At 35.9% G+C, this 72089-nt stretch overlaps 1 protein-coding gene across 1 annotated transcript; it reads left to right on the top strand.

The window, feature by feature from the left end:
* The first annotated feature begins 13938 nt into the window (after positions 1-13938).
* On the top strand, positions 13939-58821 carry TMEM41B (transmembrane protein 41B). Its single transcript, XM_023506251.2, has 7 exons — positions 13939-14207; positions 31841-31958; positions 36490-36618; positions 47667-47760; positions 48555-48659; positions 54999-55137; positions 56372-58821. The coding sequence occupies exons 1-7, from the start codon at positions 14129-14131 to the stop codon at positions 56539-56541; spliced, it is 834 nt and encodes a 277-aa protein (XP_023362019.1). The 5' UTR covers positions 13939-14128; the 3' UTR covers positions 56542-58821.
* Positions 58822-72089: the final 13268 nt, after the last annotated feature.

The following is a 72089-nucleotide window of genomic DNA, read 5'->3' as shown; positions in this document are numbered from 1 at the left end:
AGTCAGTCAATACACATTTGTTAAGAGCCTTTAATGTACCACGAATTGTGTTAAGTGCTGAAATTTAGAGGTAGAGAATGGTGCTAAGTTTGGCTAACAATTGGATGGAAGCTGGAGAGTGAGAAAAGTGAAGTTAGAATAAGGCTAAGAGCCTGAGAAAGTCTTGAATAGTAGATTGATTGAAAAACTCAGTGCAGCACATACAGTGTATCTAGGAGATACTATAACATATTTAATATGTATAAGACTGCTTGTCATTTAGGGGGAGAGGGTGGAGGGAGGGAAGGGAAAAGTTGGAACAGAAGTGAGTGCAAGGGACAATGTTGTAAAAATTATCCATCATATGTTCTGTCAATAAAAAGTTATAATAAAAAAAAAGAAAAAAAAACTCAGTGCAGGTTTTCAATTTTTTACATGTTTTTAAAACTTTGAGTTCCATATTCTCTCCCTTTCTTCTTATACCCCCTTTCCCATTGAGAAGGCACATGTGAAGTTAAGGCAAATCATTTCCTTAAGTCATGTTGCAAAAGAAAACATAGTTCTGCCCTTTTCTCCTATCTCCCCCACAAAAACCTCAAGGAAAAAAAAATGTGTATGAAAACACGATCAATTCTTTCTCTGGGTATGGATAGCATTTTCCATCATTTCATAATTGTGACAAAGAACTGAACAACATCAAAAAAAGAATATCCCTATCAACTGAGGAACAGCTGAACAAATTATGGAATGGAGAATTATTGCTCCCTAAAATATAATGAAAGGGTTGCATTTATAGAAATCTGAGAAGAATTGTATTAACTGATGCAGAGTAAAGTACTCAGAATCAGAAGAACAATTCCTATAACTATAACATCACAAAGGGAAACAGTTTTAAAAGACTCAAGAGCTCTCATAAATGGAAAGCTCAATCATGACAAGAGAAGACACAATGAAACATGTTTCCTGTCTCTTGGCAGAAAGATGATGATAAAAAGTAGGTTTAGAATGAGATACATTTTTAGACAAAGTCAATAAATTATTTTTTTTATTAAAGGTTTTTATTTTTGAAGGGACAGAGAAGGGATAGTGATTAAAAAAAAAAGCATCAATCTAATATTTACAAAATGCTGAGGGGAGAACAGAAGAGAGTTCAGGATGGGATAGACAAGCAGAGTAGTGTTAATACCCTGATGTTGAATTTCATATGAGTTGGAAAACATAAATAAAAATTAATAAAAAATTCATTATTTCATATGCAACCTTTATATTCTTTATATATAGGAATGCTCCTATTTATTAATATTTATTAAGTTCATAATATTAAAAGAAAGAAAATATGGAAATTAAATTCTTTATACATAGGAATGTTCTTATTTATTAATATTTGTTAAGTTCATAATATTAAGAGAAAGATAATATAGAAAAAAAAAAGAAAGAAAATTGAACCTCTGAGGCCAGAGCTTCAGGTTTTGAACAGGTTACAAGGAAATGACACTTCACTCTCTTGGTTCTCCTGACTCTGGCTAATTCTTTGTCTTCTGGCTGATTCCTGTTCCTATTCCTGCCTTCTATACACAGATGCTCCTCAAGCTTCCATCCTTAATTTGCTAATCTTTTCTCTTTCTTCATTGGCTCCCTTGGAGACTTCATTTGGCTCCCCTCTATAGTTTATTAACTTATTTTTTTATTAAAGCTTTTTATTTCCAAATCATATACATGGGTAATTTTTCCAACATTAACCCTTGCAAAACCTTTTGTTCCAAATTTTTCCCACCCCCTCCCTAGTTGGCAGGTAGTCCAATACATGTTAAATATGTCAAAATACATGTTAGGTCCAATATATGTATACATATTTATCCAGTTATCTTGCTGCACAAGAAAAATCAGGTCAAGAAGGAAGTAAAAGAACTGAGAGAGAAAACAAAATGCAAGCAAATAACAACAGAGAGAGTGAGAATGTTATGTTGTGTTCCACACTCAGTTCCCATGGTTCTCTCTCTGGGTGTTAATGGCTCTTTTCATCACCGAACAAGTGGAACTGGTCTGAATCATCTCATTGCTGAAGAGAGCCACGTCCATCAGAATTGATCATTGTATAGTTTTGTTGCCGTGTACAAAGTTCTCCTGGTCCTGCTCATTTCATTCAGCATCAGTTCATGTAAGTCTCTCCAGGCCTTTCTGAAATCATCCTGCTGGTTATTTCTTATAGAACAATAATATTCCATAACATTCATATACCAAAATTTATTCAGTTATTCTCCAACTGATGGGAATCCATTCATTTTCCAGTTTCTGGCTACTACAAAAAGGGCTGCCACAAACATTTTTGCACATGTGGGTCCTTTTCCTCCTTTAACATCCCTTTGGGATATAATCCCAGTAGAAACACTGCTGGATCAAAGGGTATGAACCCTCCCTCCATGGTTTAAATGGTCTACCTGTATCTTTGATCCTGATGTTTTTTTCCCAGACTTCAAGCCAAATTTCCAGCTGCCTACTAGAGAGCTCCACATTAATGATGACATTAATACCAATTCATCAAGATCAAATTTGAACCTTAAAACAAGCAGCGTTACTACTTTATGTCACTAGGTGGCAGGTATGGGTATTCTAGGATGATTTCTGTGCTTTGTTCTGGAAATTTGAATCCTTATGCAATATTCTTGTCGAGGAGCAAAAAAAAAAAAACAACAACAAAAAAAAAAAAAAACGCTTAGGTGGTCCAAGACATGAAATATAGAAGTAATGTAGAAAATAACTGTGACTCTGAGTAAATGAAAAAATCAGTGAAGATCCCTGTCGTACTAATCTGCTGCTTTCAGTCTGTACTGAATTTCTATCTCTTGACTATTTGAGAGTATTCTGAATTCTGGTCTCCCGTTTCTGCCCCTGACTCAAATTAGTTACCCTCTCCACTGAGCATCTCTGAAGAAATAAGCCTTATTTGTCCTCTGATCCCCAGTTCCTTTGTTAATATCAAAAAAACCTAACCCCTTTAAATTCCTCCACTATTATAGTGCTTAACTTTTATGTTAAGAGTGCTCATATTTGAGCAGGGCCAGGAGATCATTCTATACTTCAACAACAATACTATATGATGATCAATTCTGATGGACGTGGCCCTCTTCAGTAATGAGATGAACCAAATCGGTTCCAATGGAGCAGTAATGAACTGAACCAGCTACGCCCAGGGAAAGAACTCTGGGAGATGACTATGAATCACTTCATAGAATTCCCAATCTCTCTATTTTTGTCCGCCTGAATTTTTGATTTCCTTCACAGGCTAATGGTACACTATTTCAAAGTCCGATTCTTTTTGTACAGCAAAATAATGCTTTGGACATGGATATTTATATTGTATTTAATTTATACTTTAACATATTTAACATATATTGGTCAACCTGCCATCTGGGGGGAGGGGATGGGGGAAGGAGGGGAAAAGTTGGAACAAAAGGTTTGGCAATTGTCAATGCTGTAGAGTTACCCATGCATATAACTTATAAATAAAAAGCTATTAAAAAAAAAGAGTGCTCATATTTACATAATATGTTAAAGTTTACTTCATTTAGAAAATTGCTTCCAATCCTTGTAAATGACTCCCTGGTGCAGAAACAGATCTTTTAAAATGTTTTCTGGGTGATCCCTCAAGGTTGAGAATCATGAAATAGTCCGTCAATAAACATTTATTAAGCACTTATTATGTGCCAGGCACTCAGCTAAATACTGGAGAGGCAAAGAAAGGTAAAAAACTGTCTATCCTCAAAGAGCTTGCAATCTAACCAGGAGAGACATATACAAAAGGTAGCTTCAAAGCAGGGAGGAAGTGGCATGTACTGGGGATTGTGATAGGGAAATTAAGAGGAGTTTGAGGGCAGCTAGATGGCTCAGTTGATAAGCCCTGGAATCAGAAAAACCTAAGTTCAGATCCCATATAAAATACTTAACACTTCCTAGTTGTGTGACCTTGGACAAGTTATTGCCTCTCAAAAAAAACCCCAAAGAACAAAAAACACCCAATACCCCCAAAACAAAACAGTCAAGAAAAGCATAAAAATAAGTGGGAAAAGAAGAAATAGCTATCCTGGGTACCCTTCTCAAAGAGAGGTTCATATACTTCGGGGAGGAGCTCTTTAATCTCCATCATCCAATCAGAGTGAAGGTGAGGGCCCCCGCCCCCACCAGAGAAGAGGATATTTAGGAATATGTGAGCTTCAGGAATGAAAGGATATTTTAAGATGAAGAAGAAAGACTCACTGGTTGGAGGAGATGAGAGAACTATATTTGGAAATGAATATATCATAATATAAAACTTCAATTAATATTGTATTAAATGATGAATTAGAAGCAATAACATTTTAAGATCATTTAAAGAAAATGTAATTATTGAAAATTACAAATAACTATAATTATTCTAGAATGTTTTAGTTTTTTAAAAGTTGCAGATGGGGGGTTGGGGATAACCAGATTATTATATTGCATTAATCAAAGTGAATGACGTTGAGAAATAAAATACTTATTAACTTTCACATCAGGTTTGACTTTAAGTTTACTTATTTTAGGTTCAGATGTTTTAAGAGACGCTGGGGCATAGCTCATCTATGTCACCAGTCTTCAAAGTCAGTTGAAAACTTTTGATTTAATCACTGATTAATCCTAATTCCAGAGGATTTAGGATGAAATATATTTTTTTCCTGATAGAGAATGATGGATTCAAGAATATAGATTGAAATGTATTTTTTAATATACCAATGTGAAAATTTGTTTTGTTTGACTATGCATGTTTCTTATGAAGTACTATTTTTATCTCTCTTTTTTTAATGCAAGCAAGAAAGAAATGAAAAAGTAAGAAAATAGATCTTTGAAAATTGAAAAACTTAGTTCAATTTGTAAAAAGATTCAACATGGATTGATTCAAATTTGCCCCTATTTGTATGTTTTACATTAAATAATATCTAGACATAATAAAAATGACAATTCTGTCAAATTAAAATTTACTTATTCACTGCTGTACCAATGATAATACCAAAGGATTACTTTTTAGAACTATAAAAAAAATAATAATGAAATTCATCTGGAAGAACAAATAGTCAAAAATCACAAGGGAAATAATGAGAAAAAGTTAAGAAATAAAGAGTTTGATCAGCAGAACAGATTGGGTACACAACATACTGAAGCAAACAAATCTAGAAGCCTAGTTCTTGATCAACCCCAAAATTCTAGTTTATTATTTGACAGAAACAGGTAACTTAGATATCAGTCTGGTAGAAATTATATTTAGAACAAAACCTTATGCCATATATCAAGATAAACTCCAAATTGAGACATTACCTTGACATAAAAGATCATACAAATAGAGGAGATAAACAAATTAAAGGAATGAGCAAGAAATTACTGTTCATATTCATAAATAAGAGTTCATGACCAAAAATAGAATAGAGAATACCCAACTAAGATAAAATGAAAAGTTTGAGTATATAAACTTTTAAAGTTTTTCCATAAATAAATTCAAAGCAGCTAAGATTAGAAGAAAGTCTATTAAATGGAAAAAAAAAAATCTTTGTAGCAAATTTCTCTGATAAAAGGCCTCTATTTGAAACATACAAGCAACAGATTCAAATTTATAAGAATAAAAGCTATTCTCTACATAGCAAGTGTTTAAAAGATTGAAACAGATAGCTCTCAAGGGAAGCACAGAAAGATGAAATGCCCTGAATTACTAACAATTAAAGAAAAGTAAAAGCAACTCTGATGTTCACTTTATATTTTTCAGATGGACAAAATGGATTTAAAAAAATGACAAGTACTGGAGAGGCGCCTGGGAAGTTAGACACACTAGTGCATTGTTGGTGGAGTTGTGAAATGCTCTAGCTATTCTGGAAAGCAATTTGGAATTAGACCCCAAAGTCACCAAATTGTCCATACTCTTTGACCCAAGAATACCAAATGTAGAATTATAACCTTGAAAGATTAATAAAAAAGGAAATGGACCCATATGTACATGAATATTTCTAGTAGCTCTTTTTATAGTAGCAAAGAATTATGAATTAAGAGGGTATCTATCAGTTGGGGAATAGTTGAATAAATGTTAGTGTATAAATATAATGGAAAACTATTTTCCTAGAAAAAATTAAGACGTTTCAGAGAAACATAGGAAGACTCACGGGAATTGGTGCAATATGAAGTAAAAACTTGAAGAATAATTTATATTATAATATCAGTTATCAAATATCAGCTATCAAGTCGATTGTGTGCTAGGCACTGTGCTAAATTCTGAGCAAAACAGAAAAGAAAAGCAAAAAACAGTTCCTGCCCTCAAGAAGCTCATTCTCCAGTGAGGAATACAACATTTGTACTACTGTGTACAACTAGAATTTATAAAAATTAGCAACTCTCAAAGGTCTTAAGAAGTCTGATTGATTTGTTGATCTACCATAAATTCAGAGGATTCATGATAAAGAATCCTATTCACCTCATGACAGAAAGATGATGAACTAAGATGCAGGATGAGTTGCATATTTTGGGACACATTCTAAATGGGAATTTTTTTTCCGCTATTATTTGTTACAATCTTTGTTTTTTTCTTTTGTGAGGATGGAGGGTGGGCAGGAAGGAGAAAAAAATTGATAATTGAAAAATATTAAATTTAAATAAAAATAAGAAAAATAACAACTAATTTATATTCCCTATCAATGGGAACCCTACCCCACAAAAAAAAAAAATTCACAAGAAAAAAAACCTAAGCAAACAAACAACAATATCAAAAAAGTAAAAATACTATGCTTTGATCTATCTTCAGTCTCCAGAATTCTCTCCCTGGATTCTCCATCACAAATCTATTGGAATTGCCTTGAGATCACCTGATTTTTTGAAAGAGCCAAGTCCATCAGAGTTGATCATCATATAATCTTGTTGTTGCTGTGTACAATGTTCTCTTGGTTTTACTAACTTCACCCAGCATCAGTTCTTTGCAGGCCTGTCTGAAATCAGCCTGATTGTTACTTCTTATAGAACAACAATGTTCTTTAAAAAAATTTTTTTTATTAAAACTTTTTAATTTTTAAAAGATATGCATTGATAATTCTTCAACATTCCCTGGCAAAACCCTGTGTTCCAATTTCCCCCCCTTCTCCCCACCCTCTCCCCTAGATAGCAAGTAATCCAATATATGTTAAACATGATAAAAATAAAAGAATAATTCAGCCATTCTCCAGCTGATGGGCATCCACTCAGTTTCCACTTTCTTGCCACTATAAAAAGGGCTGCCACAAACATTTTTGCACAGGTGGATTCTTTTCCCTTTTTCATGATCTCTTTGGAATATTAGACCTAGTAGTAACCTTGCTGGATCAAAGGGTATGCATAGTTTGATAGCCCTTTGGGCATAATTCCAAATTGCTTTCCAGAATGGTTGGATCATTTCGCAAGAGCACAATTATTTAAACACAATCATTCTTAACTGGTTAAGTACCTTCTTGGAAAGGTCAAAAGGCTATGGAAGCACACAACTATGCCCCAAGGTTAGGGATTCTAAACCTAGGTCTAGAGACTCCGAACAGATCCCAGACCAGTGCCTATGTGAGGAAAGAATCATAACTTCACTAACCTCTAACTAAAATTTAACATATCCTTCAGTTATGAGTGTAGGGAGCAAACCTCAGTAGGATGATTAGTATTTGTGACTTTTTCAATTATAGAAAATATTATATAGAAAATTTTCATATCACATTACAGTTATTTCAAAATATCTTCTATGATCATCACTACTTCAAATTACGGTAGTTATTAGATCCACTACTAAATTGCTAATAATCTTCTTGGTTTTGGACTATTTAATTCTGTTTCTTTTGTAATTCCATGTATTTTATTTTATTCATTTATCAGCTTTTGGAGAAAGGCTTCCTTAAACTACCAACGGATCCCCAACATGAAAAAAAGTTAAGAATTCCTTCATCTGGGCACTTTTTGTTTCCATAGTAATGATAACTAATGCTTATATTGTATTTAATACTGTACAAATTGTTGGGAAGTCAGTCAGTGTCCTCTAAGACTTCCCAATGGAATGAAGGAGAAGACAGGGTAAATTGGCAGTGATTTCAAAGGGAAGGCACTATTATTTGGCACAGTCAAACCTGAACCTTACCCCACAAAAACAGTGCCCCATGTTCTGAAACATAATCTTAGGTGATGAATGATGTAAAGAATAGAGAATAAAGTGAGAATCAAGAAAAGGGGTTCGGGGGAAGCAGGCTGAGATATATGTTTGCTCTGCTTGGAAGAAGTTTCCATCTTAAATCAATTTTTTAAGTTTAATTTTTAAATCTCTGACTGGGGAGATTTTGGGGGGTAAAGTCAAGGGAAGCCTCACTCTAAGCTAAAAATTCAGTTTGATTATTCAATTGTGTGATCCTATTTGGGGTTTTCTTGGCAAAAATACTGGAAGTATTTGCCAAAATGGTTTGTCATTTACTTCTCCAGCTCATTTACATATGAGGAAACTGAGGCACACAGGGTGAAGTGATTTGGCCAGGGTCACACAATGTCTGAGGCTAAATTTAATTGCTCCTTAATACAAATGAATATCTAAATTGATAGCATTTGCTAACATGTGATTGAGAAATTTGGGTGTCTGTACAAAATTGAAAATTGATTTTAATTTTATTTTTCAGATTTAGTCAGTTTGGCATAGATTAGTACTGTCTGCTGTAAGAATCTAAACTTGTTTGTCTTGTAATTTGGCCTTTCACCTATGCTCCATGGAAATTTGTCTAAAGGTCTTAAAGCAATCTCCACCTTTCCTCAGATAGCCTCTGGTCATTTGAAATTCATTTCTATTCATTTAATTTGTTTCTCCAACGTGATTCAATCAAAACTACAGAGTATACCCAAGTCTGCTGACTACTGCAATTTATCACTTGAGGATTACATCTATCTCATTTTTATTCCCTATCAATGGCAACAAATTTGCTAAATTTGTCTCCCCTCTCTATCCCCCCTCCGCTTTTTTTTTTTTTTTGTGAACTTTGATTTCAACTTTGTTTTTTCATTGAAATAAGTAGACATATTTATTTGGGAATTTACTGAAAAATATCTTGTAATTTTGACCATTGTTTGGCTCCCATTCTTAAGTTTTGAAAAACTCTGACTTAAAAAAAAAGTTTGTTGAAATGAAATTTATGAATTGCACGAATTCAATTCTATTAAGGTATATGAAGGAGGGGTTGATTACAAATCTTGAAATATTAAAGCGTATAATTATTTTAAAGACAGGCATTCTTGACTGTCTTGACATTCTGTTTGGAAAAGTCAGTAGTCTGTAGAGAGGAATCTGAAGCAAACAGGGAAAAAATCACTTGCTCAGAGTCACACAGGTACTAAATGTTTGAGGTCTTCCTCCACTAGCTGCTCTACAAAGGTGTTGAGAGAAAGACACAATCCCTCAAGAGGATCCCCTAGAACCCTGAAGCCCCATGTAGAAGGTCTGAATCTAGGATTGGGAGACCTGAATACTCTACTTAGTAACAGAAAAGCTTCATCTTTAGGCAAGTATCTCCAGACTGTTGAGGGATGGGTGGGGCAGAGCTGAATGAAGTTTACAAATAGAAAGAATTAAGAAAGGGAATGAAAGCATGGAGTCTACTTAGAAATCCAAGACTTCAAGTGATTCACTTTTCCTGATCTTTTGATGGTTGTAATTTCTTTTTTACCTTAGGATAAAAACACCAATAACAAATACTGAGGCTGTTCTGATGGACCTGGCCATCCTCAACAATGAAATCAACCAAATCATTTCCAATGGAGCAGTAATGAACTGAACCAGCTATGCCCAGAGAAAGAACTCTGGGAGATGACTAAAAACCATTACATTGAATTCCCAATCCCTATATTTATGCCCACCTGCATTTTTGATTTCCTTCACAAGCTAATTGTACAATATTTCAGAGTCTGATTCTTTTTGTACAACAAAATAATGGTTTGTTCATGTATACTTATTGTGTATCTAATTTATATTTTGATATATTTAACATCTACTGGTCATCCTGCCATCTGGGGGAGGGGGTGGGGGGGTAAGAGGTGAAAAATTGGAACAAGAGGTTTGGCAATTGTTAATGCTGTAAAGTTACCCATACATATAACCTGTAAATAAAAGGCTATTAAATTAAAAAAAAAATACTGAGGCTAAGAATTGGGACCCCAGAGGACATATGTTGCTCTTGGAGAAAGTTCTTTTTCTTTACATCCTTGATTCTCCCTGGAAGTCATCAACCCAAAAAAGATTCAAATCAAAAAAACCAAATCAAGAGGAGATTGGAACTTTGAATGTCTTTTGAATATATCCCCAGATAGTCCAAAATCTTTTCCTTTTTATATGATTAGTAAACTGAAATCAGTGACAGAATATCTCCATGTGCTCCAAAGTCTCTCTAAGGAACTCATGTTATTTTACATTGTTACATTTAGATTTTCTTGGAAGCTGACTTCTTCCACATGGAGAGTTACATTAGCAGCACTCTGTGTATACTCATAAACATTGGACTTAGTGACCAGTCCCCCATTATAGTCATATTGATAGGGGTAAACCCTGAAACTGTCCAAATGATGGAGATGGACCCTGAAACTCTCCTCTGACAGAAACCCACCCTTTAGGGCAGGCCAAGGATCCTCTCTTCTTGGCAAAGCTGCCTGCCAGGACTCTTGCCCACTGTGAAGATATTCTCTTTTTAGTGTTGTTTCCCTGGCAGGAGCTTACCCACTGAGAAGTCTGTCTTCTTAACAAAGTTGGGCTTCCCAGTGCCAATAAAATTCCCCTTTGCCTCAGATTTTTGGGTTTTCGAACTTTCACTTTGGACCTGAACGGACCAGAGGGAATTTCCCACCTCAATTCTCACACCTTTTCAATATCACATTTGATATTGTGATCTGGTATCTGGTAATATTTGAACCCCAAACTGCCAGCAAGTCCCACACTCTTTCCATTATCCCACATTTTTAGGCGGCACAACTCTTGGAATATCAGAGGTGATAAGGTACTTGAGAGGCAAAGAAAAGATCCTTATGATCTTTGTCCATGGACAGAGGAAGTTCCTGATATTTGCCCTGGGTAGTGGCAAGTCCTGATCTTTGCCCTTGGATACTGTGTGGCAGCTGCTGATCAGTGCTCTGGATGAAAGGTGGCAATTTCTATAATCTACAGGAAAAGATTGCTTCCCTTTAAAGTAAGCTTTTCCTGCCTCCGTTCTGTCACAGATTTATCATTCAGTTCTCAGATCAAGTCCAACTTGTTCTATTGTTGTCCTAAGTGTTGCAATATATGTCACTGGGTCTTTAGTGCCTAGTCATTGGATCCTTGATATAGAGTTGGTAGAGAATCCATCTTCCCCCTCATATGCTCATTGACTTTACTCACATGTCTTTGCACAAGCTGTACCTTCCCACCCCCAATCCCACCATGCTGCAATACTGTTTATCCTCACCACCCCGTCTTGGAATTTGTAGCTCCAGTTAAATCTCTGCTCAAGTGCACCTCCTTCAAGAAACTTTTCCCGGAGTTGCACTAAGAACAGAAAATTTTTATGTAGAGAATTGACTCTAATTTATAAGAAACCAAGCCATTCTCCAATTGATAAATGGTCAAAGGATATGAACAGACAATTTTCAGATGATGAAATTGAAAATATTACCAATCATATGAAAGAGTGTTCCAAATCACTATTAATCAGAGAAATGCAAATTAAGACAACTCTGAGATACCACTACACACCTGTCAGATTGGCCAGAATGACAGGGAAAGATAACAACGAATGTTGGAGGGGATGCAGGGAAAACTGGGACACTGATGCATTGTTGGTGAAGTTGTGAACAAATCCAACCATTCTGGAGAGCAATCTGAAATTATGCCCAAAAAGTTATCAAACTGTGCCTACCCTTTGACCCAGCTGTGTTACTACTGGGCTTATACCCCAAGGAGATACTAAAGAAGGGGAGGGGACCTGTATGTGCCAAAATGTTTGTGGCAGCCCTGTTTGTAGTGGCTAGAAACTGGAAAATGAATGGATGCCCTTCAATTGGAGAAGGGTTGGCAAACGTTTATTTCTCCTTACAAATTCAGCCTGGTTAGCTCAGGCCTATCTCTCTGCCTGGCTCCAAGAGATCTTGTAGCTTTGTCCTTGGCTTCTGCCTCTGCTTTCTTCAGCCTCCAGCCAGCTCCGACTCGTGGCTTCTCAATCTCCAGTCTGTGGCCAGTAGTCTTTTCTTCCAGAGTGTTCTGTCTCAGAGCCCTGTTGATGCTCTGGGTACACATCTAGTAAGTGTCGTAGGCAGGATTTGACTTCAGATCTCTCTGCTCTACATTATCACAAACTTCTAGAAGTAGGCTCACCAGCTATCTACCTGGTTTCCCTCTTTATGCTCCTAGGATTGGACCTTCATTATAATTGCACAATTCATCTTTCAAAGCTTTGTCTGAGGTTCTATCTGTTCTCTTCTGTGCCCGTGTGTGTTTATGTACAAACATATTTTCTTCCTTTCTTTGGAGGGGGACGACCCTATTCGCTGGCCGCCTTCTTCCTTTCAACTCCACTTTTATTGAAAAAATAGTAGCAAATATGAATAATTAAACAAAAAGCCCCTCACCCTGGTCTTGTCTAAAAATGTATATTTTAAACTGCAGCTGGAGGCTATGCTGGGTAACATGCTTTGTCTTTAATTTTCTGGGATTGCAGCTGGTTGGTGATTGCTTTGACACTATCTGGGGTTGGTGATTGCTTTGACACTATCTGGATTTCTGCTTAGTCCAGAGCCCGACATACACCAGTTATTAAATAAATGCTTTTAGAACTGATTTGTAATTTTGTTGGAGAAACAATGTAACTAACCAGGGGGCTGCTTTGCTTGAATTTCTGCCAAATGCAGAACCCGACATACAACAGTCACCAGATAAATGCTTTTAGAACTTTATTGATTTGTAATTTTCTTGGAGAAACAATGTAACAAACCAGGAGGCTGCTTTGCTTGCATTTCTGCTAAGTGCAGAACTCGACATACAACAGTCACCAGATAAATGCTTTTAGAACTTTATTGATTTGTAATTTTCTTGGAGAAACAATGTAACTAACCAGGGGGCTGCTTTGTCTGCATTTCTGCCAAGTGCAGAGCCCGACATACAACAGTCACCCGATAAATGCTTTTAGAACTTTATTGATTTGTAATTTTCTTGGAGAAACAATGTAACTAACCAGGGGGCTGCTTTGTCTGCATTTCTGCTAAGTGCAGAGCCCGACATACAACAGTCACCCGATAAATGCTTATAGAACTTTATTGATTTGTAATTTTCTTGGAGAAACAATGTAACTAACCAGGGGGCTGCTTTGTCTGCATTTCTGCTAAGTGCAGAGCCCGACATACAACAGTCACCCGATAAATGCTTATAGAACTTTATTGATTTGTAATTTTCTTGGAGAAACAATGTAACTAACCAGGGGGCTGCTTTGTCTGCATTTCTGCTAAGTGCAGAGCCCGACATACAATAGTCACCAGATAAATGCTTGTGCAACTGAGTTGTAATTTTGTTGGAGGAACAATGTAACCAGGGAGCTGCTTGGAGAAATTCCAGGCAAGGACTTTAACCAGAGAGAGTCCTCCGGGAGCCGGTTTAGCATAAGGTCCCAACCGCCTTCGCGTGCATTAATTAATACAAATTGTAAACACTTCCGATTCCCGGTACCCCAATCAGAAGAGTCCAGGTCGCAGAGCTTAGAGGTAACACCTCGCAGCCTGCTGGCACAGCCCCGAGCGCGGGCGTGTCCACGAGCGCGCATGCCTCACAGCCAACGGAAGGTGAAGGAGGAGGGGGCGGGGTTTTGAGACCAGCCTTTCCCGTCTCGCGGCGGCTTTTGTGGGCGGGCTCGCGCGCGCGCTCGCGAGACTTGGAGGCGGAACGGAGGGGCGGGGACTGGAGGAGACGCTTGGGAGGGGGCCTGCGGGAGGTAGGGGTCGCTCGGGGTGAGGAGGCGGCGGCGGCGGCTGCTGCTGCTAGGAGGCGGAAGTGGGTCCGGGCCGCCCCGGCTGAGGCTCTGAGTGCGTGGAAAAGGCTCGCGCTCCGGCGTCCTGAGGGATCCTGCGCCCTCCCTTGGTCCCCTTCGCGACGGCGGCCATGGCGAAAGGCAGCGTCGGGGAGCGGGCTGAGGAGGTGGCGGCGGGGCCGCAGGACCCCTCTGACCGGGCCCTGAAAGGTGAGGCAGCCCCGGGCTCCTGGAGGTCCGGGCGGGGGGGCGGGGGCGAGGGCGAGCTGTCTCCCGGGGAGGAGGCGGCACCGCTTGGGAGAATCTGTCAGTCAGTCGGCAAACGTCCCCGAAGCATCTCCTGGTGCCTGAAAAGCAGCGGGGTGAGTCTGAGCCCCAGGCGGTCCGGGGCTTGGAGATAAAGCCTGCCCCCGGCCGGCACCCCGCGCTGGCCTCTAGCGTGGGCTCAGAAGGTCTCCCGCACGGGCTGGGTTCGATCTCAGCCTCTCTATTCTTTAAACTTCCAGCATCCCGACGAGCCCCAATACCCTTAGGATGGCAGTAGGATGTAGGTTACCTCCAGTGCCTTAATTAGACGCCTGTTGTGTGCCAGGCACTGGCATACAAAGGAAAGCCCGAAACTAGACGGCCCCCGGCCCCCAAGTTGTCCCAGCCTAAGGGGGAGGCGGCGTGCCAACACCTACCGACGGAGAGTCTGGCAGGGCTCTTGGGTTAGGGAGCACTGTCTATCTAGCACAGGGCCTGGCACATATGGTTAACCAGGTTAGCAGATGGATAGTAGGGGCTTTCTGTGTGCCGGGAAGGCTAAAGCAACCCCCGAACCCTCCCCAAAAGTAGACAATAACGCTAGCCCCTCCCTTAGGACAGCTGGCAGCCTGTGCTTGTCGAAGAAATGAAAAATCTGATGTCAGGCATGAGATTGGGTCTCCTTATCATTAAAATTTTTTCCAGTCTTGACAGCTTTTTGTCCCTAACGAGTGTTTAGTTATATATATATATATAGAGAGAGAGAGAGAGAGAGAGAGAGAGAGTTTTATCTTGCTTAATTGTAACTTAACCCTACTTGGGAGTGCATGCTCTGTACCTGAAACAGCCTAACAATGTTAAACTATTATTCCAGAGTTTTTTACATACCTTAAATAATGACTCTAGATAATAAATATTTTGTATCTAGCATGGCATGTATTAGTCATTTTTGCCCATTTGCCACAACACCAATTAGGTTTCTAAAAACTCTTAAAACCCATATACTTAAAGTGGTTCAAAGAAATGGCTATTAAGCATGCTGACCATTCAGGTAAATTAAAATGTTTTCTGTTATCTTGCCACTGATGATTGAAAAAGGTGTGTGGGGGGGTAGTTGGTCACGTTCAAGAACTGCACTAATATTAGTGTTATCTATATGAAGAAGAGATGTTAGTATTAATAATAATCACTTAGTCTTTCTGTAGTGTTATGCTAAGGAATGGGGGAGCATGTAGTTTATTATTATTATTGTTATTATTATTATTATAGCTTTTTATTTACAAGATATAGGCGTAGGTAATTTTTCTGCATTCACAGTTGCAAATCCTTTTGTTACAACTTTTTTCCTCCTTCCCCCCACTCGCTTCCCCCAGATGGCAGGTTGACCAATACATGTTAAATATGTTCAAGTAGCTTATAGTCTTAATAGAGGAAAAAGGCACATACAAGTCACTTACATATTATTGCATATTGTAAATCATTAGGAAGTTGTAAATGAAAGTGCTCCTTGAATTCTGAGAACCAAGGTCAAAGATGTCAGGGAAGGCTTCTTAGAGGAGGCCATAATGTACTTTGTGGGAAGCTTTAGAAAATAATAGTTGAGATTCACCTAAAGTGAGGTGAGCCACAGAGAAGAGTAAGCAGAAACTTCAGAGTAGAAGACTGCTGTTCTTCTGAATGCAAAAAGAAACCCAGTTAGACTGAAGTGTTATTGAATCAGTACTTGTGACTTTATCATTAAGCCAAAGTTAAATATTTTAGTGACACCTGCTGTGCTTCTATCAAAATCTTAGTTGCCTTTCATAGATGATCCTGGGCAGATAACCATCCTAGCTAAACTTGAAGAAGCTTTTACTCAGAATGCAGCCTTCCAAATACTGAATTTTGATTTGCCATATTAACTCATCACAATATTGCCTGTTTATCCTGATACAGTGAGGATGCAATGTATATAGGTGAAGTGTGTATCAACAATAATTAAGTACTGAATCCTCTAAATATTGTGTTGAAGCAAGTATATATTAAGGACCAACTTTTCTCTGAAGGAAGTTTACAGTTTGGTTCAGAAGACAGATATACATATATGAGGTGTTTATTATCCTTACTTTATTTCATTAGTGCAGGGAAGAAACTTCTTTTACCAATGTAATGTACCAGCCTATCTTACCAACTTGAAGTCTTGGAGCACTGAGAAATTATAAGACTTGCTGAGGGATCATATAGGCAGTATGTGCTACAGGACATACTTGAACCCAGATCTGCTTTTAATGTAAGTTTTCTATCTATTAAACCATAAGACCTCATATATGTAAGATGGAAAAATAAAAATGTTAGGCATTGTGATAATCTTTCAAAATGAGTATTATTTTCATTCAATTCAGAGGAAATTGAGAACATCAGTTGAGTCTAAAAGGCTTAAGGAAGAGAAGGAATTTGAGAAGGTAGTAAATTTTCCATATAGAGAAGAGAAGTAGGACTTTAAAGCTGTTTGTGGAGGGAATGTGGGACCAGCAAATTGGAGACATAAGTGAATGTGGCATATCTGAGGTACATTGAGGAGATTAATTTGTAAGGGTAATTGTGGTTTATGAGATTGGGTAGGATAGAATGGGAGGATCTTGAATTTTGATGCAAAGATGTTATATTGCATTCTGTCTGTACGTGAGGTCATAGATTTAGAGCTAAAAGGGACCTTAAAAGATCAAGTCCTTCCCAGTTACAGAAGAGGAAGCTAATGGAGAGAGATTAAGCAGCTTGTCCAGTGTCTTATGGATAGCTGGGTACAGAGTTCTGAGCCTGGAATTGGAAAAATTTGAATTCAAATTTTACCTGAAATATGTGCTAGCTGTGTGATTCTGGGCCAATCACTGTTTGCCTCAGTTTCTTCATCTGTAAAATGATCTGGAAAAGAAAATATTCGAGTATTTGCCAGGAACATCACATGATGTCAGACATGCCTGAAGCATCAATGACTGCAATTTTATATATTAAGTATTTGATACAGGACTCAGGCAGTTCTTTTTGATTCTGCCCCTTATACATATTAGGGAGCCATATTCAATGGTATGGGCAGAATAAATGGTGGAGGGATGATTTGTTTGAAGTACGTTGAGAAATCATTCAGGAAATTATGTTATAAGAGTCAAGTATGAAGTGATCAGGGACTAGAGTGGACTTCATTGTTGTTTGCCATCTTGGTCTTTTTCCTGGCACTAAATTGCGAAAACATTCTGAATTAGGGGAAGTAGTTGACTGAGTGTAATTGTTTAAAGAAAATAACGTTGCTGAGATTCTGATAAATTTCCTTTTTTAGTCCATTCAGAGTTCTGTCCTATTAGTAGTGGAAAAAGGCCCTGAATAATGACAATAAATGTTAGAATGAAACTACAAGATTTGGAAGGGAGAATTGTTGTGAAATGATTATGTATTAACCACACAACAACACGTTATTTCATTTGGAATCACTTTGTGTTCTAAGTGATTTTAGTAGTTGAATCTGAAAGTGATTTGAATGTGACTTCAAGAAGCAAAATCTTTAGTTTATTGGGAGGACTTAGTATTTGCACTATTTTCTATTCTTGATCATTTATTAGGAGCCCAGAGTAGTTAATGGCATTCATAAAGCCAGGACAGTATGCATTACATTGATAAGTCTTTTGTGGATAAGTAATATTTCTTGCTAGATATTCTTTGATTATTCTATTGGTTTTGTCTGCTTCTCTTGGATCAGATGGATTCATTTTTATTTTTGTATCCCTAGTGCCTTACCTAACACAAGGACTGTCACTAAAGCTTAATAACTGCTTGTTGATTGAGTGCTCCTTTAGGCTTGTTCTGCAGGAAATGTTGAGCTCTTCATTGTTACATTAATGAAGCTTGGAGCACTTTTCCTCAAACATCAATCAGTGAATCTTGAATATTTACTTTTACCTAATTCTAAACAACAAAATTAATCACAGGTATTTATTAAGCACCTACTAAATGCCAGACTTGAGAACATTTCTTGCAATACTTACATTGTTTCTTTTCCCATTTGTTTTGCTACAATTACTCTATATTTCATTTTTCATTATATATATAGTCATTGTGTGGGGATTATTTGTTCATTTCCCTTTTGGTGTTTTCATTCTGCCTCCCTTCTGTATATCTCCCTCTACCACCCATGCTCAAATATGAGGAGCCTGGCTCCCTTGTAATCCTTTACTCTTTCATACTGACAGAGGTTCCCCCACCCTAACCTCAGTGGGAAGAGTACACTGTGAACTCATGATTTTTGAAGACTTCATAGAGGAAGAACTTGGCATTAGGTTTTGAAAAATAGATAGGGTTTTGATTAAAGAGGGAAAAGGAGGAAATGATCAAAAGTGTACAGGTAGGAAATTTTGACATATTTATAGGTAATCAATAGACCAATCCAATCCAGTAAATATGTATTCACTACCTGTATGTTGGCACTGTACTATTAGCGTTATTCCCTATTCTGAAGGGATTTATAATCTTAACAGAGAAGACAGCATACAAAAGGAGGAAGGAAGGGCCAAAACACACCAAGGGGCCTCTTGCATCTTGCTTGATGAAGCAATCTGGCAGAGCAGTAGATGAATAGGGTTTGTGGGGTATGGGGTGAGGAAGAGTAGTGGAAAATAAACTTTGAATGATATTGAGGACCAAAATTAGATAATTAGATATTTAGGATTTATCAACAATCATTTTACTAAAGTTTATTTTCAGATTTGCATTTTTCCCTCTTTTCAGCAATTGAGAAAGAAAAACAACCTCTGTTATAAACGTGTAATGAAACAAAGCAAATTGCTTTGCATTGGCCATGTCAAAAAACAAACAAAACTCAATACATCGATCACTTCTCTATCAGAAACAGGTAACCTGGAATTGTGGTTGGTCATTGTGTTGCTCCTGTAATTCCTAAGGCTTTCAAAGTTGTTTGTTTTTATAATATTTAACAGATACTTATTAAATGTTTACTCTTTGCAGCTCATTGCACTAGATTCTGTGAAAGGTATAAAGTTTAGATAACTCAGTCTGTGCCCTCCAGAAGTTATTGTCTAGATAAGAAGCCATCATAGCAGCCAAAACACACAATATTATTTAATAAGTGTATTAGAGAAAACAGTGCTATGTGAGTTCAGAAGGGAAAGGTTATCACCCACTGTGGGTGAGAAAGTTTTCTGGACAAGGTAATGTTTGACTTTGCCTGCTAAATGCTTTCTCATTCTTTAAAACCAAAGAGGACAAGTTTTTCAAGCACAGGATAAGCGGGAGCATGAGCACAGTGTGGAAGTGGCAGGTTGGGGGTGGGGAGGGGAGGGTGGAGGAAAGATTGCCCCATTGTTTGAAGCAGAGAGTATATTAAAGACTTGGGTTCCAGGTTTTGGAAAGACCTGAATGCCAGGCAGAATAATACTGGCTTTACCCTGGAGGCAATAGGGAACCGCTGCAGAGATGGAAAGTAACAGGACCAGATCTATGTATAGAAGGCAAATGACTGAATATGTTTGAGCACAATGCTTTAGAAAAGGAACTGATAGGTATTAGTAATTAAATGAACATGAGAGAAAGAGTGGAGCTTTTAAGTAGTTGGGAAAAAGTGGTAGTTTTAGAAATAAGGAAAATAGGAAAGGATAGCTGATCTTGGGAAAGGTAGTTGTTTCATTTTTAGACTTCATTTTGGGGCCATATAGATGGTTAGCATACCTGAAGATTTGGATATGGGTGAGAAGTCAAGGTTGGAAATAAAGATTGGGAAGTCTCTTGCACAGAGTTACAGCAGGATGAGAGGGAAAAGAAAAAAACAAAACAAAAAACTGACGCTGGGGCAAAGTCCACATTTGGGGAGACCAAAGTTAGTAACCAAAACAAAAACTAGTCACAGATAGGAAGAGAAAGCCTCATTTGTAGAGTATAGAAGTTATTTTTGAGAGGAGAAAGATTAACTATGAGAAAAAGCTATCTAATTTAGCAGGTCATTGGTGACCTTCAAGGATTCAATATTAATAATAGGCAGGGAAAAAGCCCTATATATATATGATAATGTTCTAAGAAAGACTGAGGAAACAGTTTAGGGAATGTTAAAAAAGGTAAGAGAATAGAATAGTAGAGGAAATAACAGTTAAGCAAAAGTGCTCTGTGTGTCCCTGTCCCTTCTCCACCTTTATTCCCACCTGTTCTTGCTTAAAGGCAGAGGGGAGGAAGCCAATAAAGACTGAAAAAATTAAGATACTGGGCAAATAAAGGATAAGTGAGTGAGAAAGATATGGAGAGGGAAGAATTTTTTTTTTTAAAGCTTTTTATTTTTCAAAACATATGCATGGATAGTTCTTCAACATTAGCCCTTATTGTTAGAGAGTCACATCCATCAGAATTAATCATCACATAATATTGTTGTTGCCCTGTATAATCTTCTGGTTCTGCTCATTTCACTTAGCATCGGTTCATGCAGTAGAAGAAGTTCAAGGCCAAAGATGGGATGCTATAAGAGGAAAGTAAATGAATAAGGAAACATGAAGAAGGCGAAAAGGTTGGGAATAGTGGTTGTAGGAAATCAAGGAGAAAAGGACCACCAAGAGCATGAATTTGAGTTGGGATCAAGTTAACAGTGCCTTGCTCTGTGATATGTGTTTAATGTTTGAATTGAATATAATTCTCTTGTCATCTCTTGTAATTCTCTTTGCTCTGAGAATAGGAGGAAAGAAAGCATGGGTTGTTATTGTGGGAGATTAAGGAGAGAAGTTCTAGAGTGCTAAAATCATTTAGTAGTGGACCACTAAATACAGATGAAGCAGTGAGTTGTCTATCTAGCCAGAAAAGTACTGCATTATAATTGCTTCTGTGACATGAATGAAAAATTACTGAGTTTCTAGTGGCTTTTCTTCAACGAAAAATTAATACTATTCTCTATGTTCTGATAATTGTTTGACCCTAGTATTACTGTTTGCTTTTATAAAATAGAATAGATGCTGAAATTTTGATACTATACTTGTATAGCACTGTCGCTAGTCATTACTCTTTGTATGCACTGAAGAATCAATTTATCTAGAAAAATGTGCCTATTTTAAATAGGAATTAAAGGAAAACATAAATCTTAAACTAAACGGATAAGTTGTTTTGATTCATATGTCTCAGTATTTCATCATCTTGTTTGAGAATAAACAGGGAATAGAAGAGAGCTCTGCTATGTGTACTCATTCTTAAACTGCAAATCAGCATTTATGCTGATCAGTGTTATTATTTTCTTAATAGGAAAAGCAGGTTTAAGCACTATCTGCTCTCTCCCTTTTATTTTTTAATTGTGAATTCAATCAATATTCAAGACATAGAAAAGATTCACATGCACACAAAAACGACTGGAAACTTTTATCACAGTGATTTTTTTTTTTTTTTTTTACCTAGAAAAATGAAACCTTAAAACAGGTTATTAAAAATGACTTTTTGACTTGCATTTTTCTCATTAGTGATTGGAACATTTTTTTTCTCATTAGTATTTTATTTTTCCAAATACCTATAAAAAGTTTTCAACATTCATTATTGTAAGATTTTGCGTTCCATATTTTTCTCCCTTTACCTCCCTGTTTCTTAAGACAGCAAGCAGTTTAATATAGGTTAAACATATACTATCCTGTAATGGGCCAGAACTCGGGAGAAATATACTTGAGGTAAGGATTCTTACAAGGTATTAACTCAGTAGAATTGATAAGACAATGGTTATCTAATTTATCATGTGTAATGACAAAGAAACTGAGCAAGATAGAGATTAGAAAATATTTAATAATTTATTAAATGGAGAGATATATTGGGATCAAATGGATCCATGTTTTGGTCCCAGGGCTGAATGAGACTCTCCAAGAATCCAGCAAACAATCAGAGTTCTCAATGACATATATACACGTGGCTCAGAGACAAGGGGTAGACTGAGACAGGGGCAGAGTCAGGGTACTGAGATTGAGAATGGCATTCTGACTGGAAGAGGGGAATGACATAATAGGGGGAGGCAGATATTCTGCTAGCTTGGGATGGAGAGAGGCATTCTGATATTCTAAAACATAAGATCTGATATCCTTATCAAGTATTCTGATAAAGAGGGAGGAGAGGTTTTGCAGAACTGATAAGCAGGGAAACTGAGGCAGGAGTGAGTCAGGATAATTAGGGAAACTGAGTCAGGACAATAAAAGAGAACTGTGGCATAACACTTGGTGATTAATAGTCTCTAGTTCAGTATGATTGATTTAATCTTACAACAAATAATGGTTCCCTAGTGATATAATGATTGGTTTATACTCAGTATGATTAATGGATTTAATTATAATAGCATATTTAAGAAGTCAGAGTCAGACCTAGAAAACTGGAAGAGACTTGAAGAGAGAGATCCTCTTGATGGCTGGCTTGCCCTCCTTCACTTCTCTGAGACCAAGGCCCATTTGAAGGTCCCCCAGAAAGCTAGCCAGAACATTACACAGTCTTTTTAAATATATTGGAACATTTTTTATATGATCATTGATAGCATGCATTTCTTCATTTGAGAGCTTCCTCTTTTTAACTACTCACCCACTGGGGAAATGGATTCCTTCCCTCTCCTTCCCTTACTGAATTCTGTGTTTAATCTTTTTGTCTTAAAAATTCCAAAAGCTCTGGAGCCTTTGAAACTTAATATAGCTATAATACAGGTTGAAAGTACCACTCGGACTCATCCTTTAACTCATATTTAAACACTAGCTTTTAATAAGAGCTGTTGAAAAATTGATATTTTAGGCATGATATTCAAAATAAGAGAAATAACAATCCCCATTGAATCCTGTTCTGGTAAAACTATTTGGAGCACTGTGCACAAATCTGAACAATACCCTTTTAAACAATTATATTCTCCTGTGTTATCACTTTCATTTCTCAGCATTCCTTTTCCCTATCTACCACAGAAAACAAATTAAAGGGGTTGTGAGTGGGAAATGTTTTTGTTTTTAACATCTAGGCAATGATTTATTAAACAATGCATTTGGTTGAAAAACAAACTGGGCCCAGTGTTCTAGTAGCTAAGAAATCCAGAACTGTTGATATATATTTTACAAGGAGTAAAAAACAGGAAAAGCAGGATTACAGAGATTGAGACATTTGTTTTCTCATTGGTGGAGGGAGATCAGCAGAGCCTGAGGTGAGAGGGAAGGAGATAATTTTTGTAACATCCTTTAAGTTGGGTGATAATTGAAAAGGGGAATAATCTTGTGACTTCAAAACCAGGTGACTTTTTTGATTCAATTGGGATTAAGTTACTTGCTCAGTGTTACATTGCTAGTAAGTATTAGGGGTCTGAGGCAGAACCCAGGTGCTCCTGACTTCAGGACTGGCACACCACCCACTTGTACCATCTAGTTGCTCCCAAAATAGGGTTACTTTTAAGCAGCTAAAGCTTTAATGCATAAAATAGAGCTACTTTTCAAAAAATTGCTATGAATATATATATCTTTATTTTTGTCATTGACCTTAAAGAACATATCCCACATTCAGATTTTCCCCTCACTTAATAGTATTTTATTTTTTCCAATTGCATGTAAAGATAGTTTTCAGGTTTTTTCTGGTAAAATTTTTTGAACTCCAAATATTTTTTCCCTCTCTGTCTTCCCTCTCCATTCCCCAAGACGGCAAACAATTTGATGTAGATTATACAATCCTTTTAAATATATTTCCGTATCTGTCATGTTGTGGGAGAAAAAACAGATCAAAAGGGGAAGAAAAAGATGAAAACTTTTTTTTTTAAAGGGTAAAATTACTATTCTTTGATCCACATTCAGTCTCCCATAGTTCTCTGAATGTGGATGGATTGGGATTTTCCATCCCAAGTCTATTGGAATTGTCTTGGATTATCTTGTTGCTGAGAAGAACTATCTTTCATAGTTGATATTCACACAGTTTTGGTGTTATTGTGTACAATGTTTTCATGGTTTTATTCACTTCACTAAGTTCATGTTGGTCTTTCCAGGCTGTTCTGAAATCAGCCTGCTCATTTTTGACATGTGGGTCCTTTTCCCTTTTTAATGATCTCTCTGGAACAAAAGAGGGAAAATATTAAGCAAAACTAAACAAATAATTGATCAGCCCATTATGTAGAATTCTACACTAAAAGTCCTCTCTATACTCGCTAAAGAAAGGAGGGATATATATTTTCTTTCTTTTCTTTTCTTTTTCTTTTTTTTGGCTGAAGCACTTGGAGTTAAGTGACTTGCCCAGGGTCACACAGTTAGGAAGTGTTAAGTGTCTGAGGTCAGATTTGATCTTAGTCAGGAGGACTTCAGGGCTGGTGCTCTATCCACTTTGCCACCTAGCTATCCTTATATTTTCTATTTTTAAAAAATATTTTTTCTTTTGAACTTTTGCATACTAAATAGGATAGTCATTTGTATATACATAGTAAAATAGCAAAGTAGGATTATTTATGAATATTGCAGATCTCTAATGTACAGCCTTTTTTTCTTTTTAGTATAGAAGATATATTTTGATAATAAAATTTAAATGGGTTTGACCAAACCTAATGTAGTTAAAATTAAAATAGAAACAAATGGAAAAAGTCTTTGCAGAAAATTTCTTTCATAAAAGCCTCATTTCTAAGATTTGTAAGTAACTGATACAGACTTATAAAACTTAAGAGCTATTCTGTAAAAGGTATAATGATCAAAAGATATGAGAATGTAGATTTCATCAAAGGATGAAATCTAAGCTATCAGTAACTATTTTAAAATATTTTGAATCATTACTAATTAGAGAAGTGCAAATTAGAATTAAGGTGACTTTTAGGTTCTGACTTCATACTCATCAGACTGACATTGATGACAAAAGAAGAAAATGCCCAGCATGGGGGGGGCAGGAACACAAGAACACTAATGTATCATGAACTAATTGAGTTTTTATGCAGAACATTGTGTAACTATGCCTTTAAAGGTTACTTAAATAGTTCACATTCTGTGATTTAGCAATGCCCTGCTAGGCCTATACTTAAAAGATCAAACAAGCAAACAGGGAAAGAATTGATAAAAATATTTATAGCAGCTCTCCTCAGAGTAGACAAAAATGGAAACTAATGTAATACAGTATATGAATGTAATAGATACTGTTGTCCTACATAAAATGATGAAATAGTTTCAGAGGAGACTAGGGAGACCACAATGAAGAGTGAAGTGAGTTAGAACTAGAACAATTTATACAATAATCACAAATTGTAAGGAAAGACAGTTGTGAAAAACTTTAAGAATCTGATCAATGAAGTGATAAACCCAGGATCCAGATGACTTAATATAAAACATATCCCTTTCCTCTTAAGTTCCTTCAGGAGAATGCCTATCTTTTGACTCTCTGTGTATCCTCTGTAGAAGTAGAAACTTATAGTAGAAACTTAAAAAATGCTTGTTGATTGAGAAATTTAAATGCAAAGATAAATTTTATGCAAAGATAAATTTTTGGGCATGTCTTTTTTTTTTTTTTAATTTTTAATAGCTTTTTATTTACAAGTTATATGTATAGGTAATTTTATAGCATTGACAATTGCCAAACCTTTTGTTCCAATTTTTCCCCTCCTTCCCCCCACCCCCTCCCCTAGATGGCAGGATGACCAGTAGATGTTAAATATATTAAAGTATAAATTAGATACACAATAAGTATACATTGGGCACGTCTAATATATGAATTTGTTTTGCTAGACTTTGCTTATTTATGGTGAGTTGGCTTTTTTTTTTGGGTTGTTGAAGTGGGATACAGTGGGAAGAATAGATTATAAATGCATGTAAAATATGCATACTATAAAAATAGAATATATATGTTCTGTATAGAATATAGAGAATACTATAAAAATTAAGTATGTAGGGCAGCTAGGTGGTGAGTGGATAGAACACCAACCCTGAATTCAGGAGGACCTGAGTTCAAATTTGATCTCAGACACTTAATACTTCCTAGCTGTGTGACTCCGGGCAAGTCACTTAACCCCAATTGCCTCAGCAAAAAAAAAAAAAAAAAAAAAAAAAAAAAAAAAAAAAAAAAAAAAAAAAAAAAAAAAAAAGTATATATCATCCTACACTTTTTAAAACTTATGTTTGTCTTACTTTCTTTTTCTTTTAAAAAAAATGCCTCTGACTTCCTTTTCTTTCCTTTTCCCATTATCGTATTCTCTTTGTTTTTCCATTGTACCCCCTTTAGAAAAAAGATGAACAAAGACTTTTCAACAGATATATAGTCTTGTAAAATAAATTTCTATACTGGCCTGTATCTTCTGAAAATTATATCTCATTTTGTATCCTACGTTTAAGGAATCCCACTTTCAGGAATCCTGATTAGTCATTGATCAAAAAACAGTTTGTAAATCTCAAATGTTTATAAATGTTAGTTATTATTAGTGTGTTCATTAGCATTCTTAAGTCTTTACAAATTAACCATTTCATCATTTCTTACAGTGCAATAATATATATTGATATATTATAATTTGTTTAGCCACTCTCTAGTAGATGGGTAGTTCCCATAGTTTCCATTTTTTGGGGGTTTTTTTGGGAGGGAGGAGGCTGAGGCAATTGGGGTTAAGTAACTTGCCCAGGGTCACACAGCTAGGAAGTGTTAAGTGTCTGAGATCAAATTTGAAATCAGGTCCTCCTGATTTCAGGGCTGGTGCTCTATCCACTGTGCCACCTAGATACTCCAAGTTTCCAGTTTTTACTATTTTTTTTAAACTATTGTTTAAAAAAAGAGCTATTATATATATTTTTGTCAATATGGGATATTTTCCTGTTTCTTTGATCTCTTTGGGTTATTGGCCTAGTTATAAAATTGTTGGTTCAAAGGGTATGTACAGTTTATTGCTTTCCAGAATGTTTGGACCAAGTTCACATCACCTTCAGCAATTCCTTATTGTTCTTGGCTTCCCTGAAATCTCAGGGAGAGGCATTCTTCCTCTTCCCCCTTCTTTAATTTTTTTCCCTTTTATTCAAGTCTTCTTTTTTATAATGACTAATATGGGAATGTTTTACATAATTTTTTTTTAACTTTTTATTTTCAAAATACATGCATAGTTTTCACCATTCACCCTAGCAAAATTTTTGTGTTCCAAATTTTTTCTCCCTTCCCTCCATCCCTTCCCTTAGATGGCAAGTAATCCAATATATGTTAAACATGTGCAATTCTTCTATACATATTTCCACAATTATCATGCTGCACAAGAAAAATTAAATCAAAAAGGAAAAAGAAAAAGAGAAAGAAAACGAAAAGCAAACAACAACAAAGGTGATAATGCTATGTTGTGATCTACCTTCAGTCCCCATAACACTCACTCTGGGTGTAAATGGCTCTCTCCATCACAAGTCTATTGGAATTGTCCTGAATCACTTCATTGTTGAAAAGAGCCATGTCCACCAGAAATGATCATCGCATACTATTATTGTTGCTGTGTACAATGTTTTCTTGGTTCTACTCACTTCACTTAGCATCTGTTCACTTAAGACTTTTAGAGTCAAGTTTGGTTATTACAGTTTCACAGACTTTTGTTTGTTCATTTACATTTCTGAAGTCATGTAGTGTTTTCCTGGTTCTTTTTCGTTTGAGTTTATAGAATTATTCCCCTGCTTCTCTGTATTAATTATATTTATCATTTCTTGGGGGAAGAAGAAGGGAATAAACATTATTAAATGCCTATTAAGGACCAGGCACTGTGTTAATTGCTTTACAAATTTTATTTTATTCAATCTCATTTTAATCTTATTATACCTCAGTGATATACCATTATATTCATACACAGACATTTTAAGAAACATGGACATATTGGACCCTGTCCAAGAGTGACGAGATTTAACAATTCACCTGTATAAGCACTTGCAGATTTTTAAAAGCATTTTAAGGTTTGGATAGTGCTTTTTCTCACTACTCTGTGAAATAGTTAATTGAAGTTGTATTGTTGTCATTTTCCAGTTGAGAAACCTGAGGCATGTTCAGTAAAGTTAAGTAAGTTGTCCATAATCATATAGCTAGCAAATGTCAGAACTCAGATTGGAACTCTTGACTCTAGCACTTTCATAGAACTCCCTATCCAAGGATATTCTTTGAAGGAATTTCTACTGTTTAGATTGGAGAAAAAATCACTTGGACAGGAATATGACAGTCTTAAATATTGCCATTCTCTCATCTCTAAGAGGGATTAGATTGATTGTCTCTAATTCCAGAAGATAGAACTAGGACTACTAGATGAAAGTTATAGAGAAGAAGATTTTTATTTATTGTAAGGAAGACTTTTTTTCTCAATAGTGTTTTGTTTTATCTAAATACATGTAAAAATAGTTTTCAACATTCACTTTTGTTAGATTTTGTGCTTTAAACCCTGTGAGATCCAAAAATTGATGCAAGGAATTAGTTTCCACTTGCCCAGTTATAATTTTTAAGAAATTATTTTCCTTGATGAGATTTTGTGCCTGTTTTCATTTGGCCAATTATGTCTTTTAATTATCTTTCTCTCTTTTATTTTTTGGCAAGGCAATTGAGGTTAAATGACTTATCTAAGGTCACACAGCTAGTAAGTGTTAATTGTCTGAGGCCACATTTAAATTCAGCTCCTCCTAACTTCAGGGCCAGTACTCTGTTCACTATATCAATTAGCTGCCCCCAAAGTGTTATTTTCTTCAGTATTTTTTATGCTTCTTTTTCTTGCATTACTCTCATTTCTTCCCAATTATTTCTCTATCACTCTTAGCTCTTCAGCTCACCTAGTAATTCTTGTTGGGTTTAGTGCCAATTTGCATTTTTCTTTGAGACTTTCATTATAACTTTTCATATTGTTGCTTTCTTCTTAGTTTATATCTTGGTCTTTCCTGCCATCTTAGTAGCTTTTTATGGTCAAATTCTTTTTTTTTTTTAAATAACTTTTTATTGGCAGAACCCATGCCAGGGTAATTTTTCACAACATTATCCCTTGCACTCACTTCTGTTCCGATTTTTCTCCTCCCTCCCTCTACTCCCTCCCCTAGATGGCAAGCAGTCCTATACATGTTGGATATGTCACAGTATATCCTATATACAATATATGTGTGCAGAATCGAACAGTTCTTGTTGCTCAGGGAGAATTGGATTCAGAAGATATAAATAATCCGGAAAGAAGAACAAAAATGCAAGCAGTTTACATTCATTTCCTAGTGTTCTTTCTTTGGGTATAGCTGCTTCTGACCATCCTTGATCAGTTGAAACCGAGTTAGATCTTCTCTTTGTCGAAGAACAAATTCTTTTTTTGTTTGCTCATTTTTCTAGCCTATTTTTTGACTTTGAGCTTTATGTTAAAGGTGGGCTCTGCTTACTTGGATGGGGATTTTCTGCCTCAAGTTACTGACTTTTTGTGCTGCTCTTTTTAGAGCTAGTTTTGGGTGTCAATAAGTGTTTCTAGTATGGTGTTGTATGGTTCAGAAATGGTGAGGGATCACCATTTAATAAAGCTGGAGAGATCCCTAGAAGCAAAGCATAGTTTATTTTACCTTCTTCTGAAAAGGGCATCCCACCCCTCGGGCAGACAATCACAGGAAAGAAGCACCTCCTGTGGGCAGGGTTAACACTTTAATCCCTAAGGCAAATACCCCTTCCCACCACTGATCCTCATCCTCATTGGCTGAGGGTCTCACATTCTAAACTTGGGAACTACCCAAGAAATTGAACTTGACCAATCAGTACATAGTTGCCCATATTTGATAAAATGATGTCACAGGAGGATAGCAGGAAGAGGATTTAGGTATGCCTGGGGGGGGGGGGGGGGGATGAATAATACTCAAAGTCCTTTAGGCCTACTCAAACTCTGAAGTAGAAGAAGCCTTACTCGATTTTCACAACTGTCTTGAAAGATCTCACTTCATCTCGTTCAGTGTGATCTGGGAAAAGTGTGCTTACTGCTCTCCCACTTTGGGCTTTATCTAGGAACGGCTCATTGTTTTCCTGTAGCTGCAAGTGTGAACTTTTCTCTTGGCCCTGACCAGATCCCTAGTTTTCTTGTGACCAATCACAACTGGTCCTCCTCACTCTGCAACTTGGACCCAGAACTGGGTATTGACAATAGTTTCCAGTCTGCACCAGTTGCACTTAGTACCAGCAAAGACTCCCGTATAATCTCTACTTGTCCAGACCTCTTACCATGTTTGGACTGAGAACTCCCAAAGAACTCCCTCTGTTAATGTTGTCTTCCCCTTCTCTCTGCTTCCCTCCTTCCCTCCCTCTCCCCCCCATGTCACCTACCTCTCCTGTTCACTTCCTTAGTTGTCCTAAACTGGAGAAATGTTTCACTTTGGTCTTTTGTTGACTCTATTGCTTCAAAATTTGTTTTAAAGTTGTTGGGAACTTGGGCAAAGTTAGGTTGGACTGCTTGCTGCCTGTCTTCTGACATCTTGGCTGTACTTTCTGTTTCTCTTTTTTGAATGTTGTCTATTTGAATATTGTCTAGGAATTGTTTGGTAGAAAGGTATAATTGTTTCTTTTCCCCTCAGTCTCACCTGATAATTAGACAACATATCTTAGAATTGGACAGACTCCAAGTTCTGCCTCTGACATTTTGTGACTGCCCAAGTCATTTCTCATCTTCATTTCCCAGGCAGTTCTTTAAGACAATGAATGACTGGCGAGTTAAGTTCTCAGAGAAAGAAGTTTCTACACTGACGAGAGCACAAATTTTAACTTATTCCCCTCCCCCAACAATTTCTCATGCCTGAAATGAATTCTCTACTCACTTATACTTTTTGGAAACCTTAGATTCTTTTAAGGGGGAGGGACAAGAAGGAAGGGTATCTCTGCCTTGATTTCTTTGAGGCATAGGCAGGCCTAGTGGTATCAATCCAGGGTTTGCACAGTTTAGTTGCTTTTTGTAGAGTCAATGCTCTTTCACATTGTGCTGTTTCAGGGGTCCTTCTGATCCCATAAATAACAATTAAGTTTTTCTGTGTCAGCAGACTTAGTTCTTTAGCAATGATTAGTAATTTCATTTTCCTTCTCTTGCTTATCCTCAAATACTCAAGTGAATTTGTGAACTTATTGATTTGGGCATGCCCTCCAAACCACGGATGCCTTACCATCCTGTGCAGCTCTCATCTATATTCTTAAGAGTTCAGCACTATTCACCTGATTTTCTGGAGACCTTTAATTTTTCTCAGTATTTTATGGAGACCAGTAGAGCACTCTGTTCCTTCTATCATTCCTCTCTTTTGACACACCATTATTATTAGCACATCTTCTCTGTGGTATAATCTTTGATGACATTCCTTGTTGATTTTATGTTGAGTCTGCTCATCCTATGCTTATTCACTAACTTTTCTTACTTGGTATAAATTACATTATTCTTCCTTTGTCAGTTAACATCCTAAACTGGTTATTTGCCAAAAGATGGTGTAAAAAAATATAATATTTAAAAATACTATACCGTGTAAAGATTTTTACACGGTATAGTATTTTTAGATATTATATTTCAAATTATATTAGAAAAGAGATTTAAATCAGTTTCAGTAGGAGCTTAGAGAAACAATTTCTCTGTCTGAAAATAACTTTGCTAGTATAAATAAAGTTTTGTCCTTTATTTTTTAATTTTAATTTTATTTTTCTTTCAGAAAAAGCTAATGCTGAAGCTGGATCAGCAAGGATGTCTCTTCTTATATTGGTGTCCATTTTCTTGTCTGCTGCTTCTGTTATGTTTTTGGTATATAAGAATTTCCCTCAACTTAGTGAGTAAGTATCCAGAAGAGGAACTTAATTTTTTCTATCAGAAATACACACACACACACACACACACACACACAGTTTAAAATATATTGATAAATATGCAAAAGTGTCAAAATTGATTTTAATATTTTAATAAAATATCAAAAGTGGTTCTCAGCATAAGATTATGGAGTAAAAGGATTATGTAATAAAAATGGCCTTTCAGGATGTACAACTTGTATATTATATCATATATACATTGCCCTTTTCTTCTATATTCTGCCTCCACTAGGAAAGTTAGTTTTTCTCTGCACCTATGTCCCTGAATCATGTTGCTCAGTAGACAGGAGAATGTGGTATTAGTACCTGGGAGAATAGGTAAGAGTCTGGAAAACAGCATTTAAGTGGATGGCAAGATTGTAGGATCTGTGATCTTGCCCTTCTGCCTACCAGGAAGAATAAACCATTCAGCACCTCCTTAAAGATGGCCTCATCAGTTGCCACTTGTAGATGAACTTTGTCCCCTTTGCACCTGAAGGAAGATGAAGCCAAGTTGGCCTTAGTGGGCATGGCTTAGTTTAGTAACTTGGGTGTGGCTTTAGGTTTGCCAATACTGGAATCAGTCAGTCCTTCACTCCAAGGACATGATAGCAGCAAATTGTGGATCTCAAAAGAAAGGGAAAGTAGGATGGATGGAGGAATGTATTTCTGTATTACTGGTAGAAAGCTTGTTTGTCCAGAGAACAGTGACCAGAATGGTGAAAGGCCTGGAGAATGTGCAGCTTAGTGATTGTTTGAAAGAACTAGGTGGAGTGTTTATCCTAGAGAAGAGTAGACCCTGAGGGGAATCATCATGTGGAAGAAGGCTTGTTTAGATTTCTTCTGTTTGACCCTAAAGGGCATATGCAGTTGATAGAAATAAAAATTTAATAATATTCAGAACTAATCAAAAGTGTCATGAGCATATTTCCCCCTTATTGGATGGATTCAGACAGAGGCTGGAAGCTACTTGTTGGGTATTTTGCAGATCATTTGTGTCAAATGGAAATGGGGCCCCAGAAACCACACATAAGGATCCCTGTGGGTCACATAGTGATTTAGAAAATCACATATTAATATTATTTGTATTTTGTTTTAATTTATTTTGCTAAATATTTCCCAATTACATTTTAATCTGATTCAGGCCACACTTAGAAGTGTTGTGGGTAACATGCAGTGGGCTACATCTCTGTTGTAAATAAATATTGATCTGTTATGGATTAGATTTGATGGCCTCTTGTAATCCTTTCAGACCACTATCTCTTTTGCTATAAGATCTCACTGTGCAGTTATGTCATCAATATTTGTTTCATATTTTCTCAACAGTAATCCTTATAAGTTTTTAGAGTAGGTAATTGCTTATTGAGTTTTCCCATTCTCACCAGCTACCCTTTGAAATTAGATAAGTGAACCCATATGTACACAAATATTTATAGCAGTTATTTTAGACAGTTTGAACTTTAGTGCTTCAATGTGCGGCCTTGGTTTCCTCATTGAATTGCTAATATCTTTGAGAAGGCAAAGAGTGAAAACCAGTTTTAATTGTTTCTACTTTGAATTAATGTTAGAGACAAGGCTAATTTGATTTTAGAGCTAAAACATCTAATCTAATCTCATTTTATAGATGATAAAATTAAGACCCAGAAATTTGGCATTTTGCCAAGATAATAAGTAAAAGGAATAGGTGAGATTCCAGCTTAGGTTCTTTGAGTTGAAAGCCATTGCTTTTTCCACTGTAGCATACAGCCTCTATTAGGGTTGGACAGTAGAAAGAGTCCCATGGAGTTGGAACTAGAGAGAGAGAGAGAGAGAGGGATAAGATGTTGATGATAGTTTCCTATGTTTCTTCTATCAATTGAAAATTAAGTTTTAAAATATCTGTAAAGATATAGACTGATTTACCAGTTAACAAATGAGCAAGGTATATTAAGACAGTTTACAGAAGAAGAAATACAAGCTATCAATAATCATATTAAAAATTGTTTAAATTGCTAATAATTGGAGAAATACAAATTAAACCAATTCTGAAGTACTACCTCACACCCATCATTTTGGCAAAGATGACAGAAAAAAAAAAAAGTAAATAACAAATTTTGAATTGGGTGTGGAAAAATGGGTAAACTGATACACTGTAGTTAGAACTGTCAACTTCAGTCCTGAAAGTATGTAGATCTATGTCTAAGAAGATATTAATCTATGTATATGCCCCCTTTGACCCAGCTCTTGGGATACTAGAGATAAAGAGAAAGGAAGTTGACCCATATGTACACAAATATTTATATCAGTTCTTTTCATGGTTGTGTAAGAAACAAAATATCTTACCAGGAACTTCACTGACTCACTGATGAATGCAGGAAAGATTTTATTTTACATTCTTGCATGAATGGATATCTAGGTTAGTAGACACACTTTTGTTTTTTTTTTTTTTTTTTTTTTTTTTATTTTTATTTTTTTTATTTAATAGCCTTTAATTTACACGATATATACATGGGTAACTTTACAGCATTAACAATTGCCAAACCTCTTGTTCCAATTTTTCACCTCTTACCCCCCCACCCCCTCCCCTAGATGGCAGGATGACCAGTAGATGTTAAATATATTAAAATATAAATTAGATACACAATAAGTATACATGACCAAAACGTTATTTTGCTGTACAAAAAGAATCAGACTCTGAAATATTGTACAATTAGCTTGTGAAGGAAATCAAAAATGCAGGTGTGCATAAATATAGGGATTGGGAATTCAATGTAATGGTTTTTAGTCATCTCCCAGAGTTCTTTTTCTGGGCATAGCTAGTTCAGTTCATTACTGCTCCATTAGAAATGATTTGGTTGATCTCGTTGCTGAGGATGGCCTGGTCCATCAGAACTGGTCATCATATAGTATTGTTGTTGAAGTATATAATGATCTCCTGGTCCTGCTCATTTCACTCAGCATCAGTTCGTGTAAGTCTCTCCAGGCCTTTCTGAAATCATCCTGTTGGTCATTTCTTACAGAACAGTAATATTCCATAATATTCATATACCACAATTTGTTCAGCCATTCTCCAACTGATGGACATCCATTCAGTTTCCAGTTTCTAGCCACTACAAAAAGGGCTGCCACAAACATTCGTGCACATACAGGTCCCTTTCCCTTCTTTATAATCTCTTTGGGATATAATCCCAGTAGTAACACTGCTGGATCAAAGGGTATGCACAGTTTGATAACTTTTTGAGCATAGTTCCAAACTACTCTCCAAAATGGTTGGATTCGTTCACAACTCCACCAACAATGAATCAATGAGTAGACACACTTTTGAAAAACCTCTCTACAAAGCACCATTTTGGACTGTGAGTCTTCACTTTTAGGGAGTTTTGATTAAACCTCTTATACTTCTTGCATAGTTATAGTTAAGTATCAAAACATTTCTCCAAGTGGATTATCATGTATTACAAAAGTAAAAATTTAGCTAATAGTACTTTAGGCTTTCTTTCTTAAAGAAGAAATTGCTTTGAATCCAGTTGTGTTTCTAAACAAGGTAATTACATTGATTTTTTTTTTTAAAGTAAAATAATTGACAAGAAATATCTTCAAACATTTTAATTTTCAGCCAAGTTATATATTAACATTGATATTGAACTGTGGATTATTTAAAAATTTTATTTTAAATTTAAAAATTTATTTTAAAATAAATAAAGATTATGAAGGTTTTTCAAAGTGTTTTATGTTTTGTGTGCAATTATATTATTACTGGTGTTTGCCTACTTTTATATAATTTTTATTTTCACTAAATATTGGTTTTTCCATGTTTACTTAGTCAGTTTGGAATCCTCCCAATAGCGTTTAATAAGCACAATTCTTTTATGGCTTAAGAGGGAACTTTTGAATTTGGTGGTTGTGATCTTGGCGAAATGAATAATACACTTAGGCATTGTGCTTCTGCCTTCCCCCTCTGGAATGTCAGCTCCTTAAGAGCAGGGACTGTTTCCTGTCTTTCTTTGTAATCACTGTACCTGATTCCCTGGAAGGATTTAGTAAATTCTTAGGGTTGGTTTGAACAGACTATTAAGTACTTCCATGGACAAATAACTCTGCTACACTGAGGGATACAGAGATGAAAAGCCATATATATGTGTAGTCTCTGTCTGCAAGGATTTTGTATTTGAACATAAGTATTTGATCCAATGTAGGATAAAATTAAAGAAAAAGGCGAGAACCAGGTTAAGAAAAGGTAAATACATATTTATTAAACACTTATAATGTACTGGGAACAGTACTGAGCACTGGGGAAACAGATACAAGTAAGCAATATAGGCCTGGACTCGAGGAACTTCAGTTTTAATGAGGGAAGATCTCTTGGAGCTGGTAACCCTGGCATAGCAGAGTCCAGAATTAGGCTAGAAATGACCGGCAGGCATTGTAGAAAACTGTCTGTTTAATTCTTTATTTGTAAACAGGATTTTAGAAAACACAATCTAGTAATTTTTTCCGAACTATATTAAAAAATACTATTAACCTTGTTTTATTTCTACAGGGAAGAAAGAGCAAACATGAAGGTTCCCAGAGATATGGATGATGCCAAGGCACTAGGAAAAGTTTTATCCAAATACAAGGACACCTTTTATGTACAAGTACTTGTAGCTTATTTTGCTACATATATTTTGTATCCTTTAATATGAAAAACATTTAGCTGTATGTAGATAATGAAAAAGTTTCTGTTACTGTTCTGTTTAACAAGGCCAATTTTTGTTAATTGTGAAAGTGACATTATAATTTATAATAGTTTTATTTTTTGATCCTATCTTTTTTTTTTACCATTTACCTAGTTTTCAAATTAACTTGAAGCTTTTATTTCTTTAAATTAGGTCCTTTTTCCTTAGTCTTTTCTCATGGATAAATTAAAGATTAACTTCCTAATATCAAGTATTAACAATTATTTCTTCATTTCTTTATTTGTAATTTATTAAATATTATTCACTGTAATTCTTTTGATACTTCTATCTTTTTCCATCAGTCGTGTCTGATATTTGGCTGTTGTTCCTTTTTAAAATTTTCTTCTACAAATCACTAGCATTTTTATTATTGTAAATATTTTGTATGTCAGATTATTCAGTAGCTTTTCATAGATTGCTAGTTACGGTGTGGAGGTGACTCTGGGTTGTAGAAAGCTAAGCGTCTATGATGGGTCCTCCTGAACTGAATACTCTTTGAATATCACCCTACAGGTGATGAATGTTCTGCTTATTGCACTTCATAAAAACTAACCTTTCAGGTATGCAAGGGTTACAACTTGAAAAGGTTGGGTCTCAACAGAATATATATTGCTTGTTTGAGAACTCATATAGCTTGATTTGGAGAGTTTTAAATCACAGGAACAACTAAATACAATAACCTAAGATATTACTATGACTGATCTATTGTCAATAGAAGATGTGTACATTGATGCAGTGGAATTATCTAGGACATCGGTGAAGTCACAGATCATTTAAGTAGTGTGTATACATGTGTATACATACATATGTTCTTTCTGATCATCACTCCTATCTTTTGTTCCTCTATATCTGGATGTGAACAAGTGATTTCCTTGGTTTAGAGAACTAGTATGTTGCACCTATCATACTTTTCTTTGGATAATCTTCATTTCATTTCTTCAGAGTCTAGCTCCCATGTACTACCACCAGAGTATTTAAAAAAATACTTTTGTCTGGGAGAAAAAAATTTTTGTCTGGGAGAAACTTGGAGTTCATTGAAAGAAAGATAATATTGCCTACTCTTCTTGTTCAACTTAGGGTCCATCTCATTGATCATTTGTGCTGTCTTTACAAGGTGTTGGTTGTTGTCCTTCCTTCTTTTTTTTTTTTTTTTTTTATTTAATAGCCTTTTATTTACAGGTTATATGTATGGGTAACTTTACTGCATTAACAATTGCCAAACCTCTTGTTCCAATTTTTCACCTCTTACCCCCCACCCCCTCCCCTAGATGGCAGGATGACCAGTAGATGTTAAATACATTAAAATATAAATTAGATACACACAATAAGTATACAAGACCAAACTGTTATTTTGCTGTACAAAAAGAATCAGACTCTGAAATATTGTGCTGTATAGCTTGTGAAGGAAATCAAAAATGCATGTCCTTCCTTCTTGAAGAGGATCAAAATCCAATATGAACCTATAATCCTCTGCCATAGGTCAGACACAAATAGTCCCTTTGAACATTTGGGTTGGTTTCTCTAACTTTGTTCATCTCTTCTGAACTGATTCAGTTCTGCTTTGCTTGTAGAGACCTTCTCTGATGAGGTCATATCATACTGAGCAATGCTGTTCCAGTGTCTTCCATGTCATACAATCATTTCTAAACTTTTTAAAGAGGGATCTTGAGATCACTTTTTCTGACTACCTTGTGAGCACTTGCCCTTTGTGAGTTCTCCATAAAATAATCTTTTTGGCAAGCGTATATTCGGCGTTTGAACAATGTGGTCAGCCCCAACAAAATTGAGCTATCTTAAGAAAAGTTGGAATATTTGGCAGTTTAGTTAAAGAAAGGATCTCGTCTGGTATCTCATCCTGCCAAGTGATCTTCAGAATCTGTCTCAAACAATTCAAATGGCAATGATTCACTTCCTGGCACAGTACTAGTATACCGTCCAGATTTCATAGGCATACAATAGTGAGGTCAGCACAAGGTTCTGTAGACCTTCAGTTTGGTGGTCAGTCTTAACACCTCTCCTCTCCCACACTTTTGTTTGGAACCTTCCACACATTGAGGTAACTCTGGCACTGCATGTGTCAACCTTATTATCAATGTGGACATCTCTGGAAAATATATTGCCAAGGTAAGTGAACTTAACCACAGCATTCAAAACTTCTCCATTTGCTGTAATTGATAGTTCTACATATGGATAGTGGTACTGGCTGATGGAGCAGTTGTGCTTTCTTGGTGATAATTAGCATGAGCAGTAGAGAATCGATCCATATTTTGTTGCATCTCTGCTTTGGAGACTACATTGACAGCACAGTCATCTGCAAATAAAAAATCATGCACCAGTACTCCCTACACTTTGATTTTGGCTTGTAGCTTTTTGTTTTTTGGCTGAGTCAATTGGGGTTAAGTGACTTGTTCAGGGTCACACAGCTAGGAAGTGTTACATGTCTGAGACCAGATTTGAACTCAGGGTCCTCCTGACTTCAGGGCTGGTGCTCTAAGCACTGCACTATCTAGCTGCCCCCAAGAATGTGATTCTTTCTAACAGTGAGATGACTGATGTAAGTCTGTTCTATTGAAGGCATTTGATAATGGAGCTGAAAACTTACTAAAAAGCATGGGAGCAACACAGTTTTGTTTTGCTTTGTTAGTGATGGGAAGCTTGAGAGTTTTTCCCAGAACCTGGGCAAGCATGTCATCATGAATTTGATGTACTATACTCACAAACCGGTCTGGGCAAATAAATTTTGATGCAATTTTCCATAAGTCCTCTCAACTGACTATGAGAGGTTTTGATCAGATTTACAAATGTTGTATACAAACCTCTATTCTGCTCCTGGCATTTCTCCTGGAGTTGTTAGGACAACAAACACCATATCAACTATTCCTTCACCCTTCAGCTTCACTGATTCTTGGGTAAAATGATCTTCTAGGTGTATTAAGGATGACTCTAGTAAGAGTCTTTCCAGCAGTAACTAAGAAAGAGACCTCCTTGTGATTGTCACAGGACAACTATTCCTTTTATCTTTATAGTCATGGACATTGGAGGCATCCTTGAATTCCTGGAGTATAAAGTCCTCTTGTCATGTAATCTGAGAAACTTAATTCAGCTTTTTGTAAGTAATCTTGTTGAGTAATCTTGCAAATCTCATCTGGAATAGAATCAGCACCAGGTGCTTTGCCACACAAAGAAGCCTAATGGCATTTAAAATCTCTTCTTTAGTTGGAACTTGAGCTAAGGAATGATTGATTTAAACTTGAGGTAAGTCAGCATTGATGATGGTCTCTTGAGAACATTATGGAAGTATTCAGCTCATCTTTCTAGGATCATGCCCTTATCACTAATCAATGTGGCTCCATCAGCACTGAGAAGTTGAGATGCACTGTAAGTCTTACACGCCCATTCAGTGCATCATAAAAGCACTTTGGATTGTTATCATCAGCATAAAAGTGAATTTTGGCTGCCTTCTTACAAAGCCAAAAATCCTTCATCTCTATGAACTTCAATTGTACTTTACTTTTGAGAGAGTTTGAATGCTGCCTTCTTAGAAATGAGTGATTAAATTGTGCTGCTGATAATACCCTGTGGAATTCTTGTCATTTAAACAGCTTCTAAATTTCCCCATCATTTTCCTCAAACCATTCTTGATGATAGTGAGTATTCTGACCCAGATGAACAAATGTAGTACTGTAGACCAAATCTCTGAAAACTGCAGTTCAATTTACCTTTCAAGTTAGCAACAAACTGTTCCCTCTCAGAGAAACGTTCTAATAGGTTGACATTAATTCTTTTAGTTGACTTTTTGCCTTGGGGCAACTGCTTTTGTTGAATGTGAATATGATTCAGAGAGGATTAGTCTGATTGGTCCTGTACTCTGTACCACATAGTGCCTTTATTCCTCTCATATCTTGTCTGTCTCTTCTTACAATCTATTCTATTAAATGCCAATATTTGCTACAAGTGAACATCCATGCGTGCATTTAATTAAACAGAATACAGTATTGGTGATGAGGAAGTCTTCAGGAGTGACTGAGTGACCATTGCTGTTGTTTCCAACACCATTCCTCCAAAGGACTCCCTGCCATGTAGTCTGAGCCTATTCTAGCATCATTTCCCCAGAATTATAAGTTGTTCTCTTTTGGCACATTGATGATAAGAATCTCCAGATCTTCATAAAAAATATTTTCAAGACTCTATGACTTCATCAAGACTTGTCATAGTGGGAGCATAGCCACTGAGAGGGTGACATTGGAGTTTCTGCAGTGGCAATTGCATTGTCCTGAGCCTTTCATTTCCGCCTTTCAGAAGGCATATGAGTTTGTTTGCTGGATTAGCACCATCTTCAAGGCCCTCTCCTACACTGTGGCCACTTCAGATAAACATGTGTCCAGTGCCTGTTCAATAAGCTGGCCTTCATTTGCTAACCTTGTTTCACCCAGAGCAGCTAAGCAATGCCTATTATGTTGCAACAAGCGCTGTTCATCTTTCAAGTCTATTGGATTTTGTGTTGGCCATTAAGCACACACATTCCATGTGCCATTAGTGAGTGGAATAAACTGCAGAAGTTTTTGTATATTTTTTAAGTGTTTGGATCATTGTGTGGGATCCCTGCCTGCTGTGGTGATCAGGCCAGGGTTGAATAAGTAGACACTTCTTAGGGCACCTTTTCTAGCTCATTCTTCACACCTGAAGTGAGCAGTGTAATCCTTAAAAGGCTGCTCAGACACCCAGGGGGCTTCCAAGTCCCACTGAGGCTTCCAGGGAGAAGACAACCCTATGGCCTGGGCAACTTTTGTGTAGGATTGTGACGACAGCCCCCAGTGTATCCACACCTGCTGTGTCATTACTGACCCATCGCCACAGGACATTGAGGTGGAAATGATAAAAACCGTTGCGGTGATCTCTCTTGATTTGTGTGAATTGGATTTAAGTGAAGCAGAATTGTACAAAGTCGTTGCCCTCTGTCTTCCTTGGTGTCTTTAATGTCTAGCCAAGCTCTAAAGGCTCAACAGCACCTCCTTCTGCTTTACTTTCTTTATGGCCATTGGAACAAATTGTTCTCTTCTGACCATTTCACCAGGAGAAGTCATCCCATGCTGGGGGTAGACACTTTCTCAACTCATCGTTGGGTTTGAGACCCCATAGTTGCCCTCAACCTGGTTTAGCGCCTCTGTGGAAAGAGTTTCCTGGGGTGTGTTCACTGTGCATGCTATAGTCTCTTGGAGCCACAGATAAGAGTTAGATGGATTAGGTGGATTAGGACACCAAAGGTGGGAAGCAGCCCTACATACCAGAGGGACTAGTCTTTCCTGAATATACTCTGTACCTGTTCTAAAGTGTAAACATGTGCGCTAAAATATGCATATATTTTTGTGTGTCTGGACAGATATCACAGATGGTACATTCAGCTTTATACCAGAAAAGATTATGAATGTCATGTAAGACCTGGCTCTCAGTGATCTAGGACTTGGTATAGTCAACATGTTATCTTTTTTTTTTTTTTTTTTTTTTAATTATAGCTTTTTATTGACAGAACATATGGATGGGTAACTTTTTTTCAACATTATCCCTTGCACTCACTTCTGTTCCAACTTTTCCCTTCCCTCTCTCCACCCCATCCCCTAGATGGCAGGCAGTCTCATACATGTTAAACATGTCAAAGTATATCCTAGATACAATATATGTGTGTAGAACCGTACAGTTCTCTTGTTGCATAGGAAGAATTGGAATCAGAAGGTAAAAATAACCTGGGAAGAAAAACAAAAATGCAAGTAGTTCACATTCATTTCCCAGTGTTCTTTCTCTGGGTGTTGCTGATTCTGTCTATCATAATCAATTGGAACTGAATTAGATCTTCTCTTTGTCAAAGAAATCCACTTCCATCAGAATACATCCTCATACAGTATCGTTGTTGAAGTGTATAATGATCTCCTAGTTTTGCTCATTTCCCTCAGCATCAGTTCATGTAAGTCTCTCCAAGCCTCTGTATTCATCCTGTTGGTCATTTCTTATCAAACAATAATATTCCATAACATTCATATACCATAATTTATTCTGCCATTCTCCAATTGATGGGCATCCATTCATTTTCCAGTTTCTAGCCACTACAAACAAGGCTGCCACAAACATTTTTGCATATACGGGTCCCTTTCCCTTCTTTAATATCTCTTTGGGATACTTTAAGCCCAGTAGTAACAGCATGTCATCTTTTTAAAATTTATTTAAAGAAACAAAAAGAAAAAAAGAAAAACAAATGGTATATGAAACAAAAGAAAAAGGAACATTGTCATGAACCCAGCAGTACATCAGGGAGGATTCAGGATATATAACAACAAATACCAGTTCAAGAAAGTATATATCAGTGGAAGAAATTATATTCTTGAGTACCCATCTTTTCTTCACTTATAAATTGTTCTTTTGTTCTTTGCTGTCCATCCTTTTTACTTTATTCTTTTTTTTCCCCCCATTTCATCCTCTTCCTCCCCCACCCAAGCAGACTATATAGTTAAGAAAGGATATATTTATATATACATATGCATATACATACATACCACATATATGTATCTTTCTTCTGAACCTTTGCTATAATTATCATAACTTGCCTTGCTAATATTTAACCTCTTCCCACCCATGAATCCCTCTCTTGTCTTCTTCCAGCATTGTTTGTTTCCTTGTCCACCCATCTCTCCCCCCTTATTTCTTTATAAATTTTTGAGGCTGCTATATCCTTCATCATTTCCAATGTGAGTAGATTTTCAGAACTATAAACTCTCCTCCTCCCTCTAATGCCTCTGTGTCTATTCTTCCTTTGCACCTCATTTGTATGACATAATTACTAGTTTTACCTCAACTCTGCCCCAATCACTCTTCTGAGCTACCATATTGTTGCCAATCTTAAACTTATGCAATGAAATTTGTCCACATTAAGTTCCTTGAAATTGATCTTTAATATTGACTCTTAATATTTTAAATTTTGTATTAAATTTGGATCTGGTTAATAAAAAGTCCTGAAAATCAGCAAGGTCATTGAAAATCCATTTTTTCTCATTCAAAATTATAGTTAATTTTGCTGGATATGATATTTTTAGGCTGTCTTTTAATTGTAGGCAGGTATGATTCTAGGACCTATGGCATTTTATTATAGGTGCTGATAAATCCTGTACAATTGTAATTGCAGTTCCAGCATATTTCAAATTTTTTTTTCTTGTTTCTTGCAAATTTTACTATTTAATCTGGGGGTTTCAGAATTTGGCAATAATGTTCCTATGTGTTTTTTCCACACAGGATCTTGTTGAGGTGGCAGTTGGTGGATTTTTTCTATTTCTACTTTCCTCTCATTTTATTACTACAGGGCAATTTTCTCGGATTATTTCTTACATTATTGTGTTAAGGACCTTTTTTTGGTCACAACTTTTAGGCAGTACAATTATTCTTAATCTTTTCTCTTCTTGATCTGTCATTTTTCTTATTTTTTCTTATTTCACATTCTGTCCCATTTTTTTGTTCTTTATAATGTTTTGCTATTTTTTGATCTCTTATAGCTTCACTGACTTCCCCTTGTCCAAGTCTAAGTTTCAAAAAGTTATTTTCGTTTTTGAGATTCTATATCTTCTTTTTTAGTTTTTTTCATAAATTTTTTTTGATCCTTACAACAGCCTTGTGAGCTGCTCTATAAGTGTTTCATAAACTTGAGAGTGACAGAAGTTGAGTAAGTGTTTGAGGCAGGATTTGAAACTTAGGTTATGTATCCAGAAGTTCAGGTCCAAGCCTATGTTTACAAAGGTGAATAAAGATTATGAATAAATAGCCCTGAAGTTTCTTTGAATTTATAAAACCAATTCCTTTCTTGGCAAGAATATTAAGATTGGTATGATGCAGTTCCTCTATGGTAATCCATTATCATCATAACCAGTCACAAAAAGACTACATTAAGCAGTAGTAGCCAAGTTAAAGTTTTTAATGTTAAATGTTAATGGTTTTCTAAAAATTCTGTGATTCTTAGCATCCACTCTGTTTTCTTCACCTGTGTCATCTTCACTTTAGAAGTGGAATGAGAGGAGAGGGGAATTAAACAGGACTGAGGGACATTTATTTATTTTCTTTTCAGTTGCTCTGAAAGAATTCATTACCAAGTGACCAATTTCTTACTAATAGACCTTTGTGCTCCTACTAAGCTGATACTCAGAAAACAAATCTTCTCTTTTGTAAGAACTTATTTGAAGCTTTTCTAGACTCTATTAGAGTTTGTTCTTCATTGACCTTCCAGAATCGAGGGTCACTGGTAGGACTAATGGTAGGAATGGCAGAAAGCATTGAATTCACTAAATTCAGACCCATCATTTTATGTAAGCAGAAATAGATTCTATACTGTGAGGTGACTTATTGACTGTATAGTCACACAGCTAGTTAAGCTGAACTGGGATGAGAACAATAATTTACTGATTCAGAGAGCTGAATTCTTTTAATGTATTTCTTTCTTATAATTGTTATGCTTCTCAAATTAGCAATATCAATGAGAATTCACTAATTGAAAATCTCTACAATATCTCATTTTTATGGACAGGGACAAACAATACTTTTTATAAAATTGATAATGGTAAATTTTTATCTGTATCATTTTTCCATTTAAAAAAAAAATTTTTTTTTAAGCCCATAGACCTTGAGGCTAATAGCATCAGAGAAGCTCATATACATGGAGCATGGTGAGAACATTTAGTTTTTATTTAGTCTAATTAAATTAGCCATATAAATTAAGACATTCCTTTAATGTACAACTTATTGAAAAATCAGGACATTCTGAACAATGAAATCAAATCCTCTGTCTCTATTGACCTTTGTCAACTATTCATAAAATTTGTTTGCAGAAAATTATGCTTATTGTTAAATAATTGTGTGGAGTTTAGTGAAGCAGATAGCTTAAGGATGGTAGGTTAGTCCTGCTTAATGTGGATAGAAATGAACAGGTAATGATAGGTTTTCGTTTTTTATTCAACCTAATTATGCCTACATATGCACGATAGTGGATTGGGCTCTTGATCTTTGGGAATTTTTAGATGAATTAGTTTACTGTTAAAAAGTTTAGTATTCATTGGGAGCAAGAGAGAGACTTATACTTTTATTAAGGTGACAACATATTCTTCATAACATCTTCACTCTGGGTTTGTGAAGACTATATGCTAATAGAATTCAAGCACTTTCCATTAAAAATGTCAAATATGGTCTATTAACAGACCATGTTTCTAATGTGAACAGCCTAACAAAATTAGAAGTTTATAACCACAGCAACTCTGAAACATCCACTAAGTTATAATTATTGACAGTCATGTAGTAGCTCAAGGTCCAAAGATTTTTATAAACATTTGAACCCCGACAATCCTGTCAGATAAGTACTAGAGATCTTAGAATAATTTCCAGATGGGGAAACTGCAAAAACTCATTTAATAAGTGTGATTGATGCACTTGATCTGTTGATCCCACAAGAGATTGTCAAACCTTCTCTAATATCTTTTGTTTGAGAGGTAAATTGTGACATCATTCCTGTGAAAGTTTAGTACCTTAACTTTTAAATTTAAGCGGGGCACATTTATATTTAATCTATGTAGGGAATCAATTTGAGTTTGTTCCAATAGTATTTTGCTTTGTTCTTCAAGGATCTGTAATTTCCTTCATATTGCTACCTTAGTAGGCAGAGTGGTGGGTTGGAACTCAGGGAGATCTAGGCCAGAAACTTGGTTCTGATACTTAACTATGTGACTTGGGCAAATTACTTACATACTTTGGGCCTCTGCTCAATGGCTTCTGAGGTTTTTGCAGTTTCCCCGTCTGGAAATTTTGTTAGGCTGTTCACATTAGAAACATGGTCCGTTAATAGACCATATTTGACATTTTTAATGGGAAGTGCTTGAACTCTTATTAGCATATAGTCTTCACAAACCTAGAGTTTCATCAGTGCCATGATGTACCATTAGAAGAGAATAAAATAGTCCTTATTTATAGCAAATGCAGAGTTTTCTGTTGGAAAGAAAATGAATAAAAGCATTATAAGTTTAGGATTAAAAATGATTAATTATTTTGGTTTGTTTGGTCTATGCTCTTTATTATTGTCTTTTGTTCCCAAATTCTTTTTTCCCAATTCTTTTTTCAATTTTAATACTGTTTCCTTAAGTCAGTTATACTACTATTAATTACCAAATTAATTTAAATTTCCAGATTATATATTTTTATATATTTTATTTATGCATAATTTATGTATATGCAATTTTATGATGATTAAACATTGTCTTTATGCATTCCAATTTTCTTTACATGTTTTACATTTTAGACTAAAACAATTTTAATTAAAGAGGTCCTTTTAAATTTGTTAGACAAGAAGACTTTATGTTTAAAGGAGATTGCTAAGACAGTATATTTCCTTGTTTTTGTTAATGCCATCCTAGATCAAAATACAATGTAATAAATTATAACATAAATGTTGTTTAACCATGTAAATTTTTATTTTTAAAATTTAATTGGGGGAGATTAACTTTATTTTTTATCCCTAGGCTATTAGAACTGTTTTAAATTTTTTAAAAGGCTTCATGTTTTATTGTTTAATATGTAATCCCTATTTTTATTTTAAAAAAATTTATCTAAAAAAAAAGGTATATTTTGTGCTTAATTCCCATGCTTTAATTTGAAATGCTCTGTCAGCAAAAACAAGTAATTGGCCACCCAATTTTTATGATTTTTAAGTTTGGGATATAAATATGCCAAAATTTCTTAAAATAGGGCATTTTATTAGCATATAGCATTATTATTCCCATGGATAGCAACTTTATAGTTAAGCCACTCTATTAATATAAAAAAGTAAATTATGATAGTTTGTAGAAATTGTCTGTTTGATGTTATTTATGTTTGTATGAGTTGTCTTACAAATCATATCATGTGCATTATTCTAAGAAGCATTGAATTTCTTTCCTTTTAAGGATTTTAGTTACATTTTAATCCTTAACCAGTAAGTATACAGTTTGCAAACATTTGCTATTCCAGGTTCTATATTTCTCAGTATTCTTTCAGGATTTCTTTATCCCTTTCCACTGGCCTTATTCCTTGTTTGTTTGGTAAGTACGTGTGTGTGTGTGTGTGTGTGTGTGTGTGTGTGTGTGTGTGTGTGTGTGTACACATCTGTCTTAGTAAGGATCAATGGGGATATGATGATATCCTAGTCATACTCTGTGAGATGAGTTTTTAGTAGAAACTGAATGGTTGAGTTGCTGATAAAAATCCCTCCAGGAGAAGCGGTTTCATTTGATGGGACAAGATGATGCATATCTGTTAGCTGTCATCTTCCCTGTCTATCCCAAAACATACGGATCTTTGGGGAGTTGTGTATTACTATTGGAAAGGCAATGAGCTTTTGATTTGGGAAATTATAGCAACCACTTAGGAATAGTGGTTTGAGGTAAAACAAATCAGTGACTTGATTAGCATTTGAGATTTTATCTTGAAAAATGCTTTTTTCAGCTAAAATTAGCTCTTTTTATAAACTTACTTTTATCAAATCCTAAGTGTGAATCCTGCAATAGAGACTCAAAGAGTGACTTTGGGTACAAAAGAAGTTCCAGATAAATGGTCCCCAATTTCTGTTATTTCTTCTGTGTTACATCTTCACAGAAGATTGCATTAGATTCTGGCTCTGCTGCTTATCAGCTGTATGTCCATGGGCAAGTCAAGGAATTTTTTTGAATTTTATTCTCCTTAGTTCTAAAATGAAACACTCAGACTCAATGACATGAGGTCCCTTCTAGTTCTAACTCTGTGATCCTAAGGATCACATGAAATTTAGAATAGATGAATCTTTCCTTTTTGAGGTAAGGAAGTATACTTGTGCTCATGGCTTTCTGTTGCTTTCTAGTGCTCTGGTCTCGGTGCTTCCTTCTGTTACATGCTTTCATATTTGGTTGGGAGACCAGTAGTATACAAGTATTTAACAGAAAAGGCAGTGAAATGGTCACAGCAGGTAAGAACTTTCTCCTTTGTATTTGTACTATTTTATATGCCACTTCTGTCTTTGATACTGCTAAATGTGTTGTCCTTAATTATGTACAAACATTTTTAGTTAAGATAACACCAAGCTTGTCTGAAAGAAACACTAAAATGGACAATTAAGAATTTTGATTAAAATGTAATATAAACTTGTTGTGCTATATTTTTTTAAAACTCATTCTTAAAATTTTATTTATTTATTTAATATTTTTTCTCTAGCTACATTTAAAACAATTTTTTTTGCATTTGTTTTTAAGATTTTTGAGTTCTAGGTTCTCTCCTTTATCCCCACCCACAATTAAGAAACTACAGGTGAAGTTATGCAAAACATTTCCATAAAAGTCAAGTTGTGAAAGAAAACACATTTCTAACCTTACTGAAAATAAAAATTTTCAAGAAAAATTAAGTTAAAAAGAGAGAGATATAGAGAAAAATAGAGAATACCTCAATCTGTATTCAGATCAAGTCAGTTCCTTCTCTGGATATGGGTATGGATAGCATTTTTCATCATAAGTTCTTCAGAATAGTTGTGGATGATTGTACTACTGAGAATAACATTCATTTCCATTTGGTCATCCCAGAACATTGCTATTACTTTGTATACAATATCTTTCTCTTTGTTCATGGAAGACTTTCGTGGTTTGTTGTTTTTTCCTGTGAGCATCCTGCTTTATCATTTCTCAGAGAACAACAATATTCCATCATAAATACATACCACAGTTTATTGAACCATTTTTGGTGTACATTTTTGTGTAAATATATGTTATTTTACTTTATTATTTTTTGTGTGTTTTTTCTGAATCTCATGCCCAGTAGTGGTGTTAGGACAAAAATATGCATGAATTTGCAACCCTTTGGGGTACTATATTTCTTGAGATTTTATTTATCACTGTGACATTGATAATGAAATTTGAAACCACTTCTCAGTGGAAGGGGAGCTTTATATTTCAGATAGAGTGTTCCCAAATGAACTTCTGAGCTTCCTTCTGAGATTCTATGATGTTAAACACAAAAAATATTATTCTTATGCTTTTAAAATTGTTTAGATAGATAGAGTATAATAGTACTTAGGCAGCCGTTTAAATGTTTATTGAAAGAAAATAAGCTACTTAATTTTCTGCAAGTGAAAATTTTCATTTCATTGAATTTAATATCTTAGATAATCACAGCAATTTTAGCAGTTGGTTTCCAAAGTCATTAAAAGCTAAATTTAAATTTTTCTGTTTCTGTGATATTTTAAAATTACTTAATTTAATCTCCTTTGAAAAGGCCATGGGACATGGGACTAACCCTGGAATCGGGAGGACCAGGACCTGAGTTCAAATATGACCTCAGATACTTAACACTTATTAGCTCTGTGACCCTGGGCAAGTCACTTAACTCTAACTACCTCGGCAAAAAAAGAAAAGGCCACAAAATCACTTTATGGATATGTTTAGATTGAGGTCTCATACAGATTAAATTCTTTCGCTACATTTGCTACTGAACTTCTCTAGTATTAGTGCTAATTCTCCCAAGCAGTGGATGGGAGTTATAAAATTTAGCTCAAGATTTTGTAAGATTTTACTGCTGTCTACATTATTTTTTTTGTGATGTCACTAGACCAATAGGAATTTGAGGTTTGTAATTAGTAGGCATGTTCATTTATGTTCACTTAGAGCTGTGTACAAACACCTGTGCTTTGTAGGTCGATTCACTGAAAAGAAATGGGCATTCCAAATCAATTCCAATTGATTTGTAATGAATAGAACCAACTATACCCAGAGAAAGAACACTGGGAAATGAGTATGGGCCACAATATAACGTTTCCATTCTTTCTGTTACTGTTTGCTTGCATTTTTGTTTTTTCTTCTCGGGTTATTTTTTCCTTCTTTCTAAATCCAATCTTTCCTATGCAACAAGATAACTGTATACATATGTATACATATATTGTATTTAACATACTTTAACTTTAACTTTAACATACTTTAACAGAAAAGGCAGTAAAATGGCAGGAACTACCTGCCATCTAGGGGAGGGAGTTGGGGGGAGAAGAGGAAAATCTTCTCCTTTCCTCTCTGGCATTTGGGGTTAAGTGACTTGCCCAGGGTCACACAGCTGGGAAGTGTTATAACTGTCTGAGATCAGATTTGAATTCGGGTCCTCCTGAGTTCAGGGTTGGTGCTCTATCCACTTCACCTAGCTGCCTCTGGCCTACCATATTTTCTCAGAAAGATGCTGCATTTTCTATAATGAGGTTTATCATTTAATGGGATTATCTGTTGGCAGTTTGGGTAGTCTTTTTTAAAAAAAAAAAAAAAGATTCTCTGATACAGATTCTTTCTCTTGTCTTAAGTATGTTTGCTGCTACAAAGAAATCTAATGGCGAATTGAAAATTGAGACAGACCTATAGTCCTTTTCCATAATCACTGTATTCCTGGACTAGTTGAAATGAAGTGGGTCAAATGGGGCATTTGCTGATTGCCTTTACCTTAGTGAGGTCATTCAGGAAGAAGCATAACAAGCATAACAATCCTGGACTGAATTTAACTCTTAGAGCATTGTATTAATTTATATTAATATAATATAATATAATATTATTTATATTATTATATCCAATTAAAGCAGACATTGACTCCCAATTTGCCCGTAAATGGGCTCTTTTTTTCCCCTAGGACTGGATTTTATTAAGTTTAAACTTCTTAAGCCTAAACCTAATAGTTGAGACCTGTATTTCCAGGATCAAGTTAGACCTGGAACAATGAGAATCTGGCAAGTGATTTATGTCCTTATTTTTATTCTTTAGTCATTTTAGTTCATTATTTGCTTACCATGTAATGAATGGTAGACACAGGAAATACAAACTGCCAGCCCTCAAGGAATTTAGATCTATTAGGGGAAAGTAGCATATATTAATATGAATGGCTAGATGGTAAGTAGGGTAGAGAAAAAAATTTATAATATAGATGCTTAGAGAATCATGAAAGGCATTTTGTAGAAGAGATGTCACTTGAACTGATTTTTTTTTTCCTGAGGTAATTGGGGTTTAAGTGACTTGCCCAGGATCTCAACAGCTAGGAAGTGTTAAGTGTCTGAGGCTGGATTTGAATTCGGGTCCTCCAGACTTCAGGTCTGGTGCTCTATCCACTGCACCATGTAGTTGCTCCACTTGAACTGATTCTTGAAGTGATTTTGAAATTCCGGGAGGAAGAGATGAGGATTTAAGATTATTCTGCGCTGGGGAAACAACACAGGAAATAGTAAAAACAATGTGACTGGAATGTAATTCAACAAAAAATTTAACAAAGACCCAGTGGAGGATGCTAATTAGTCTGGAAAGATAGGTTGGAGCCATATTTCAAAAGATTATAATAGATACATGTGTACATGGGGTTTTATATTCAACATATTGAGCAGATTTTCCATTCCTTTCTGATTGATTCCCTATTCCAGTCTTGGTGGTAGCTATTCCAAGTCTTTTCATTTCTCCTCAAATCTACTCTGTCTCACTCTCCAGATGACTTTGCTTCAAAAGATTCCCCCCCTTTCTCTCTTATCTCATTTCACACAGTCACATATCTCCCTCCACTCTTTCTTCCTTCCCTCCAGCCTGCTTTTTCTTGCCAATGTCAACTCTCTTTGTTCCTGTACCCTTCCATTTTCCTTCTACGAATTTGTCCCTATTTGTCTTCCATACTTTCTTATCTAGGATATTCCAGTCATCTTTGTGCAGTTTTAAGTTTGTAAAACTCCTTCCCTGCTACCCAGAACCTATCCTTGTTTACTCCTCCTATAATTTTTCTGTCTGCATGGTAACTCTTTGAGAAAGTGCTCTACACTCAAGGGTTCCGCTTGATCTCAGTCTCTTCTGAACCTTTTGCAGTCTGTCTTTTGTCCTCATTCAACTGTCAGATGGCTCCCTCTAAAGTTACCAGTTCTCTTAATTACCGAGTCTAATCACCTTTTTAAAAATCCTGATCCTTCCTGTCTTCTGCTTCATTTTGCTGTGACAATCACGTTCCAGATCCTGTCCTGGGTTTTCATAATATACACTGCCTTCTCAGTCTCCTCCTTTGATTCTTTGGAATCCATGTCATGTTTACCAGCCGTGGAGAGATCATTTGTGGCTTTGCCATGTCCTCAGATGATTCCCAGTTCTAGAGATTTAGCCCAGGTCTTTGTCTTGAATATCTCCAATTACCTCTTGTCTTTCTGGATTGTACTATAGCAATCTCAAACTCAACTTGATTTACAAAACTAAAAATCCCTATGACTTTTTTTCTAAATTTAATTTTTGCTTTCACTTCCAAATTCTCCCTCTCCCATCCTACTGAGAAATATCCATATCCATATGAGAACTTCCCTGTGAAGATAGTACTATCCTTAGTCATCCAGGCTCACAAATTTCATTGTCATCTTTGACTCCTCTTTCTCACGCAAGTCTGGCATTTCCTTGGCTCATTGCTCTCTTTCAAGGTTTCCCACATTTGACTCTTCTTCCTGTGCTCTACATTGCAACAGCATCAGTCCCCTCAAAGTTCTCTCTGAATGTGTGCTACATTCCTATCTGTGTCCTCCAGGCTTCTCCCAGAATCTACTTAAACATACCATCCATTCCAGTGACCCCACTCCTCATCCCGAAGTAGCTTCTGTCTTTTCAGTTTAGATCTTGTATTTATTTATCTTTCTACTCCATTAGAATGTAAGTTCCTTGAGGACAGAGATGATTTTTGCCTTCCTTTGCATCTCAATGTTTAGTACAGTGTTTGGAACCTAGAACTCGATAAATACTTATGGATTTGGTCAGCAGTGTTAAATACTATGGAGACATCAAAAGGATGAGGACTGAGAAAAAGAGGTTGAGGGTTGAATTTCCAATAAAGCAGAGACAAGGAGAAAATAGTGATGTATGAAAACTTGTAACCTCAAATGTATAACTATTTTCCTGTTCTCTGTTAGTCTCCTTCAGGTTACCTTTAGCCAAAGGAAATGAGGATCTCTATTATTATAAAAGGATTTATTTTATTTTATTTTATTTTTTTGAGAAAAGGACTAAGTACCTAAGATGGACTTATTTGCCCTCTAAATTTACTACTTCCTTACTCTGTATACTGAGACTTTTTTTTTTTTTTTAGTTTTTTTAGCTCAATTCGTACATTTTACAGATGAGGAAATTAAGGTCCAAAGAGGTAAAGGAACTTATCCTTGCCTACATAATGAATTTAGGTGGATTCAGAATAAGCAGATAAAGCCTTTGACCTCCCATTCCATTGTTCTATCTACTATAGTGCCTGAATATTTGTGCTTCTTTACAGAGAATTTGTAGATAAATGTATATTGTTTATTGTCCTAAAAAACTAATGGCCTATTTTTGTCTTGGAAAAAATAACATCCCCCTCCCAATTCCCCCACCAGATGAAAAAATTGTGGGAATTGTGAGCCCCAGTGTATTGTGTATCCCCAGTTATATTACGTGACAAAAAGTCAGAATTTATATTTCACACCTAGTATGACTCTGGGGAAGTCACTTAATCCCAGATGCCTTGCTAACAAAAAAATCAATTTTAGTCAATATCTTACACAAATTTATGTTAGAATAGTTCCTTCATTGCCACCACTAAATATTTTTTTATTTTCTTTTTTGTTTATTTCATCTATTATGTGTATATTATAAGCTATTTTGAAAACAGTTCAACCATTCTAGAGAACAATTTGGAACTATGCGCAAAAGCCTATCAAACTGTATGTACCCTTTGATTCAGCAGTGTCACTAATCTGTATACCAAAAAGATCATAAAAAAGGGAAAAGGACTCACATGTGCAAAATGCTTTGTGAATAAAAAGCTGTAATAAAAACAAGAAAAAATATTTGTAGCAGCCTATTTGTAGTGGCAAGGAACTGGAAACTTTGAGTGGATGCCCATCAGTTGGGGAATGACTGAATAAATTATGGTATATGAATGTAATGGAATATTATCGTTCTATAAGAAATGATCAGCAGGATGATTTCAGAAAGGCCTAGAGAGACCTATACGAACTGATGCTAAGTGAAGTGAGTAGGATCAAGAGAACTTTGTACACAGCAACAGCAAAATTATGTGATGATCACTTCTGATGGATCTGGCTATTTTCAACAATGAGGTGATTCAAAGCAATTCCAAAGGAAGGGAGGGAGAAAAAATTTGGAACATAAGATTTTTCAAGGGTGAATATTGAAAACTATCTTTGGCTATATTTTGAAAATAAAAAGCTATTATTTTTTTTTTTTTAAAGAGAAGTTTGAATCCTACATAGAATTTGCTTGAATTCTAATTCTTTTCTCTCTTATGACAGGTTGAACGACACCGAGACCATCTCATTAACTACATAATATTTTTGAGAATAACTCCTTTTCTGCCTAACTGGTTTATTAATATAACATCTCCTGTTATAAATGTACCATTAAAAGTGTTTTTTATTGGTACTTTTCTAGGTAAGACTTTAGTTGCACATTCTTTACAGAACACCACCCTCTACTGGATACTGATTTAGAGGACAAGATTATATAAAAATTTAAAACTTTTGTTATGTGAGAAGACATTGGGTTAAAGAAGTAGCCTGGGTTTCTCTTTCTTACAGTTTCCTTTTTGATTTTTATTTGGTATTATATCTTTTACATAAATATTAATCATTTAATGAAGTTGGTTGAACTTAGCCCATTTTGAAATTTACCTGTGAATAGTCTGCTTAGAGGCAGAATAAATATTAGATGAATTTGAGTTCTTTCTGGTTAAATCTGTTTTTCAGATTTCCATGAAAATACTGAGATATCAAAATGAGCATTCAAGTTTTTGGATCTTACCAAATTGGTTAATCCTTGCAAATCTGCCATTTGATAGATTGTCTTTGAGCTCTACTGTGATTCTTCCCTCCATCCTTTCTTCACCACCCCCATGACTCTGGTGATGATGATAAATCTCAAAACGTGGCTAATCCTGATCCTAAGTGAAAGATGGCCACCCTTCATTCAGTCCCTTCTCTAGAGTGGCAGGTTCTTTCTAGGTTGCTAAAATTGTTTTAATTCCTAACAGAGAAATTGATGAAAAGTAGGCTTTTCCATTTTTATTAATAATTATGGAGAAAAAACCCAGCTCTCCTGGTCTTGTCTCTGTTTTAAGCTTTTGACTAAAATTCTTTTTTCCCCTTAATGGTAACTTAATCATTTTCTTTATATATACGTGTATATATAAATATATATAGAGAGAGCTTGAGAAAGAGCTTTCAACATTTATTTTTGATTTCTGTGTTTTTTCTCCTTCCCTCCCTTTCCTTCCCTTCCCCCTCCCCAAGATGGCAGGTGATTTGATAGATGTCATATACGTACAATCATATTAAACATTATTGACTAAAATTCCAAAAAGGGAATTGGTATCTATTATATACAATAGAGTATAGTAGGCATTTCTGAAATTGGGGAATTTTAGAAATCTTTTGGGCCCACCTCCCTGTCTGAGACCCATTGAGGGGAAACAATCCATACTAAGTTGCTCAACTATTATTAATGTTTTGATTCATCAATTTAAAGTAATTCACTTTTCAGCAAAGTGTAAAGGAGCGATTTTGCCCTCTGTCTTTTATGAATTACCTTTCAAAACTGAGAAGCAGTATACCATTCTTAAAACTGGAAAAAACCTGTCTTGATCCTTTTGTTTTGTGTTTTGTTCTAGGTGTTGCACCTCCATCTTTTGTAGCAATCAAAGCAGGAACAACACTGTACCAGCTTACAACAGCAGGAGAAGCTGTTTCCTGGAACTCAGTATTTGTCCTGATGATTTTAGCAGTTGTCTCTATTCTGCCAGCTATCTTCCAGAAAAAACTGAAACAAAAGTTTGAGTAACAAAACACTTTGGTTTTAATTTCCCTATATTTTCATCTCAGGATCTGCAATTCTGCATTTTTCTGTTTTGAAATCATCTCTTCACCAATGGAAAAAGAGAACATTTTCCTGTCAAACAACTGGGGTGTAAGGCATTCTAAAGTGGCAAGGAAGAAGAGGAAGTAAAATAGGATTGGAAAAGGACATTAAAATATTTGCTTGCTGTTGGTGGATAGGAAAACATTAACTTCTAAATGAACCCTAGGCAGTAAGTACAGACGAGTATTAATGGCATGTTGCAGAGAATTCTTCATTAAAAACCATCAAGCTAAGCTAGCTATTGTAATCCAGGACCTGGGTACACTTATCTCTGACTTGGTAATTGGGGCTGTTGATTTTCCCTTCTCCCTTCTCTCTCTCCTTCTCTTCCCCAAGTATTAGCTTAATGAATATGCAACAGTACTTGCTGGAAAACAAGTGTTAATATTCCAGCTGAGATCAGCTTTTTTTTTTTTTTTTAATGGAGCATCAACCGGGAAAATTAGACTCACATGCTATAGTTCTTATTTTTTCCCTCTTAGATTTGTTTGATGAATTTGTTTAAATACAAACCCTTGGAAGATTGAGAAATTCGCTTAGGATATCAAGTTTTTCTACTTTTGTGGGGTTTGATTTTTGTTGTTTTAAATTTTTATCATGAATTTGTCTGAAATTTAACATCCTGACCTCATTTTGTTTTGTTCTCTTTAAACTAGTTTTGCCAGTATTTCAGTTGTGCCTGTATGTTAGGATGATCAAAATTAATGGCAATAATTTCTGTCCAAATAATATTTTAGAATGCTATGCCTTTTTGAAAATTCAAAAGGGGGTTCCCAAGCATCTCTCCAAATACAGTCTGGAGGGGGTAGAAAAATTGCACTGCTTTGAATTTTTTAGGGACAAAAACTTAGTGCCAGTACACATCTTCACTGGTAAATATAATAAAGTGGTTAGACAAATAGTTACAGAATTTTCATCCTTAATTTATTAGTCTGATAAAGTATGTTATATAATTATACTTTTTAGTGCATGTTATACTTATAAAGCTATGTTTTTTGGTAGCTTTTTGTTTGTGACTGCTTTAGATCAAGCAGTTTTCAAATTGAGTGCTTTATGTTGTCTTAAGCCAACAAATAAAAAAGAACACTGTCTCTTAAATGTTAATAACCCTAATTAGGTAGCACTGGAAAAACTATTCACTGCTTGCTGCTTGTTTGCAGTGCCTCTGATTCTGGGCTTTGCCATTCTGCAAGATTTTGTCAGTTTTGTTTTCCCAGAAGTTTGTCATTACATAAAGGGTCTTCTAGAAACCAGAGAAACCCTGTATTATTATTTTTAATTTAGAAAGATGTGGTCATCTTTAAAATCTGTTTTCTATAATATAATGTGGATCAATCTATTACTTTTTCTGTCACAGTATTAACAAATGAATTTATTGTAAATATGCAGAAAATATATTAACATGTACATGTCTCATTGTTTTTATGTGATCTCATTTAATTTTGTTCATAGAAAAAGCTTCCTTTCCTATTGCTCTTAGAGCATACAATAAAGGTTTGAGTATTTTTACATAAAACTATCTCAAACATACTTTATGGACAGAGTAGTACTAATTTAAAAAATATGACAAGAGTAAATTTTTACTTCAAAATATGAACTTGAATTATAATTTATGAGCTTGGACTCAGCAGAGCAATGAAGCTTCACATTATTGAGCTTGTCACCTGAAGCCCTCCTGTTAACTTTTCAGAGTTTTTGTGTCATCATTACTGACTGTTTAATTGCTCCCCTCTACTTTTGACCTTTGAATAGTAGATAAATATGATTGCTATTTTCAGTTTAATGTTTTTTCTTCCTGAGAATGTCATTGACTTCAAACCAATAGTTTTAGATTCCTTTTTGATGGCTGCTAGGAAGGAATCCTTGAGCATGTTTTACTGGGGGAAAATACAGACAGTAACATACATGCAAAAGCCCCTTCACAAATGTGATATTCCTGGAAAACTTTTTCTAATGCCCCAAATTGATAAGTTCCAATTGGCACAAGTTTAAATCCTTTGGATGGAGATAGCTGCCATGAAACAAACGGGAAGGTGAACAAAGTTGGTAGGAGGATGAGACAATAACTTACCATGTGAGATTGCATTCACTTGGCAAAGTAGACTGTCTTTAGAATTGTTGTATTATGTTTTATGTACAATATTTTTAAGATACTCGGTGTAAGCTAAACTGTGATGGGAATAAAACACTTACGAAACATCACTTTTGTTGCGTATGGATTTTAATTTACAGGGAGAATGACCTTATGGAGTTGTGGGGAGTAAGTAAGTGTGAGTTATTCCATAATAATACTTAGTTGTATATATTTTTATTGCTTCAACTGGATACTCTCTGTAAGGGTAGAGAGATTTGTGTCTTATTTTCGTAGCCTGTCCTGCTAGCCAGCACAGTGTTTTGCATTTTGGTTTAGATCTCTTATTTTGTTTCTTTATAGAAATTTGAGTGACAGAACTACATCTACCAATAGATCAAGAAAATTCTCTGTACTTAAAGGCTTAGGGAGTACTAAGAGGCTAAATGATTTGTCCAGAACATGCAGCTAATATGGATCCTTTTGGACTTTGAACCAGGGTGTTTAATTTTTCTTTTAATTTAAAAATTTTTATTTTCAGTTCTAAATTCTCTCTCTCTCTACTCCTTGCCCACTCATTGAGAAGACAAGAAATACAATACCAATTTTAATATGAAGTCATATAAATGTATTTTTGCATAGCCTATTTTTGTAAGATAAAGAAAAAAATATGCTTTAATCAATGCTTAAAGTCGATTAGTTCTCTCTTTGGAGGTAACATTTTTCATCCAAACAATGATGAGTGGCTAAGTTTTTCACAGTTGCAACTTGTTCTCCCAGTTCTGTTCATCTTGAATCAACTTACATAGTTCTTACCAGATTTTTCTCTGAATGCATTCCCCCTGTCATTTCCCCTTATGCTATCATAGTTCAGCCTTCTTTTGAAGGGCATTCCCTTAATTTCTAGTACTCTGCCACCATAAAACAGAGTTGATATATAAATATATTTAATTATAGCTTTATATGTACAAAACATATGCATGGGTAATTATTCAGCATTGACCCTTATAAAAACCTTGGTTTCAACTTTTCCCCTCCTTGCCTCCACCCCCTTCTCTAGATGGCAGGTAGTCCCATATATATTAAATATATTAAAGTACATATATATATTTTTAATATATACAATTTTCTTTTTCCTTCAGTGTCTTTGGAAAACAGACCTAGTAAGTAGTACTATTGCTGAGTCAAAGTATGCACAGATTTATAACCCTTTGGGCATGATTTCAAATTGTTCTCCAAAATGGGTAGACCAGTTCACAACTTCACCAGCAGTGCCTTAATGTCTCTATTTTTCCATATTACCTCTAACATTTGTTATTTTCTTTTCTGACATGTTAGGTCTTTTTGACTCCAAGATCCCTTCTTCTTCCACTGTGGTTTGATGTCCCTTGCTTTGCACTTAAGTAGATGTTTTTGGGATATGAAGAATTAATTCCTGTCTAAGACATGATAGGATCAAATTATTTTAGGATTTTGAGTTGAGACTGATCATTCTCATTCTCATTGTTAAAAAGTTCTATAACCAAAATCCAGCTTCCTTGTATTGCTGTACTCTCTGAATGGATAGGCTTTAAAAAGAATAATTTATTTTTTTTCCTCACATTAACTCTTAGCTCAATTCCACTTGTCTTGAGTTTTGTTTTTTATCAATTTCTCATATGATGTGGCTCCTACAGGTGCTATATCCACATCTATTGAGGACCCAAAAAAGAAAGTTTTTGTTTTCAAAGTCTTTAATGCTGTCAAATAGTTCAACATCAGAAACTGATATGGTATTAATGAAAACGACATGAAAGAAGAGGCATTCTCATCTGCTTTGCTCCTAAACCCTAATGACCACAGGATTTTCCTTCTGACTTGCCCCTGAAACCTTACATGAATGTCTTTGCTTATCACAGTGTGACCACCTTGTGAGCAGGAGCTGTCTTTTATATTTTTATCTCCCACACTCAGTACAGTGCTTTCTTTGCACAAGCCAAATGCTTAACAAATCCTCCATTCATTCATTCCTTTGTGGTTTTCAGAGCCCTCATCTTCCCAGGCATCCTAGATATATTGCTAAAAATAGGATGCTAACAACTGTGCACAGCCCTCTAGAAGGCTTTGTCATAGAGCAGGAGGAGTGCTAGATTAGGAATTGGGTGGCTTGGGTTCAAATGCCACTTCCTTTGTGACCTAGTCATGTCATTTAACTGCACTTCATAGTGCAGACTTCTGAGATCATAGCTTTGTTGTCTTCAGTGACATTATCATCCACCAGCACTCTGATTTCACTCATTTTTGTCTTCAAGAGATAGTTTCAGTAGAAAACAATACATACACAAATCACAGTAATCTATCGTCCATAATTCCACCTTCTACCATTGCCTTATATCTCCACGCTAGGTTTAACTTTGAGAGATGATGATAACTTAACCTAAATTTATACCTCAATTAATATGCTGTCGCACTCCTCCCCATCCCTCTTCCCAGCCCTACTGCTGCTCTTCAGATATACTTGTGCCCTCCCAAGTAATCCTCCCAGCTCCCACTTTAAAGCTACCCACGCCTTCCACTGGGATCTTTCATCTAGAGCCTTTACCCTTCTCCTTTAACCCTTGGTGCTCACTGAGACCTGGCACCCTTTCCAGCACTGGGCACCCTTTCGGATCATCCCTGCATTTACCGGGCCTGGTCGTGGAATTGGGATACTCCTTGTCATTTCGCTGCCGTCGGCATGCAGAGGCCTCTCTTCAGCTTCATTCAGTTAGTATTTATCACTCGAGATTCTGGTAGTTATCTGTCAGACTCTAGGTTCCTCTCCCTTCTTCTGTGAGTTGGGCCCCTGGTTCTTCCTAACCCAATTCCTACCATCATACTAGGGGCCTTAGACACAACAATGGCCTTTCACACACTAGAACCTCTGACTTCAGTGGACTTAGCTTAACAGAGAGGTCATATTCTTGATCTTGCTGTCACTCATAAATATTCCACTTCCATGTTAATGAACTTTGAAATTCCCTAATCTTAACACAATTCATTTCATCTCTGCCTGGTTCTTTATCCTCAGCATTTACCTCCAGTCCTCAGTTTTCCCCAGGCCACCAGCCCTGCACTGGCTGGCTACGCTCTCTGGAACCTCCCGTTCCCCTTTATTCTCTTGCCAATCTTGCCTTGACAGACTTTACCTTTAATTATTTCTGCCATCTGCTTCTTCACTCCCTATACTCATGCTGCCCAGTGAAGCTGGAGGAAATCAGGAAACCAGATTATTTATTCGCGACAAATTTGTTATCTAAGTCTCCGCTATGCCTTCCCTGTGGCAAGGCAATCTTTTGCACCTCCCTAATTATTAGGGGGGCAGCTATGTGGCCCAGTGGAGAGAGCCCTGGACCTGGAAGATGTGAGTTCACATCTGGCCTCAGATGCAAGCTGTATGACCCCAGGCAAGTCACCTAATCTCTGCCTTACTCCACTGGGGAAGGAAACGGTGAACCCCTCTAGTATGTTTCCCAAGAAAACCTCACATGGGGTCATAAAGAACTGGACACAACAATCAATTCATTATTCACCTTGCAATAACTTTTTCAAACTTCTCTGTCCTCCCTCCCCACATCTGCCATGATCCTCTCCCTCACTCACCTGACAATCTTGACTCATGTTTCACCTTGGGGAAAAAAAGGGACATTTGCCAAAAGCTCCCTCTTCTTTCCTCTTTATCTCATATCCCTGTTGCTTCCCCACCCTTTCATGCTGTCTCTATGAGAAGATGGCGCTTCTTACTTATTGGCAAACCAAACCCCTCTACATGTACATATCCCATTCCATCCTCCCTTTTTTTTTTTTTTTTTTTTTTTTAGCATATTTCTCTATCATCCCTAGTCTTAACTAATCATCACTTTTCCCATTTGTTGTCTTGTCCCTACTGCCTATAAATATGTCCATATCTTCCTCATTCTCACTACCTTAACGCTCCTTTTCATGTCTAAACTAGAAAAGGCCATGTCTCCATTTCCTTTTCTTTTAATTCTCTTCTTACATCTCTGTCAGTCTGGTGTCTGCCTCATCATTCAACAAACTGCTCCTTCCAGGATTGTTGATGATCTCTTAATTGCTTAATTTTTTTACTCTTCATCTTTGGCCTTTCTGCAGCCTGTCAGTCATCCTCTTTTGGGGTACTTTTGTCTCTAGGTTTTTGTAAAGCTATTTTCTAGTTTTCTTCTGCCTGTTTTACCTCTCCTTTCTAATCTTTTTCTGTATCCTTCAACCTATTAACTGTGGATGTCCTCCAAGCCCCTGTCCTGGGCTCTCTTCTGTTTTCTGTACTATTTCATTTGATGACACCATCTCCCAAGATTCAATTATCAATGATATGAATCATTCTCAGATATAAATCTTGTCCCCTAATATTGATTCTTTTTAAATAGTACTTTTTTCCCCCAAAATTACATGCAAAGATAGTTTTTAACATTCACCCCTGCAAAACCTTGTGCTCAAATTTTTCTCCCTCCTCACCTCCTCTTTCTTCAAGACAACAAGTCATCCAATATAGGTTAAACGTGCAATTCTTCTAAATATATTTATATATTTGTTATGCTGCACAAGAAAAATCAAATCAAAAGGGAAGAAAAAAAGAAAATAGCACAAGAAAACAACAAAAAAGTGAAAATACTGTGATCCACATAGTTCTCTTTCTGGATGTGGATGACATTTTCTATCACAAGTGTATTGTCTTCAATCACCTCATTATTGAAAAGAGCCATACCCATTAGAATTGATCAACGCATGATCTTGTTGCTATATACAGTGATCTCTTGGTTCTACCCACTTCACTTAGCATCAGTTCGTTTAAGTCTCTCCAGACCTCTCTGAAATCATATTGCTCATCATTTTCTATAGAATAATAATATTCCACAACATTCATATACCATAACTTAATCAGCCATTCCCCAACTGATGAGCATCCACTCAGTTTCCAGTTCTTTTCCACTACAAAGAGGGCTGCCACAAACACTTTTACACATGTGGGTTCTCCTCTCTCTTTTATTTGATATTCATTCTTATATCTCCAAATACCTGTTGTATTTCAGGAATATCCCTTAGATATCTTAAGCCCAACATGTCCAAAAATGAACTCATTCTCTTTTCCCCCCAAAGCCCTCCCCCTCTTCTTAATTTCCCTATTACTGTTGTTGAGTTGTGTCTGACTCTGATTCATTCAAGGTTTTCTTGGTAGATTAGAAGGGTTTGCCATTTCCTTCTCCAGACCATTTTACAGATGGGGAAACTGAGGCAAATAGGGTTAAGTGGCTTGGTCAAATTTTGAACTGGAAAACTTCCAGATACTAGATGTAGCACTGTGTGCACTACGGCACCACCTGCCATCATTCTCCAAGTTACCCAAGCTTGCATCCTAATTGTCATTCTTTACTCCTTACTCTTTCCTTCCTTGTCGCATCCTTTGTAAAATCTCTTACTCCCCTTTTTCTGTCACTATCCTGATGCAGGACTCATCACTTCACATGTGCACTATTGCAATAAACAACAAGGGTTGGTCTCAAATTTTTCCCCACTTCATTTCATCCTCCACTCAGCTGTCAAATTGTTCTTTTTATTCGGTGAAATCCTGTTTTGTGATTAAAAAATGTACATTAAAACAATTCTGAGGTACCACCTCACACCTAACATTGATTAATATGACAAGAGGAAAATAATGGATGTTGGAGGGGATGTGGGAAAATTTGGACGCTAATGCACTGTTGGTGCAATTGTGAACTGATCCAACTATTCCAGAGAGCAATTTGGAATTATTTTGAAAGGGCTATTAAATTGTACGTTCCCTTTGATCTAGCAATACTACTACTAGGTCTGTATTACAAAGAAATTTTAAATTTAAAAAAGGGAAAGGATCTATTTGTACAAAATATAGTGGCTCTTTCATGGTGGCAAAGAAATGGAAATTGAGGCAAAGCCCATCAATTGGAGAATGACTGAACAAATTGTGGTTTATGATTGTGATGGAAAACTATTGTTCTGGAAGAAATGGTCAGCAGAATGATTTCAGAAAAACCTGGAGGGAAAATGGAAATCCATTTTTCTAAAGGAGCAAGAATTATTATAGAAGGTTGGTGGAAACAAATGAAGTACAGTGAGCCCTTCACTATCCAAAAAAACCCCAAACCACCTGTAAAATATGATCAGGATATTAAAGGGAAAAAAAAGTCACTTTTTTTTTCTTTTCTCCTCAATAGTATTTTGTTTTTCCAATTACATGTAAAGATAGTTTTCAACATTTATTTTTTTCTTTATTAAAGCTTTATTTTTCAAAATATATGCATGGACTATTATTCAACATTAGTCCTTGCAAAATCTTGTGTTCCAATTCCCCCCCATACACTTCTATCCCCTCCCCTAAATGGCAAGTAATCTAATATATGTGTAAAAATATATGTTAAATCCAATATATGCATACATATTTATACAATTATCTTGCCGCACAAGCAAAATCAAATCAAATCAGAAAACAGTTTGAGAAGCAAGATGAGAAGCAAAATAAAATGCAAACAAATAACAAAAAGAGTGAAAATGCTATGTTGCAAATCAAACTCAGTTCCCACAGTTCTCTCTGGGTGTAGATGGCATTCCATCACTAAACATTTGGAACTGGTCTGAATCATCTCATTGTTGAAGAGAGCCATGTCCATCAGAATTGGTCACTATATAATCTTGTTTCAACATTTATTTTTGTAAGATTTTGAGTTCCAAATTTTTCCTCCCTTCCCTCTTGTCTCCCTAAAACAGCAAGCAATCTGATGTAGATTATACATATAGAATTTATACATTCCCATTTAATCATATTAAAAAAATCAGAATGTGTGTGTGTGTGATAACTAAATATATCAAAGAGGTATCTTGGTAAAATGCAGAATCCTATTGGCTGACATGATGCATAAGCAGAAATGATGTGTCAGCAGGGTCCCAAAGTGGGTGAAGCAAGGAATATCTCTACCTACTAGTTGATCACAAGATGGTAACCTGCTGACTAGAGAAAATAGTCCCGAGATACAAAAATAAATTAAAGGACTTTCCATGTAGTTGAGTCACCTCTGCCACACTGGGTTTGGTCACTGTGACAAGGAAAAACAAGAATAGAGACCTCTATGATTAAGCAAGTGAACTTATATTCTGCAGCTCTTTATAAATTCTAGATGATTTAGATTTAGAACTCATTTTAAAGGAGCAGTGATTTTAAGTTCTGCATACTAGGCCCCAGAGCAAATCATATCAAATTGATTAATACTGATTGAAATAGGATCCAAACAAATTTTTTTCTCACAAAGGATCAAAATGTTGTTGGAATCATGGCACAGTGTTTCTGACTGTCTGAAAATCTTCAGTGATTCCTTATTGCTGATAGCATTAAAGACATTTAAGGCCCTTTGTACTCTTTCTCTAATCTACTTTTCTAACCTTATTACATATTATTCTCCTTTATATACTCTCTGGCCAAATTGGATCATTATCTGTTCTTTGATCTTGATGTGCCAATTGTTGGTTCTGCACATGCTGTTTCCCATTCTTAGAAATTTGTTCCCTCCTTCCTTTAAAGCCAAGTTCAGGTTCCATGAGGTCTTTACTTTTTTTTTTTTTTAACCAAAAAAAAATCTTTTTATGGTAATGTTTTATATTCTACAAGATTATGTGATGATCAACTTTGATTGTCTTAGCTCTTTACAGCAATACAATAATCCAAGACAATTCCAATAGATCTAGGATGGAAAATGTCTTCTGCAACCAGAGAAAGAATTATGGAGTCTGAATGTAGATCAAAATTTAGTATTTTCACTTTTATTTTTTGGTCTGATTTTTCTTGCACAACATGATAAATACATAAGTGTGTTTAAAAAGATTGTACATATTTAATCTAAAAAAAAGGCCTGAGTTCCAGTCTGGCTTGAGACAGTGACTGTTGTGTGGCCCTTGGCAACTTGCTTAACTCCTGTATGATTCTAGAGTAGGCTAAAAGGATTCTCTCCAAATTTTTCTAGAGCACTTTGTCTAGATCGCTCCTTTGTCACTGTTGTGATTTCAGATCTTCCATACATGTGAACGTGATGAGGTGAGATCTTTCAGACAGATGTGAAAATCCAGTAAGGCTTCCTCTACTTCAGAGTCTGAAGAGGCCTGAAGGACTTTGAAGATTGAGTCAAAGGCATACCTAAATCCCCTTCCTGCTATCCTCCTATGACATCATTTTCTTCCTATTTCAGTCAAATATGGGCAACTCTGTACTTATTGGTCAAGTTCAATTTCTTGGGTAGTTCCCTCGTTTAGAATGTGAGACCCTCAGCCAATGAGGATGAGGGTCAATGGTGGGAGTGGGTATTTGCGTTAGGGATTAAAGTGTTAACCCTGCCCACAGGAGGCAATCCTCCCTTAGATTGCCTGATTGTTGGGTGGGATGCCCTTCTCGCGAGAATATATAATAAACTTTGCTTTGCAAAATAATGTTTTGGTCATGTATACTTATTGTGTATCTAAGTTATATTTTAATATATTTAACATCTACTGGTCATCCTGCCATTTAGGGGAGGGGGTGGGGGGGGTAAGAGGTGAAAAATTGGAACAAGAGGTTTGGCAATTGTTAATGCTGTAAAGTTACCCATGTATATATCCTGTAAATTAAAGGCTATTAAATAAAAAAAAAAAAAAAAAAAATAAACTTTGCTTTGCTTCTAGAGATCTCTCCAGCTTTTTTATTAAATGGTGACCCCTCACCATTTCTGAACCACACGCTTGTAATAAACACATATACCACATGTACCTGTGGTAAATAAATAAATACTTACGGTGTGGCGATCGGCTCCTGTGTATCACTATCCCCTTTACCTTCACGGCAGTCGTGCAAAATTTGAGTCGTTGCTGTTTGTTATTTTTTTCCCATTTGCTTTTTTTTTTTCTTTTTTTAATTAAAGCTTTTTTATTTTCGAAACATATGCATGGATAATTTTTTGACATAAACACATGCAAAACCTTGTGTTCCAATTCCCTCCACACACTTCCTCCCCCCCTCCCTCCCCCCCCCAGATGGCAAGGAATCCAATATATGTTAAACATGGTAAAAAAAAAAATAATTATTATTATATTTTATATATTATATGCTAATATTATGAATATTAAATATAATATATGCATACATATTTATGCAATCGCTGCACAAAAAAATCAAATCAAAAAGAAAAAAATGATTAAGAAAATAAAATGCATTTCTGAAGAGGATCAGGACATGACATTCAGGTGAATTGGATTTAAGCGAGGGAGGTCTGTGCAAAGTCACCAGTCCCACTTGGTACAGTGGCAAGATGCAGCTCGGGATGAGGGCCCTGGGAACGATTAGGGGGCGGCACTTTATTTGTGCTTCCAGCCTGGGCTTTTAAAAGTCGTCCACCCATTCCACATGCTCGCAGGCTAACCACTTAAACAAACGAAACAAACAAAACCCCCAGGCTGCAATGTCCCCTGGCACCTGGAGAGGGCACTCAAGCCTGCAAATACCAATACCGTTTCCTCCAACATCACAGATCTTTTGAGGATGACTCATACTTGACTTTAAAAAAAAATTCATATTATTTGGAATCCTAGTATAGCACAGAAAATGAAATATTGCTCAAATATTAAAATACAAAATTTACAATTTCTATTTTCCATTCATTTCTCTGCTGCTACGGATGTATTTCATTTCCCAGTGCCGTCCCTCTGTACCCCCAAATTCACTAAGCTTTGTGTGTGATCACAGGACTTTAAAAATGTTGTTGTGTTATTTTGTATTAAATTTATACTCTAATATATTTAACATGTATTGGTCAACTTGCTATCGGGGGGAGGGGATGGGGGAAAGAGGGGAAAAGTTGGAACAAAAGGTTGGCAATTGTCAATGCTGTAAAATTACCCATGCATATAACTTGTAAATAAAAAGCTATTAAAATTTTAAAAGAAAGAAAAAACAAAACAAAATGCTGTGTGAAAATACAAAAATAAATATAAGTTCTTCCTGTCAAACTCACTTCCTCTTGGAACTTTGTGCGTACCTATAGTTCATAAAGAGGATTGCTATTTTCTTTCCAATCCCAGACTTATAGATGAAAGGAAAGTGGGGAATGTGTTGTTAACTAGAACACTGGGCTTTGAGTCAAAATGGGAACAGAAAGAGAATGCCAAGTATTTTTATATTTATTTTATCCTGTCCTAAGGCTCTTTGTAGCAGTGAGATTTATTCCAGTTTTAGTATATTCTCATCTCAGCGGTCCTGTCCCTTGCAGAGAAGTTAGAGACGATCCCTTTTCGTGTTGGAGCATCTCAGAATTATGATCCATCTCACTCCTCTGGATCGCCCTGGGACTATGGAAATTGGCCTATGAATAATGAGTAATGGGTAATCAAAACTAAAGAGTATTACCCTTCCTAATAAAATAATTATCTGTATACATGTTCTCTTCCTGCAGTAGGTTATAAATTCTTTGAGGGCAAACCCATTTTTAAATCTTTGCATCTCAAACCCCTAGCATAAGACCTGACATGTAACTAGTAAATTAATAAATTTTTGTTGAATTGAATCTTTCCCACTGCATCACTGCTGCATCAGTAAATCAAAGATGCAAATATACTGGTTTTGTTTTTTTTTTTTTTTTTTTTTTTTGCTGAGGCAATTGGGATTAAGTGACTTGGTCACACAGCTAGGTCAAATTTGAACTCAGGTCCTCCTGATTTTCAGGGCTAGTGCTCTATTCACTGCACCACCTAGCTGCACCCAAAGATACAAATATAGAGGAGCTACTGGGGTTTCTTTTTTTTCAAGTTTCAAATAATTATTTGCTGAGGCAATTGGGGTTAAGTGACTTGCCCAGGGTCACACAGCCAGAAAGTGTTAAGTGTCTGAGATCAAATTTGAACTCAGATCCTCCAACTTCAGGGCTGGTGCTCTATCCCCTGCACCCCCTTGCTGCCCCTAAGAAATTATTTGTACAACTTGACATAACATTGGTTAGATTGCTTCATACTCATCATTTACACCTTATAAATAAATAAATCAAATACATCTTATAAAATAAAAAAATAAAATAAGAGATATATTTGCCTCTTCTGTTATTGACAAGAGACTTGAGTAACATCCAATTATTTTTTTTGTCACAAGTTCCATAAATTCTGTATTGTAGGCATAAGAGAAGTACCTGTTAGCTAAGAAGAAAGAACAAAGGAGAAGAGAAGAATCAGAATCACATATATATGTCATAGGAGAATTATAGCTCATATCTTGAAATGACACCTGTAAAATGGGTACATTAGCTATACCTTCAAGGTAGACAAATTTGTTGTTCCATTTAAAGTGATTTGGATTGTTGACCCATATTGCAGAAATATGATAACCAAAACCTGGGCCAAGTGAAATTTAGGCTGTTATTTCATCTCTCTGTCTTCTTATTTCATCCAAACCTAAATGTCTCATAAGTACCTTTTGATGAATTTTGTTCTTTTTTTTTGGTAGGATTTAGTTATAAAGGAAAGAACCAGGGAAGATCTGGTTCTGACTGTCAATTATCATTGATTGATTGATTGATTGATAGGTTGGCTCATGATTGGGTATCAAAGACTAGTCAGTGCTGACCCCAAGATATTTTCTCCTTTGCAGGGTACAACTCAATCTCTTTGTAGTAAAAATTATGAAGAACTGAGGAAGGTCCCAGACAGGCAGATGAGGTTCACTAGAGAGAGAATAGTTTTCTTGATTGTTTTGGTTATGAGTCTTTGTACTTTTTTTCATGTTAAATAAAATAATAAATTTGCTGGTTTGCTAGTTTAGATACTTGTATGAAAATCTTTTACCATTTTTTTTGTAGATATCTGAAAACAAATATCTGTTCTCAGGGGAAATGCTAGTTTCCATGAACTCAAGAGAAAATAACAATTGATGGATTTTCCAAATTAAATATTACATAAAATCATAATTCTGAGGCCATTTTTGAGCCATGCCATATGATCAGTTTCTACCCTAGAGAAGAGTAAACACAGTACATCTTCCACAGAAATATTGTGGTTTACTGCTTAGAAACGAAATGGATTTGGAGTCCAGAGACCAAGATTTGAATCTCAACTCTTCAGAAAGCTGAGAGTGGGTATGACTTGGAGAGAAGAAGTGAGTTCTAAGTAGAACAGCCAGGAGGAATGAAGGACATGGATCAAATGATGAGGCTAAATGAGTCTTATAAATTATGATCAGATCAGTGGAACAGGTTAGGCTTACAAGACAGAATAGTCAACTATAGCAATATAGTGTTTGACAAACCCAAAGATCCTAACTTTTGAGATAAGAATTCATTATTTGACAAAAACTGCTGGGATAACTGGAAATTAGTATGGCAGAAATTAGGCATGGACCCACACTTAACACCGTATACCAAGATAAGATCAAAATGGATCCATGAGTTAGACATAAAGAACGAGATTATAAACAAATTGGAGGAACATAGGATAGTTTATCTCTCAGACTTGTGGAAGAGGAAGAAATTTGTGACTAAAGACGAACTAGAGACCATTATTGATCACAAAATAGAAAATTTTGATTACATCAAATTAAAAAGCTTCTGTACAAACAAAACTAATGTAAACAAGATTAGAAGGGAAGCAACAAACTGGGAAAACATCTTCACAGTTAAAGGTTCTGCTAAAGGCCTCATTTCCAAAATATATAGAGAAGTGACTCTAATTTATAAGAAACAAAGCCATTCTCCAATTGATAAATGGTCAAAGGATATGAACAGACAATTTTCAGATGATGAAATTGAAATCATTACCACTCATATGAAAGAATGTTCCAAATCATTATTAATCAGAGAAATGCAAATTAAGACAACTCTGAGATACCACTACACACCTGTCAGATTGGCTAAGATGACAGGAAAAAATAATGATGATTGTTGGAGGGGATGCGGGAAAACTGGGACACTGATACATTGTTGGTGGAGCTGTGAACAAATCCAACCATTCTGGAGAGCAATTTGGAACTATGCCCAAAAAGTTATCAAACTGTGCATACCCTTTGACCCAGCCGTGTTTCTACTGAGCTTATACCCCAAGGAGATACTAAAGAAGGGAAAGGGACCTGTATGTGCCAAAATGTTTGTGGCAGCCCTGTTTGTAGTGGCTAGAAGCTGGAAACTGAGTGGATGCCCATCAATTGGAGAATGGTTGGGTAAATTGTGGTATATGAATGTTATGGAATATTATTGTTCTGTAAGAAATGACCAGCGAGATGAATACAGAGAAGCTTGGAGAGAATTACATGAACTGATGCTAAGTGAAATGAGCAGAACCAAGAGATCATTATATACGCCAACAACGATACTGTATGAAGATATAATCTGAT

The sequence above is a fragment of the Sarcophilus harrisii genome, chromosome 6, assembly GCF_902635505.1.
Source record: "Sarcophilus harrisii chromosome 6, mSarHar1.11, whole genome shotgun sequence".
NCBI lineage: Eukaryota > Metazoa > Chordata > Mammalia > Dasyuromorphia > Dasyuridae > Sarcophilus > Sarcophilus harrisii.
The sequence above is the reverse complement of the archived record's forward strand: the minus strand, read 5'-3'. Positions and strand labels throughout refer to the sequence as shown.

Coding starts and splice junctions, on each gene's coding strand:
- TMEM41B (XM_023506251.2), top strand. CDS start 14,129: ATGGCGAAAGGCAGCGTCGGGGAGCGGGCTGAGGAGGTGGCGGCGGGG. Junction 31,959..36,489: donor AATTTCCCTCAACTTAGTGA/GTAAGTATCCAG, acceptor TTATTTCTACAG/GGAAGAAAGAGCAAACATGA. Junction 47,761..48,554: donor CCTTATTCCTTGTTTGTTTG/GTAAGTACGTGT, acceptor GTTGCTTTCTAG/TGCTCTGGTCTCGGTGCTTC.